Here is a 72089-nt window from a genome sequence, read left to right as displayed (position 1 = left end):
ATCATAACAGCGGGGACGCCTTGCTGCTTTGGTGATCAGAAAACTCATTTTTTTCTCTCTCCTTTTCTTCTCCCGTTTCCTCTATAGTCCAGAATAAGCAATAAAACCGCGCTATTGCTTAAAAAGTAGCTTCGTGTTTTCCTCTTTCGCTCCCAATTCGTCCTTCGGGTCATTTTGAAAGAATAAACTGCTTATTGATCATCGCTAATATCTTTAGTCGTCAGCTCTGGCCAGGCTGCCGACTCCTTTTAGATTAAACAATTTACAAGTGACCCTTTTGTTGTTTGTTAACTTTTGAAGTGTTTGAGTTAAGTTTTACTGTGATTCTAAGCCACTAAGTGTTCGGGAAAGTAGAAAACTTTACACATCCAGGTCTCCTGTTGAAAGCGAGGGGAGGGGCAGAGTCCCACACACACTCACAGCTCACTTTCCCCCACCTACTCTGGGGAAACAAAGACCCATTCATCTCTCACACACACACACACACACACACACACTCACTCACACACACCACACAAACACCTTGAACATTATTTTGAATATACATCCTTTTATTATATCACATGGTTATTATTCATTTATGCCACTGTTTATTCATTTGACAAATTGTTAATTAAACGTTATAAAATTCAGATTTTCGTCTCCAGTAGCTTTGTTGTGTCGAAGAGAAGTCTCTGCTCCAAGGATTCTACGAACTTCAAGAAAGACTGATAAGAGTTTTGGATTCAATTTTTCCCCGGTAAAAGGGGAATGGTGCCCCTTATATCTAAGAATATCTTAATTAATTAATAAATCAGTAAATATTCCCATATTTACAGAATTTATTGAAGAATCCAAAAGTAAGTTGAAGCTTACTAATTGTTCGCTCCTAATAACCCCAACACGATACTCAGCTATATTTATCCATTAACCCTGATGAACCTAATCGGTTGGGTAGGTTACAGGTTTGTCTTGAGGACATAAAAAATTGGATGACTCTAAACTTTTTGCTTTTAAATCAAGACAAGACGGAAGTTCTCATCTTTGGACCAGAAATCCAGAAAAGGAAATTGCTTAGCCAATCACCTGACCTGAATGGCGTTACATTAATCTCCGAGAACAAAGTAAGGAACCTTGGTGTTATCTTTGACCAGGACATGTCATTCAAATCCCAGGTTAAACAGGTTTGTAGGATTTCCTTTTTTCACCTTTGGAATGTTGCTAAGATTAGAAGCATCCTTTCCAGGAGTGATGCTGAAAAACTAGTTCATGCATTTATTACATGAAGACTGGATTACTGTAATTCATTACTCTCAGGAAGTCCACAGAATGTAGTTAAAAGTCTTCAGCTTGTCCAAAATGCTGCAGCTAGAGTTCTGATGAGAATTAAAAAGAGAGATCATATCTCTCCTGTCTTAGCTTCCTTACATTGGCTGCCTGTTAAATTCAGAATAGATTTTAAGATCCTTCTTCTCACATATAAAGCTCTTAATAATCAAGCTCCATCATACATCAGTGATCTGATTGTTCCATACGTTCCTAACTGAGCACTTCGCTCTCAGACTGCAGGTCTACTGGTGGTTCCAAGAATATCTAAAATTAGGAAGGGAGGCAGATCTTTTAGTTATCAGGCTCCTCTCCTGTGGAACCAGCTCCCAGCTTTAGTCCGTGAGGCAGACACTTTGTCTACTTTTAAGAATAGGCTTAAAACATTTTTATTTGATAGGGCCTATGGTTAAAATCTGATGTTAGCCTAAATCTGGACAAGTGGGGGAGTAGAGGGAGGTGGAGTGTACAGTCGGTAAAGACGGCTCTCCCTTGCCCTGCCTCCAACATGCCTCCATCTAAAGAGGCTTGGTTATCCAGAGTTATCGCTGTAGTTATGCTGCTATAGGCTTAGACTGTTGGAGGATACACTGACCACTTTTCACACTCTACTACTTTCTTCTACAATCTGCTCTTTAACTGTATTATTTTCTGCAATTTTTGCTGTTAACTTTATTTCCTCTCTAAGTGTTCTTCTCCCCAGAAGAAGCTACAACGATGTTCTGCTGAGCTGTGGTGGCCTCATGGAGGGGGCCATCGTCTAGCACACTGCTGCTAACCACTAAAACATTCTCCCTCTCCTGATAATAACTTTTTGCTTTCCCTGACGTTGGATGTGCTACTACTAGTTTATCCATTTAATTATAGATCCACTAGGATAAATAAAATAAAGTTTATCTCTAACCAAATAGAATATTTATTAAGACATTACAATATAACTATAGACACATTACTTTGTCGTGTGTGTGTGTGTGTGTGTGTGTGTGTGTGTGTGTGTGTGTGTGTGTGTGTGCCTGTGCGTGTGCCTGCTCTGTCTTCTCGATCTCCAGTGAGTCGTGGAGGATGGCTGCTTATACTGAGCCAGGATTCTCTGGAGGTTTCTTCCTGTTAAAAGGGAGTTTTCCTCTCCACTGTCGCTGCATGCTTGCTTAGTATGAGGATTGCTGTAAAGTCACTGACACTAGTCAGTGACTTGATGCAATTTGCTGGGTTTCTTATATAGGAAACATTATTTCTGATTGGCTTAATGAACTGACCTGAATTGGAATGTTTATCATGTGAAGTGCCTTGAGACGACTCTTGTCGTGATTTGGCGCTATATAAATAAACTTGAATTGAATAGATTTGAATACCAGTAAGAAATTTGTTATCAAACATACTCAAAATTATTCAGTCAGAGTTACATCATATTATCCATTTGTTTCACCGACAAAGGAGCAGGCAGAACTATGAACTTGTTTAGCCCAACCAAGTAACATGGAATAAAAATGAATATGTTAAGATGAGTTTTTAATACATCTCTCTGGAACAATAGACCATTGTCCTGAGGCTAGCACAATGGCTTGCTTAGCAGCTAGCTAGTGAGCTAACGTCTGGTTAAAACCAACTTAAAAAGTGGCTTAACTTACAGATTAACTAAGAAAAGATAAAATATATTATCAGTACTCACTTTAGATCCTTAGTAGAGCCCTGCACTGAAGCCCTAGGCCCTCAGGTCGGCCCGGCCCGATGGCCATCGGGCTGGGCTTTGGGCCAACGACTGTGTAATTACCTTGGACACGGGCCGGGCCGGGCGCCTTTATTTTTAATCAAATTCATTAAAAAAAACTGAAACACTTGAACCTGCCTGCTTCTCACGCACCGTTAGCTCAGTTAAGGTCTGTGTGGTTTAAAAATGCGCCTATATAAACAAATTCTCAAACTGCTGATTGAAACATGTGCCCCTATTCTAATATGCCATTTTATGTCCACTTTGATATGTCAGAAACCATTCGTTTATTCTCATGAAAACGGCAGCATTCTATTTTTCTGTGAATAAATTCGCTCTGCAGTAAAAAAAAATACAGCATTCATTGCTGGCTTTTTTTCTAACGGAGAGCGCATTTTCAGAGCCGATTAAATTTACAAACGCATCCAATTAATATAGTGTTCGTAAATTTCATCAGCCGCTCGAAAAATACGCTCTGTTAGAAAAAAAAGCTGCATTGATGCTGGTTTTCTTTCTTTTCTTTAAATGTTTTTTTTTTTTTTTTTACTGCAGAACGCTTCTCACAGGTAATTAGAATGCTGAGCATTCTATCATGCTAAAACGTTATGAAAGGTTAAAAGAAAAGTCGGGCTCGGGTCGGGCTAGAGAATCCTGAAAACCTTTTTTGACCGGGTCGGGCTGGGGCTCCACCCCCTCGGGCCGGGTCGGATTTTAGGCCCGTGCAGGGCTCTAATCTTTAGTAGACACCGACAGCAGAAATAACGTGTTTGGGGCTCAAACTTCATGTTGTTGACCGAGGTGGGAAAAAAAGTCTTGGAGGCTACATCACTTCCGGGTAACTGAACTGTCACTCAAGAGAAACCACTAACCTATGGGAGAGGACTTCTCAGAAGTCCCACCCACCCAAAAGGGTTGTGTCAGAATTGCAACCAAAAACTCAGGGATTACAAAGGAGAAAGCCAGAAAGTGTAAGTGCAAATCTGGTAGTGAGAGCAAAGCTGTGAGAAGCGAGAATGAAACTAAGGAAACAGATAACAAAAACACATAGAGGTAAACAGAAAAAGGAAACATACTTTGTTACTCATTTTAAAGGGACTTTACGGAGTTTTGAATTTTTATGCTCGCGATTGCCCCCTCAGGCCAAAAGCATAATGGCAGCTTCAATAGGAGAATCGTGCACAAGGCGTGCATGCTGTACGTGCACACTCCTTAACGAAAATAACAGCTGAGACAGTCCCTTGTGTGTGTGTGTGTGTGTGTGTGTGTGTGTGTGTGTGTGTGTGTGTGTGTGTGTGTGTGTGTGTGTGTGTGTGGCCCGGAGGACAGGAGAACGCGCAGCTAATTAATTAAATAATGTGGTTCTGTACCTTTCTCTTCAGCACAGCTGACAAAGGTTTAAGATGGGTCAGTCCTCCTGCATGCTCAGATCATTCCCTTCCCTTGCTTGAAAAATTGTTCCAAAATGAAAGTTGAACCCACATCTTTTTTATCTGTGAATTCAATGCCGTTCGGCGAGTCTCAAATAAAAATTTGGGCATCTTACTGTAAAAAAATATACCATTAATGTAAAAAAGAAACTCTACAACAACCATGTTCACATCCAGAATCAAACCCAGGTCTTCTGCGCGAAAGCCCAAAGTCTTACTAAGTGAGCTAAAGGGCCAATGACACCTCTTGTATCTGTAACATTTATATCACGGTTCAAAGCAGCTCTCTTTTTCTGTGACTTTACAGAAAAACAGGCAATCACAGTAAAAATGCCAGGGCTCATTCTACAGGACCAGGGCATTGCAGGAGAATGTATGAAGAAGAAATTTATTATTTCTATACATGTTTTGGCTGTCACACTTCCATAATGCCCCTTTAAGAAGTAGATTCAGATAGTAAGTTTTACTTTTGAAACATTTTTTTCCTTTAGTCAATATTTTATTTCTGTCAATTTCTTAATTTTTGTTTGACCATCAAAGTGTTTTTCTTGATCATTTTAAGAATCTGATTCAGATTGTAAGTTTTTCTTTTGAACCAATTTTTTTCTCTCAACGTCTTAATATTTGTTTGATCTTCAAAGTGTTTTTCTTGATCCTACTGGCACAAATCTAATCCGGTAAGCGTTTTTATGGTAATTTGTGTTGACTGAACATGTAGATTGAGTCAAACTGACACATATTTTCAGTTTTGATGCTGTTTCTGTATCTTATTTATAATTTAGCATGTTTTATTTATTTTAAGTTCTCACAATGGCAAAACTAAGTGACTCTGGTGGAGGCTTGGAATAAACCATCAGTTAGAAACCTAAGGACTTGTACTCGTGGTGACTGATGGGAGTAAGAACCAGCCTGACTGCAGTGGTTCTGCTCTGTAGCGCTGCAGAAAGCTAGGAATAAACAGGACGATGGGGACTTTTCTTCTGCTTGTAGAGTTTAGCTATTCTTAGTTTCAAGACCATCGTGTTTTTTCGGAACCCACTTGATCGTGAGCCTGCTGCCCGCTAGCATAAGCTAATCTGCCTGTAGTTACACTTTAGACCCCAAACTTTGGATGCTTTCTGCCTTTGTGTCTTTGCTGGTTTCTGTTTTCCTCCACAGCACCTAGATTAGCACAATGTGCATCAATAAAAGGCATCTTCCTTACACAATAGCACCTTACCTTTGTTCAATAAAGTTCTGGGGGGAAAAGTAACTTGAAAAGATGTGACACGAGTGCTACGTCTAAAAATTGTTTATCGCACACAGTTTTTTCATCACACGTGCGACATGTATGTCTTGATTCTTTATTGCAGCTCTACTTGAGATGACTCTTGTCATGATTTGGCGCTATATAAATAAACGGAGTTGAACTGAATTGAATGTTCTTATGGATATCTGGAATGTTAATTTCTACTAGGAACAATAGAATTATACAGTAGATATCTGGAATACATATCCAGTCCACCTGTGAATGTTAAAAAGACCACGCCAGGTTTTTAGGGATTCTAAAATACAGCGTTCAGCATAAATGAGTACGCTCCACAACATTTGTCAGAAAACCTTTAGTTTCCTTTCAGAATCAACGTTTTCTATGAGATACCGTTCTACAAAATACTCCCACTAATGTGGGCCACTGATTGTAAACAAGGTCTGTTAACCTCTTGAACCCTAGGCTATTTTTCTGAGATTTTCTTGAAAAAGACGTGTCCAAAATTAATTGAGTACGTCTCATAAGCTACATGGTTTATTTGAGCTGTTTTGGTATCGAAATACAAAAGGTAAGATAAGAATCTAGAGCCAGGGTATTCGGGGCCATTATCCAGCACATTTTAGTTTTAACCTGCTTCAACACGCTTGATCTCAGTCAGCAGGTGATTAACAGGCTTCTGCAGAGCCTGATGAGCTGCTGCACAGGTGATTCAACCACTCAGTCTAGTGTGTTGGACCAGAGAAACCACTAAAACATGCTGGATACTGGCCCTTGAGGCCCTAACTTGAATAACCCTGATTTAAGAGGTGTCCAGCAGACAGGAGATTATAAAGGGCATTAAAAGCCCTTCCCATTTGATGCTGTCAGCAATGGCTCCACATGGAAGAGAAATGTCACAAAACGTGAGAAAGGAAAACATTTCTTTACACAAAAAGGTGAGGGCAACAAGAAGATCAGCAAAGCTTTACATATCAGTCAATATACTGTAGCAAGTGATCCAAAAATTTATGAAAGACGGACGTGTAACCATCTTACAGAGACGTCCAGGCCGCCCACGGGAGTTAAATCTCAACAGGAGCATCTTCTGATGAGAAGGGTAGAAGAAAATCACAATGCAAGTTCACTGCAGTTAGCTAAAGCCGTAGAAAGCCAAACTTAGAGACCGTTTCCCGTGACACCATACGGCGCACACTGCAGAGGAAAGGCGTGCATAGGTATCGTCTACGAAAGAAGCATAGTTTTGCTTTATTTCTATAAATTGGAATTTGCAATTTGTTATTATATACACACATGCACCACACACATTTACACTTCTGAGATGATTACCACAGGATTAAACAATTACACATCATCACCCCCTTGCCCTCTGAAACTTATACACAATGGAAACAAGATGGAAAAAATATTGGCTGTTATTATCTGCCCAGTTTTACTTATCTGACCGATACGTTAAAAACAAAGATCTAACGTAGGCCGATACCGATATTGATGCCGATATTTTGTGCATCCCTAATAAATAATGGTCATTGAATAAAAATAGAAAATAAAGAAATTAAAGCCCAAGTCCGTCAGTGTCCCGTTTGAGTCGCCTTTGCCTGACCAAGCCTGGATAAACAAGGAGAGGTTGAAATTGTGGCACAAACATATCAAATTGGCACAATATAAATAAGTTAAATACAGAAAATATCTGGTTAGCATGACGCTCGATACCTTCATAACTTGAATCATAGTCTAAGAGTGTCATGTTTCATACATAATATCTATTACTAAGCATGTCCTATATTATCGGTCTATCATTGTTGGCTAATATCAACGTTGAAATTTATAAGGGTTCCCCCAGCGCTTAGCTTGGCGGGCTGCCAGTCCTTGCTTGGGCCCCAGCCCAGCTAAGCGTGCCCAAATGTATGCACTTGCAAAATGTTGTTTTAACAATTATTGCACACTTTCTGTAAACCCTATGAACTTTGTTTCACTTCCCAAATATCACTGTGTGTGTCTCCTATACGATATATTTAACAGAATTTTTTTATCGTAACAACCAACATTTTATACAGGAATATCATGAGGATAAAGTCAGAGGTAATGTCAGTGTTTCCCCTACATGGACTTAGGTGTGGCACTGCGCCACGGCTAAAGGAGTGTTCAATACTGAGTGTGAGGGGCCACAGACGTGGTGTGGAAGATGGAGGACTTCTAAGCCCCAGCTGACCCCTCCCATCCCTGAGGCCCTAAGTGTGCACATGCATGGATTGTCATTGGTGGAAGTGTTTGATGAGTTTAAGCTGCCACGGGACTGCGGGATGGAAACCATAGACCCACCCCCCACCCCCCCCCCCCCCCCAACTTATCTAAACCCCAAAGCCCTATAGAGCTCCGGGAGTTGATGTCACTTCTCCCAGCATGCAACAGTTCAAATCGAAACAGCACCATTTTGGCAGGCAGAAGCCCGCAGCTAGACTATTTGTTGTCATAAATCTCACACGGGAAATATGGTTGATTCCTGTTGTGCCCCAGGATGCCAGAACAGACGGGGACAAGTCAAGGGAAGATCCTTCTACAGGATTCCCCAAGATCCGGAGTGCCGCAAACGTTGGATCATTGTAATAAAACGCGCTAGTGACCGGGCTAAAATGAAACTGTGGGACCCCGAGAGTAAAGGATTTCACTTATGCAGCGACTGCTTCATATCAGGTACTTAAACCAACGTTTCCTCAACTGTGTATGGTATTTATTTTGAATGCTTTTATTACGATTCTTAGTGGGCTTCCTAAACTTATTTTGGCGTGGCTTTTTCTGTCTTATTACTAATAGCAACAAGTAAACATCACGTAAAACGTTGCCTCGTGAGTTCTGCGTGCTGCCGTTTACGTGTTTTATGATCACAGCAATTAACCGGCTAAGCTGTATTTCATTTTTGATCAAGTGTCAGATCACACATAAAAAGCACTTTGGATTGCTATTATCTGTCTCACCGAGACAGATCTCAGACAGATCCTGAGACGCTCCTGCCTGACATATTTATTTTTTTCAAGGAAAAAAAAATCAAACTAGTGAGATTTCTCTTGGCGTTCAGTTTATACATTCAAACAGCACAGCACTCTATTTAAACTACTTACGTGTAAATCTGTTATTTGTCCATCCATCCATTTTCATCCGCTTATCCAGAGTTGGGTTGCGGGGGCAGTAGCGTCGAGAGGCCCAGACTTCCCTCTCCCCAGCCGCCGGATCCTCCTCCTCCGGGGGAATCCCAAGGGGTTTCCCGGCCAGGTCCAGTAAGAAGTCAGCTCCGACAGCTTCTGGCGTTTTTAAAAAGTATCCCAGGGGCACGGTAAGGGTCGGAGATGTTTAGTCCATTTAATTTCTGACTATATAAAACGATTTCTTCGGTTTTAAAGTGTGAAGTAAACTCTGACGAAGTAAAATCTAAGCTGATCCCGTTCACGTTCATGTGTCTGTTTACCTTTTTTTACCTGCCAAAATGGCGTCTACTAACTGAGAGTCACGTGGGGTCCGGATCTCTATGTGCATGTTTGTGTGGTGATGTGAAGAAGAAAGAGGAGGAAAATATCTGAGGATGGGGAGGAATGGCTGGGAGGCCTAGCCCCTCCAGGGAGCCAGCTCCCCCAGTGGCTAGAATAGGCACCCTCGTTCCCAAAATCCAACTGGAGCATAAAAAAGAAAAGTATATTACTAACTAGCACACACATCTTAGCATCACGCTTAGGGAGAATGAGATTCAGCTGCTGACAAAATAAATATGGCACTTGTCCTGTAACTAACTTCAATAAAGGTAGTTGTAATTTTTCACAGACAATGTTTAAAATGTAAGCTTGCGTGATACTTGACATTAGATGTTAGTAACCTACATTTTTTTGTTTTTCTTTTTTTATGAGAGGACGACATAGCATATATCAGTGTTTCCCATTGACATATAAATATTGGACAATGGGTTTCCATAGGCTCCAATAATACATTTTTGTGCTAAAATGGGAGGTGGCCACCACCACCATTTTGACCATGTCACAGGTTCCATCAAGCCCAGACAATTCCACAAAAGGGAAGAGAGGTGGAGCTGAGGGTGGGGCTGTAAGGCTGGGATCAACAGACGACACCCGGTCGAACTAGCTACAAGCTAACCTGAAGCTAACCCAAAGCCAATGCGGAGGTGGGAGCTAAGCTAACGGAGGTAGCAACCTAGCTACAACCGGAGTTAACTGTGCACAACACCAGAGCTTCTGAGTCAGAGATACGCCGGGCTGACCGCTGGGTAAAACCGGATGGAACACAGAGGTCTCCGAGACCTCCACAAGCCGGCATCCGCACAGCAGACAAGCGCCGCTGCGATCTGAGATGCGCAGAGCTGCCGCTGGGGAGGACCGGGTGGAAAGGTTTCCATTCCAGAGCTCCACAAGCCGGCAGCCCGCGCAGCACACAGAAGCCGCGATCAGACAGAGATGCGCCGAGCTGCGAGGAGGGGAGAACGGGTGGAAAACATCAGTCTCCTGAGATCTCTACAAGCTGATAGTGGGAACCCAGCTCCACCAACATGTTATATTTCAACCCATTTTCTAAAGTGCAGCATTATGTTAAATGCACTGGGTTTTACCCTATTACATTTAAATTTTCAGGTTAAACAGTACATGTTAATATATAATCACAAAAAATATCCAAACAAGAATACACAAACACAGAGACTCAAAATGCCGGAACAGTTTCCAGGCCAGACTGAGGCTCTACTGAGGCCTTTCCACGGAACTAGCTCTGTGGTCACGTGGGTCTGAGGCGGCGGTCACGTGGGTCGGATGCTCATTAATTATACAGAATTTTAGGCTTTTAATACACTTAACTCATTCACTGCCAATGACGACTAAAGGCATCATTGGCATTTTTTTTTTTTTACTGTTTGAGCATCGGAACGAGCCCCCACGCTGAGAGAACAAACATCTCAGCCCTGAAGCCGATCTTCATCCGCATACATCACACATCACATGATCAGGAAGCAAAACATCCTGTTAGGAGATCGTTTTGGGCCGTTCCTGTAAAAAAAAAGTGAGGCGCAAACCGGAAAAGCGTCTGCCGATCACAATTCGACAATGGATTATGAAAGAACGTATGACGCTCGAAATACGCGGATTCTTCCTGATGTAAGGGGTGAGTCTCCTCTTTGTTTTGGCATCAACATCATCCTAGCACGCAATGTTCTGTGACTCTTAAAAAAACTGTAAAAACGGTGAGAAACGCTGGCAGCGAAGGCCGTTAGTGATCAGGAAACGGCTGGCAGTGAATGAGTTAAACAGAAGAGTGAGAAAAAAATTCACCCCCCTCACAGTTGTCATGAGTGTAAACTAGATCATTTAAACCAAAAACATGTTCTGGTACCAGGCTGTAAACATGATTATTTCTGCTGTGAAATTGGTATTTTTAACATGGGAGTTAATGAGGATTTGCTCGCTTCTGACACCAGCCCCCAGAGGGTGGAACTGCAATTTTTGGTACTTCCGGGGTTGGTTCAATTTTTGAGCCGCATTGTGGGGGCTTGGTGTTTCCCTTACATAGGCGTAGAAATCCCAGCGCCACGCCTACAAGATCCCAAGTTTTATTGATTTTTTATTTTTTAATTTTTTGCGCCGTTTCCCGTTGAAGCAGCGTGAACTACTCTGTTGTTGCTTGTGATCACAGCCGGAAGGCAGCAAGGAGGAGGAGGAGGCAGGGCAGGGTGGTTACAGCTAGGGCTGCAACAAACGATTATTTTCATAATCGATTAATCTGTCGATTATTTTTTCGATTAATCGGTTTGTTATTGTTTAGCTATTTAACCTATACAAGTGATGAATGCATTTCAGTTAAGAAAAAAAAAACATAAGAGAATTGTGCAGTTGACTTCAATCTATTTTATTGCACATGAACACAGTCTACAGTGTAAAATTAGCTAAACAGTGCAAAATATCAGTCCAGAATAATTTTTTAGCATTAGCTGGAAGCCTGCTCCTTCCACCATGGATAGTGGCCTCATGTCTTTTACCAGCATGTTTAGAATAGAGTTTGTAAGTGGTATGCATTGCTGGGGGGTGAGTGTCTTGTTCCCCATGTAGTTGTCCATCGTTGCTTGTTTTTTTTTCTGCATGAGAAACACAAATTGACTGAAATAAGTACACATATAAAATAAAGCAGCACACACACTACAACACTAAATCAATATTATATTATTTGAATTAATTAACAATATACAGTGATCATTTATTTTGAGGGTTACGTTCTACAAAATAGCACGCAACAGGAGATATTCAGAAAAAGGGTCAATTTTTTTTTACTATTAAAAAGCTCTAAGAAGCTCATGAGGTTTTTACTTTGAGTCAGGAGTGTTTAAATTAGCTAGAGAAATGTGAAAAATGTTTATTTGTGTAATACTGTTTAAGAAACATGATAAAAATGTGTTGTGAGGCGTTTTACAGCGTTAGATAGTAAAACAGCCTTTTAATAGTAAAAAAAATGACTTTCTGAATTTCTCTTGTATTTAAAAATTGAAAGCTTACAACTATGCCGCGTTATATTCACCTGGACACAGCTCGTCTGTATATTTTTCACCGCGGAGTTGTCCTTTTTTGAATGAGGAACATAGTTATGGGTTTGTGCCGTTTTTCTCTTAACGAGAACATTCTTATAAACAGACGTGCTAAATTTGGCAAGCGCATGATACACAACACGGAGGAGATTCACGATTGCATTTAGTCAATCAGAAGTAGAACACCGTAGACTGACGCGGCAAAAAAAAAAAAAAAAACATGTTTAACATCCACTATAACGAACACAGGTAAAACACTAAGTCCCAAATTTGATCTGCATGTAGTATATTTAGCTTGTGGATTTTCTGTTACTTACCGGGCTGGCTCTTCCTCTGCTGCATTTGCCCCCACATGTTTTTGTCTCAAATGTTCACTTAGGGACGTCGTGCTTCCGTGCCATGCTAGATGGTTTTTGCATATTTTGCAGGTCACCCGTCTTTTCATGGCATCTAGAGTGAAGTGCTCCCATACTCGTGAGGTTTTTGTCCGGGGTTTCTCTTCAGTTTTTTCGCTTCTATTTTTCTTCCGTATTTCTTCTTTTTCCGCCATCTCTCAAAGCAAGATGCGCGTCAGTAACGTGTTGACTATCTTTACGCTCTGTGATTGGCCAGTCACATAGAGTGCCCGCCCCTCCCTACACTCAAAATATGCAGCCGGGAGCTTGGGGAGAAATTATGATAAGTCTCTAAATAAAGTAAAAATTTCCAGTGCAGATTGGAGACAACCCATAGAAGCACTGATTTGATCTCATTTCAGAGAAAAATAGAACAGGTCAGATGTAACTAATTAGAGCTGAAACAACTAATCGATTGATTAGTAAAATACAGGGGGTCCCCAGCAAAAACAAGAAAATTTACGAGTCTGATGAAACCCGCTGGTTTTCCATCAGGCAGTCACGGGGCAGCTCCAACGACCCAGTGGCTGTGCTGGGTCAATGTTATCGAGCTCAGTCCGGCTCGGCCGTGAACGAGCCGAGGCGACGTCGTGCTCTGCTTAAGAAGAAGTGTTATTTTTCCATTTCGGAAGAAGCGTCCAACGTGTTTTTACGCTTTCTCCGAGACATGTCACATCGCTAAGTTGTTAGCGTGCAGCGCTAACACATCAATAGTGCAGAGTAGCCTGCTGGAGGTTACCTCTCAGGCTGCGCACACATCGATCTTAAGTTGTCGCTGTTGCGCTCACGCCGTAATACAGTATTAGATGCGGTTAAAGTCAGACATAAAAAATAAATAAATTTTACATGAATAAGTGATGCTTAGCCTGGTGGGGGGAGGAGAACCTGGCCTAATAAGCACTGGAGGAAACCCTGTCAAGATCGTCAACACTCGTTTATCTTAATCCTATTGAAACATGTAAACCAAAAAGCATTATATCCACTGCTACCTTTCTAATTTTAAACTCAGTAACTTATGCTGTAACTTCACCTTGCCCTGCCTGCTCCTTGCTGCCCACCGGCTGTGATCACCAGCGACAACATAGTAGTTCCCGCTGCTTCTTCGGGAAACAGCGCAAAAAAAAAAAAAAACTTCTTGTAGGATCTTGTAGGCATGGAGGTGGGATTTCAGCCGTGGCGGGCCGCCACGGCTACGCCTATGTAAGGGAAACCCTGTAAGCTGCAAAAGGTGGAGGACAACGACATCATAGAGACCGTGACAAGCCCCACACCATGGGTCTCCTCGATTGTGTCTCCACCGAAACAAAAGAACCCAGATGAGGTCAGAATGAGACAAGCTAATGTGGCCATACAGCGAGAAAGTCAACTCACTCCCACCATGGACGACGTCATACATGAGCTGAATGGAGCAACAGTATTCTCGATACTAGACCTGAGAGCTGGATATCATCAGCTAGAGCTTCACTCAGACAGCAGATACATCACAACCTTCAGCACTCACAAAGACCTGAGGAGATACAAACGTCTGAATTTTGGAATATCGTCGGCAGCTGAAGATTTCCAAAACACCATTTGCCAAGTACTGCAAGGGGTCGACGGCATCAAAAACCTCAGCGATGATATTATTGTTCATGGCAAAACGCAGGCAGACTATGACAAAAGTGTGACACTGGTATTTCAGAGACTCAAGGAGAAAGGCCTTACGCTAAACCGAGAAAAATGTGAGTTCAACAAATCCAGGCTGGAGTTCTTTGGATTCATTTTTCAAGCTGGTGGCATATCCGCTGACCCCAAAAAGGTTGCTGTCGTCAAAGAAGCGAGTGACCCAAGCAACTCCACTGAAGTTAGGAGCCTGCTTGGCATGGCAACATACTGCTCACGTTTTATCAGACTTTGCATCCATTGCAAAGCCACTCAGAGAACTAACTAAAAAGGACGTACCTTGGTACTGGGGGCCTGAGCAAGCACAAGCCCTGCAAACCATCAAAGACGGTCTGACAAGAGGCACCGTCATGGCATACTTTGATCCAGATAAAATAACAGAATTAGTGGTGGATGCTAGCCCCGTTGGCTTGGGTGCCATTGTAACCCGGTGTAAAACCCAGATTACAATAGTAACATCATTACACAATTAGAATGAATATTGAAATTTAAATGGAAATTTACAAAACAGTTAAAACAGGATAAAAGACCAAATAAGATAAATAGAAATCTAAACATTCATACATTCATAGTTTAAAAAAAAAGAAAAGAAAATACAAACTTGTTGAAAATAGTCAAATAAGAAAAGCTAAAATCGAGTAAATAGAAAGTTCCAGTAAAATTCAGGTAGCAACTGACTAACCAATCACGTGGCTAGCCAGCTATTGCATCAGCCAATAGAATTTAGCACTTTCTGCTGCTGGCTATGCAGCTTTCACTTGCCTTCAGACGCGCTGAGACGCTGATGAGGAAGCACTTGCCGTGAAGAGCAAACTAGGATGCACTAGCAGCCGTTACTTGAAAAAAAATTACTCCAAGTTCGGTAAGCGGATATAATTTTCATGTTTAGGTGCTGTTGCTGTGTAATAGTGACAAGTTATTTGTTACGCTGTAGAGATACAGAGGTCCGAATTACCCTTGGGAAACCCCGTGTAAACCAAGCTGACTTTTCTTGGTGAGTCTATTAGTGTGTATGTGTGTTAATTCATGCTAAGCTATATTAGCCCCGTTGCTAACCTTCGACAGCCGTTAGAACTAACTTGGCACTTAAATATTAGTTCCTGCAGTTTTACCTTAACCGGAAAGATGGATAGATGTGGAGGTGATGAGTGTTTTAAATGACCAATTAAAACACTGTATTGCTCAGTTAATAAAAATGTGATGTGAAAAGAAGTTGAAGCTTATTACAGAATTTCTTGTTGGAAACTCATTTCAACTGATTTATTGGTAATTTAGTGACTTCATTATCTTATGGTACCTACTTGAACTGAATTAATTGTTGTACAACGTGTGATTTAATTGTAAAGGAATTGATTTCATGGGACTAATGCAGATTGTAAACCACAGTTCAGCGTTAAAATATTGTATTCTGACCTTCTCTAGGTCAGGTTTTTTATTTTGGATTGATTCACCTCGGTGAATTGAAGATTCTTGTTCCAGTTCTGGATGGCGAGCCCCAACCCAACCAAACCATCAAGCCGGTGATTAACTGGTCTGTCACTCACCTGAACTCGACTTCAACCCAAGATCTGACTGACACGGATTTCATGAACATTTGTCAAGCTGACTGACTGACTGAACAAACACAGACTGGTGACATTTCATTTTACTATTTTATTTTATTTCCTTTTATTTTATTTCACAAAGCGCTTTGTTATATATTAAGTGGGTTATAAATGCTGGTAATAAACCATTGTTATACTTACCTTGCTTGGTCCATGTTGTCACTCCACCACTTGCTCCTCAGAGTCTAGAATCTTTTGATCTGGTCCACTCGGTGTTAAACCACAAAGATTTTCATGTGAACCACCTCTAGTAAAATAACTGAGGTTACACCATTCTATATCAACTTGGACAACAGGGTGAAAGACACACCGTTGCATATGCCAGCCGTGCGCTCAGTGACGTGGAAAGGCGCTACTCGCAGACCAAGCGAGAAGCTCTAGCCATAGTGTGGAGTTGTGAACACTTTCATCGCTAGGATTCTCAAGGATTGAACGGTGGGGCACACGACTACAGCCATACGACCTCCAAATGGTCTACAAAAAGGGAATGGAAAACCCGGCAGACTACATATCTCGACACCCAATCTCAGCTCAGCCTAGAAAGCACACGAGGGCAACAAAAGTGGTGGAAGAATATGTCAACTTCCTAGTACAACATGCCCCGCCAAAGGCCATGACTCTAGCTGAGATCAAAGAAGCAAACCAGCATGGACCAAATCCTTCAAAGAGTTAGAACTTGCATATCGAATAGCACATGGGACTAGGGTTGTCACGATACTAAAATTTCAAACTCGATTCGATACTGGGGAAACAAACTCGATACTCGATTTCGATACTATTTAAAAACACCAATTTATTGAACAAGTTTATTCTAAAAATAACATTCCTCAATTTATATTGCAAAAATTAAATGTTAAGAATTAAGTGTGTAAAGTGCTTAAACCTTTCAAGTAACAGCATTTTTTTAAAGTGGATACAAAAACTGGCGAAAGTTAACACTTTAAATCATGAATTGTCTCACTATAGACCCTTTTACTACCTACGTTATCAAAAGTTGCGCGCGCAGCCTGGCAACGAGAGTGAAGGCTTCCTCATTCACACTCGATACTAAAACAGCGTTTTAAACCGTTTGTTTTGAAGTTCTGAGCACATAAAAATGTCAGGTTGTTGCGTGTATGGATGCCAGAATCGCTTCTCTTCAAGCAGTGGACTGAAACTTTACAGAATTCTGAAGTTCTACATTTTTCCTGCTCAGGTCTTTCCATGCACATGCCTGAGATGTAACTGCAGCCTTTTCTGTTTTTCCCATCCTAACACAAAGCTCAACTTTGAATAAAATTGCTGCTGCGTGGCTGCAGCATGACCCAAGTCTGGAACATCAAAATGACAGAATTAAACAAATTTATACGCTTTATTTCATGATTCAAATTAACGTTTCATTCTAATTCATCTGTATTTTCCCACTGCATATTAGTATAAACTGTATTTCTCTAAAATGAACACGATTGTACTCTGAGCAAGCTAAAAAAAGAAACCTATGCTATACTCACCCTGCCATGCAGGTACAGTTGGCTGTGAAGACGTAGTTCTCTGGTTTGTTTACTATGACCCAAGCCTCGTACGTAGCAGTCTTGTGTCCTTGTCTTTGGCTAGGAAGGACTTCTGCCTTCAAGACGCAAAACTCAGAGTCTATGTCGTGATATTTTACTTTCTGTACGTGGCCACAGACAACATAGTTGTATGCATCTAACGATTTGTATGCCCGTAGCTTCTCACGTGTGTACTTACTGGGCCTCTCCACTAAAACGTATATATATCGGTTCACTGGATATCTGGCCACGCACCTACATCTTCCACCCATTCCGTAATGCCACAGGGATCCGGGAGTCTGTTGCCATTCGTTAAAGTGAGTTTAATAATGTAACATTTAAGATTTGCCGGTGATAACCCCGCAGCGTAGCTTGATAAAGCCTGAAACAACGCCATTCTCTGTTGCCAAGCTGCGAGCGCATTCTCGCTGACGTCATATTGTTTACAAACAGTAAAAGGGTCTATATATAAACTATTTGCAGAGTGATGTTTTGCTGCTTAAACTCTGTTTAAGTAGCATTTTTGTCATAAGATGTAATGCCATATGTTTTGTTCTGTACTTTTGAACAACTCTGTTGGTCAATAAAGGGAGAAAACGAATTTCTCCACAGTAGGACAAAGGTACATCTACCGGTAATCTTAATAAAAACAGATTGGCGCACGGCAGTGACGTCATTAAAAGCGCCGGTTAGATTAGCCGCGGCTAGTCTGTTTAAGCCTAGAAGTCCCAGACCCGCTCCAAACGAACAGGGGAATCACGTTAATGATTCCTAACAAAACCTTTCGACATGAAGATGTTTTGGTGCAGATAGTGTCTTATTTCGAGGCTGCACCACGGGTGCCCGTCCACACCCGTTATATGGATATACACTGACCTCGATTCGCCGATGGATCTAAATACCCCGGGGAATCCAAGTAGCACCAAAGTTGTCAGCGTGAGTAAACAAACGTACTGCATGCTAGAAATTAAGTCCGGGTTGCAATAAACAGGAGTTTTCCTTTAAGCATATATGTGCGAATATACAACTACGTGTCAGACTTGGTATGCTAATTAAGTTGGGCTGTGAAGCGCCTCCCAAATTTTCTGTTTATGTTTTTGTTTATTTATTTGGCAGACAAAACTTGGATCGGAGACAACTCATGTGGGAAATTGCAATGTAGCCATGCGGCGTCTTCTTCTTCTGTTTGTCTGGGAGGCGGAGGCTGCTTTACGGCATCTGGCTGTCGTGCGTGTCGGTGTACTTGAAGAAGGCTGTGTATAATAGTCCATAATATCGATATCACAGGGATGGAATATCTAATTTAGATTAGGGATGCACCGATGGATCGGCATTTGATCGTAATCGGCCGATAGCGCCCCTATCGGTTTTGATCGGAATTTTCAAAATAGATTAAAGCAAACCGATCAGGTAGGGTTGTCACGGTAACTAGTGTAGCGGTAAACCCCGGTAAAAAAAAAAGTTGACAATAATAATAACCGTCTTGTTTTTTAAAAAACTATATTATCTTGGTGGATTACCGCGGCTGCGGTGTAGGCGCGGTGACCCTTACCAGCCACCGTATCATCGGCTGAAGTTGCCGGCGGCTCATGCACGCTTTGTTTACAACAAAACTTTCTTGAAGCTAAAGCTGAAATACTGGCCAAAGGAGGAGACGGCAGCGCTCAGGACATTTATTATCCCTCAAAGAAGACAAAGTCGGAAGTACGGGCATATTTTAGATATTTGAAGAATGCCGAGGGAGTTTATAGAAGACGGATGGACGGCTATCCTGTTTGCAGCACGAGCAGAAAAAGTGTTTGTGAAAGGCAGCAACGCTTTATATCTCATGACACATCTGCGTGACCATCACCCACATCTCTGCAGTCAACGCAAGGCAAGCTAACGTTAGCGTTTTAGCTAAAATGCGTGATCCGAGGATTTGGGTTGAGGGAGAACGCAACGAGTCGCTATATAAAGCAGCCGCAGCACCGCTACCTGCATATAAACCGTGTCGCGGACACCGCCATGTTGAAATGACGCTATGCATTATGGGGCTCCCAGGGGCAGATAAGAGTTGGTCTCTCCCCGAGAATAATTATGAATTTAACAGTGATTACTGCCTGATGACATTTTCCCAAATCTGCAAAGCTCACTGGAAGGACACAAACCAAGGACAATATTTTCCTGATATACGGATTGCTCAAGTAAGGGTAAAAAAGTATCTGATTAGAAGGCTACTTGAGTACTGAGTATCATCTGATCTAATATTTTTAAATGATGACATCAAACAGACATAAAATAAGAAGTTATGGGCAAATATTGGTATTTTAAGGACTAAAGGGAAAAATGTAAAAAAGTAAACAATTACAAAATAACAAATTTTAGGCAAAATTTAGACACAAACTGAGGACAATATTTTCCTGATATACAGGGTTTATTTAATTGTGTGAAAATGTAGCACATTTAAAAAAAATACCGCGATAGTACCGAAAACCGTGGTAATTTTGGTCACAATAACCGTGAGTTTAAATTTTCACACCGTGACAACCCTAATACGGACCATTTTAGATTAGGTTACATTTCCTTTATTCCCAGATTATGTAGTTTGTAGCACTCATTATAATGTAGAAAATTTCTGGCCAATCCACGTGATCGGTATCGGTGATCGGTATCGGTGATCAGCATTCTTTTATATCGGTATCGGTGATCGGCAGCAAAAAACCTGATCGGTGCATCCCTAATTTAGATACCACTTTTAGCATCGATTTATATCTAGGTATAGATTTTTTTGACAACACAACATGGGACTCAATCGACAATGACACGCAAGATGGTCATGTGCTAAGAAAATACAAACAAATCCGCAATGAACTGACAGTATCAGTCACGGGGGACTTGCTGCTTTGTGGCACTAGACTCATCATCCCCTCAGCTTTAGAAGACAGGGTGGTACAGTTAGCCCACGAGGGGCACCAAGGCATTGTAAAAACAAAGATACTGCTGAGATCAAAGGTTTGGTTCCCCAACATGGATCATAAAGCAGAACTAGTGGTTAAAAACTGTTTGTGCTGCCAAACAAATACTCCAGTAAAGCACATAGAGCCCTTGCGCATGTCTGATTTAACTGAGTCACCCTGGCATACTGTCAGTGCCGATTTCTACGGCCTGCTACCGACTGGCGAGTACCTGTTTGTCATCATCGACGAGTACACAAGATATCCATTGGTTAAAATGGTCAGATCCACCTCAGCCAACACCATTATCCCTGTCATGGACAACATATTCTCGATGGCTGGAATCCCAGAGTCCTCAAAAGTGATAATGGATCTCCTTTTAACAGTGAGCAGTTCTCCAGCTTCCTGACACATATGGGCTGCCGTCACAGGAAGATAACACCTCTATGGCCGCAAGCAGATGCAACAGCTGAGAGTTTCATGCGCACTCTCGGGAAAGCAACTCGGGTGTCGGCAGGTCTAAGCGTCCCGTGGAAGCAAACCATCACTACATTTCTCCAGGAGTACCGCTCCACCCCACACAGCACCAGAGCAGGTCATGTTTCAGCGCAAAATGCAAACCAAGATTCCAAACTTTTCCACTGCTGTGGAGAATGCCGGTGACCCTGTGATAAGAGATCAAGACAGGCGTCATGCCAAGCCAAGCACCCTCAACCCTGGCGACAGCGTCATCTACCGACAGCCTAAACGCAGTAAACTGACTGCATCATACAACGGTGACCCGCATGTTGTTACACACATCAATGGCTTGATGGTCACTGCCAGTGAGGATGACGATGCTGCTGGTCTATCGTCAAGGTCTCCCTGCCGGCGTCGCAGGAGACGCCCAGCATATTTGGATGATTATGTCGGACCAGGTTCATCTGGTCATTGAAAAATAAATAAATAAATAAATAAAAATTTCAAGGATGGATAGCAACGTATCTGTGGGTTTGTTCTGTGTTGCATTACTTTGGCAGTTTAGTGCCTCACATTAGCTGCAGTTAAGTTCATCCATTGTATGGAGGAATGTTTTTGAATGCATGATAAAAGTTTTACGTTCTGCTCTGTGCAGATGTTGTCATTAGCCATACTGTAGTCTTCTACATTTAGCCTATGTTCGGGCATGGTAGTATACAGACATGCATATAAGCTATGGTTAAAGTTTTGCTTGTTAATGCTATGGCTAATAAGTGTTGTAAAGTTCGCCCATTTGAGTCCGTGATTTGTTAATGATTAATTTCTGCTTGTTAAAAAAAAAAGGGGGGGGGGGGGGTCATGTAGCATTGCTAGTGAAGGTTCATAGTTACGGGAAGTCAGTGATGCCACCAAGGCGGAAATAGATCAGAAAGTGAAAGTGGTGTATGGCACGAGTGTAACAGAATAAACAGAACAAAAGCTATGATAGCTCAAAGTACCGTGTCTGTTTCTCATTCTTGGAAAACATCACAGTATGGATCAATTGTTACTTTGCGTTCCATTTGCTCGCACCAAACTGGGCAAAAGGGCTTTCGTTCATTTTGCTCCTTCTGCATGGGACAGGCTGCAGGAAAACTGAAAATCAACCGAGTTGAAAACATTTAAAACCAGACTGAGTGTGATTCCCTGTGTTGTAAATGCCTTCTATAATTTGAACATAACATGTCTGAGTAGCTGAAACATTTTGTACCTGTAGCTTTTGCTGCCTCTTGGCCAGGAATATGGTTTTAAATCTCAATGGGACCTTCCTGGTTAAATAAAAAAATAAAGAATTAATTAATTAATTAATTAAAATTGATATATTTTATATTTTTAGGACACTAAACTTCAAAAACATATATCTATGCATTTAGACTCATTCAAGTCCTTCAAGTACATTTTGCTTGCAATCAGTTTTTCTGCAAGTAATGTAGTTTTATTTATTCATTCATTTTTATTTATTAACTTTTTATTTATATATTAATCATAGACTTAATTCCATTAAGCTAAAACAATCCCGATAACGCCAGGAGACACCGGTAAGTTCATTCCATAAAGTTTACTGGGAATGTTGTAAAACCGTAACAAACAATACAGGAAAAAGACGTATAAAAAAAGAAGTCACAACATTAGCAAACATGGAGCTAGCTTAGCAAATCCCAACTTAATCAATATTCTCCATTTCTAAAAAAATAGTAAACCAAAATAAGTATTAACTCAATGATACATGCTGAAAGGTACTTACAGGCGTTGCTTGAGCACAAAGGAAGAAAGAAAAGGGATGTTTAAGAAAATTATTACTGAAAAAGCTTACACATGACAATACCATCTGTTTTAGCGATTTCACTTCCGGTTTAGCGATCTAACTTCCGGTTTTAACCCCGCACGTATCGGCACGACGTTACCATGGTTGCAGAGTAAACAATTCAAACGAAATATCTAAATGACTAAAACACGTATTTTAGAGGACATAATATTTATTTATTTATTTATTTATTTATTTATTTATTTATTTATTTATTTATTTATTTATTTTTGATTAATGAGGGAACAACTGCAAAAGGAGATGACACTGATGACGTCATAAAGGTTTATGAGATCAATTAAAGCGATGCCTTGCATTCCGGGGGAGATCATTACTAGTCCAGCTATCCACTGAGAAGCATTACAGGGCTGAGTATCCTGACCTCTAAGGATCAGAAAGCTATTTCTCCTGCTATTTAGTATCTTTTCCAGATATACTTTTACACGTATATCAATGAACAGTTGTCAAAACCCACAATTGTTCTGTATGTATCCTGCAGCTGATTTCAAGAAGGAAATTTGCGTTCTTGATATGGATCCCACAGACTTCAGAACACCAACTCCTCATATTGTAAGTAATTTAAGCAAGCAACTTGCAGAAATTACTGAACTCAATCATAAACTGGTTACTGAAATTAAAATCCAGGAAGGAATGCTAAAGAATCGTCAATGGCGGATTGCTAATTTAGCTTCCCACCTCAACCTCCTCCTACACGGCAAACTTTATTGTTTAGACTTTCTTCCAGAGCCTCTAGTGACCAAGGAGCTTTTTCGATCAGAACCAGTATTCCCTGGTACACTAAAAGCTAAAGAACCAACTATATCTACAAAAGCTGCTGTTCAGAAACCTTCTCTGTGGAGGCGTCTGAAACTGTTTCTCACCCCTTTCAGTTCGCGGTTTCTTAAAAATGAGAAATCACAGAGAGTTGAATCTCCTCAAACAGTGAAACAAGTGACTCTGGAGGAATTCGATGATCTTAAACAGCAGCTTGAAGATCAGATCAGTGCCAACCATCATTTGATCTCCAGTCTGACCGGAGCTAAGGAGAAAACAGATTTAGCTGAGCAAAAGTTGGATGAATATACTGTGGAGCTGAGGCTCGCTATAACAACGAGTGCCTATTTCCACCAAGGGCTCCAATAGGACTTGTGATCAGACGTGATTAAACATAGCTTTCTGGAATATGCGTGGACATGTTGGCAGCTTGATGAGTGCAAACAAATTGTGAAACTAGCTGTACTGTTGCAGAGAAGAAGCGGATTTGGGTGAAAGAAAGTGTTAAACATTATAAAATCACTAAAAGGATGCGGAATATAAAGACAAGATGGCGCCGAGTATGGCTGCCTCGTCGCGAGCTCCACCAAGCAACAGCTGTTTTTTGTGTTTACTACTTTTTATTTTTCTTTATTTTTTCACGAGTACCACATGTCTCCTTGTGTACGACCGACATCCTTACTGGACATAAAAGACGGATTTTCTCATTACTTTCCGGAGTTCAGGTTTTTCATCACGGACCCACCGTTTGCAGATCCCCCATTCATCTCACCTGAGACGCCTTTGTTATGGGCCCGTGGAGGCCGCAAACGCCGACGCAGAGGGAGAAGATCTGGCGTTCTGGTTCGACTGAGACGGCGCACTAACAGACCACCATTACCCAGTTTACTACTGGCTAATGTGCAGTCCCTGGAGAACAAGCTGCGTGAGCTTCGGGCTCGGATCTCATTCCAGCGAGAGATGCGGGACTGCTGCGTGATCTGCCTCATAGAAACCTGGCTATCGGACAAAGTACCGGACACCGCAGTACAACTACCGGGGTTCTTCGTGCACCGCGCGGATAGGTCACAGGAGCTTACTGGGAAAAGCAGAGGTGGCGGTGTGTGTTTCATGATCAACTACAGCTGGTGTGATTATGCAAACGTGCACCCGGTCAAATCCTTCTGCTCTCCAGACCTGGAGTACCTGATGATTAAGTGCCGGCCATTCTGGCTACCGAGAGAATTCACAGCGGTGATTATTACGGCTGTTTACATTCCCCCACAAGCCGACACTGACAGAGCACTCAGAGAACTGTACAGCGCGATCAGCAATGAGGAAACCGTACACCCAGAGGCGGCGTTTATTACGACCGGGGACTTTAATAAGGGTAACCTGAAGAAAGTCTCACCAAAACTACACCAACACATCCATTTCAATACACGTGGAGATCGGCTACTCGACCACTGCTACACCTCTTTCCGGGATGCGAACAAAGTCCTCCCCCACGCCCCATTCGGCCAATCAGATCACCGCTCCATCCTGCTTATACCTGCCTACAGGCAGAAGCTGAAACGGGAAGCGCCAACCCTGAGGGCGGTGCATCGTTGGTCGGACCAATCGGAGTCTACGCTGCAGGATTGTTTTGATCGCGCGGCCTGGGAAATGTTTCACGCGGCTGCTAGAGACATTGATGAGTACACAGACTCAGTCTGCAGATTTATCAGGAAATGCGTGGAAGATGTTGTCCCATCCAGAACAGTTAAATCCTTCCCGAATCAAAAACCCTGGATTAATGGAGGTGTTCGAACGGCACTGGCGAAGCGGAGCACCGCCTTTGCCTCCGCGAACACATCAGACTACAAGCACGCACATTACCAACTCCTGAAGACGATCAATGCAGCCAAACGTGAGTACAGAGACAGGGTGGAGCAACAGTTTGACAACCCCCGGAGTATGTGGCAGGGACTAAACACAATCACAGACTTTAGAGGGGAAACCAGAACACCGCCTCTCTGTGTGAGGATCTAAACGCATTCTATGCCAGATTCGACACAGCGAACACCATGAGACCGGACAGTGAGCGCACCGAGGATGACGTCAGTATGCACACTGTGTCTGAAGAGGATGTGCGGAGGTGCTTCAGGAGGGTGAACGCACGCAAAGCTACTGGTCCGGAGGGGATTCCCGGCCGCGTCCTCTGGTCATGCGCAGCTCAGCTGGCTGGAGTGTTTACACACATCGTCAATCTTTCCCTCTCTCTGTCTGTAGTCCCAGCCTGCTTCAAAATGGCCACCATTGTCCCTGTACCCAAACCCTCCACCATCTCCTCACTGAACGACTGGCGACCTGTAGCCCTGACCCCCATCGTGACCAAATGCTTCGAGAAGTTGGTCAGGGATTTCATCTGCTCTGCACTACCCGATTCACTGGACCCTCTACAGTTTGCATACCGCCACAACAGGTCCACTGATGATGCCATAGCCCTGACACTCCATGCTGCCCTGTCACACCTGGAGAAGAGGGACATGTATGTGAGAATGCTGTTTGTAGATTACAGCTCAGCATTCAACACCATCGTTCCCTCGAAGCTGGACAGGAAACTGCAGGATCTAGGACTGAGCAGCTCCCTCTGCAGCTGGATCCTGAACTTTCTGTCTGACAGACGCCAGGTGGTCAGACTGGGCAGCACCACCTCATCGCCCGTCACACTGAACACTGGTGCTCCACAGGGGTGTGCGCTGAGCCCTCTCCTGTACTCACTCTACACCTACGACTACACGGCCACTAGAAACTCCAACATCATTGTGAAGTTTGCAGACGACACCACAGTGGTAGGTCTCATCACCAACGACGATGAGACGGCCTACAGGGAGGAGATCAGTGCCCTGACCCACTGGTGTCAGGACAACAGTCTCACCCTCAACGTCACAAAGACAAAGGAGTTGATAATGGACTTCCGGAGGTGCAGAGGAATACACACCCCCATCACCATCAACGGCGACGCTGTGGAGAGGGTGAGCAGCTTCCGTTTCCTTGGAGTTCATCTGACTGAGGATCTTACGTGGTCGGTGTACACGAACAATACAGTGAAGAAGGCACAGCAGCGCCTCTTCTTTCTCAGGAGACTGAAAAGATTTGGCATGAGCCACCGCATCCTCAGGACCTTCTATCGCTGTGCCATTGAGAGCATCCTCACTGGATGCGTCTCCACCTGGTATGGCAACAGCACCGCTTACAACCGCAAAGCTCTCCAGAGAGTAGTGCGGTGTGCAGAAAGGATTATTGGAGGTGAGCTTCCCTCCCTCCAAGACATCTACAGGAAGCGGTGCCTGAGGAAAGTGGGGAGGATCATCAAGGACTCAAGTCACCCCAGCCATAAACTGTTCAGACTACTCCCATCAGGAAGGAGGTTCTGCAGCATCCGGTCCAGAACCAGCAGACTGAGAGACAGCTTTTTCCATCAGGCCATCAGACTGCTGAACACTTCACAGACACCTCACCCTCACTACTGAAACTCCAACATTACACACTCCATACTGTACATTAATGCCACTGTTTTGCACATACCAACCTCTGTACATTTATATCTCTTATTTTATTGTTTACTTTATTCATTTGTAAAATATGTATATACGCATTATACACACACTCACGCACACACGTAGAAAAATAAAAAATAAAATACTTAGCACACACATTTAGGAATGTATATACCTTACATACTATATATATTATTACTTAGATTAGCCATTTTTATATTTTGCTTGTCTTTACGTTATTGTATTTTTGCACAACTCTGTTGCTGTGAAGGTCGCACACAAGAACTTCACTCGCATGTACTGTACCAGTGTTCCGGCAGTGTTGATTTTGTTGACAAAATATTTTTGTCTTTTTTTTCGTCACGAAAATATATTTACAGACGAAAATAAACAAAATTTCAAAATAAAAGCTTGGAAAAAGACAAAGACGATAATTAAATTGATTGAAACTTTTAGTCAACGAATGAAAGACGAGACGAAAATCCACGATGACGCTCTTCTACATGGCACTATGGTGCGGTGCGCCTATTGTGTTGTTGTGAGACGCAAACGTAGTAGAAGACAAGGGGCGTGGCGTGCCGTGAACGTGCGGGACGTGAGCGAAGACAGACAACGAATAGTATAAAGGGGCAGGTATGCGCGGCGGTATGCTAAACATAGCTCACTGAATATATCGACGGCATAAGAAGAAGGAGTAGAGGAAAATGTTAACTGCTGGGCGAAAAAGAAGAGAAGATGTGTGGAGTCATTTTTCTTATGATAACATTGCTACCAAAACTACATGCCGAGAGTGTGGACTGTCGTTCCGAGGAAAGAACACAACGAATCTGAAGAGGCATCTACAGAATGGCCACTTTGCCATTTTCTCCGAGGTAAATCCACTTAAATGTACACGTGACAACCCGAAAAGTAATATACAGGCAAATAAAACTGTATCAATACTGTCATGGTGGGATAAAAATTCGGAAGTACCATATTTTCACGACTATAACGTGTGTTATTAGGGAAATAGCGGGCGAGCAGTGTTGATGCATGATTGCGCATGTGCCATGAGCGGTTCTGGTACTTTTTGGGTCGCAGCCGCTCGCTGCACGTGCGCTCTAAACCAGGACTAGACCAGTAAAGTGAAGCAGCTGTTGGCTGTTTATAATTTTCACAATGTCTGGTTTGCACTTATATGATCCGAGTCCCGAGCCCGCACAGATGTTTTACCGGTACGTTTTATAACCCGGTGTGCCTTTTGCATCCCTCAGATGACAAGTTTTCCCCACTTGTAGCAGCTGCTTGCTTTCTCAATCCTACTGTGTGTCAGACCCTCCTCAATGTGGCTGATGATAACATTCAGGAGCTGCTCAAACAGGCAGAAGGGTATGTTGTTCGGTGCTCTCAGACACAGGAGAACCACTCTGATCTGGAGGAACTGAATGGACCTCAACCAGCACCACCCGCCGCCGCCTACTCTTCATCATCTGCCTCCTCCTCCTCCCAGGGCCAGATTAACACTTCGTTGTACCCTGGGCAACAATATTCAAGGGCCCCATCATCACGACCCGAGGATCACCATAATGTGGTCACATACAGAATATTTTACTGTAATATGCAGTAAATATACTCAATACTTGAATGCCTGACATCACGTAACCCGCCCAGAGTAACCTGTGACCCACCTCGTGTGGACTGACCAATGAGGAGAGGGTCTTAACTTGAGGCCCTCTCTTCATTGGTCAGTCTACAAGAGACTGACTCTCAACTGACATTCAAAGTCGTAGGCAGCGAAGCGTCTCTGTGCAGAACAAAAGCCCGGGTGGACAGTTTGTTTAATGTAGGGTGATCATATTTCCATTTCCAAACAAGAGGACAGGGGATCTGTGCCTATGACGTCACACTATGGCAACGCCACACAAACCATGTTGGGACCCATTTTTTTTGTAAGAACTAAATTAATATCAGATTCTGCCAATAAAAGGGCTCTAAAACAATTCATATGTAAATATTTAACATATTTAGTGCAAAATCTCATTTTTCTGCATCTCCTCTAAAGTCTCCAGAAAAGCTGCTGCCTGGATTCTTACTTTTTCACCTCATCAGTTACTTTTGAGCATATCAAAGGGATCTCCTGACCGCAAAGCGGAGTGCGCCTTTCGATGCTGCGTCAGTGAGGTGAAATCACCGCAGCACCGCGCAGCACAGGTGATGAGCTGCGCAGTAGCAGAGCGCTTCAGGCACAAATAAGACAGAAAATAGAGAACATGTGCGGACATGAACGATCGTGTGCTAATTATAGTTTTTTGGTTGCGCCACTTTGAGAATGGACCGTGCGCTGGAAGCAGCAGCCTGGAGCGCTGCGCAAGAACGCGCTGTGCCGCTCTCTGCTCAGAAGAGTCCATAAATGATGTAATATAGGTAGAAAACGTTTTTTTCGGCTGACCTGGATGTGTAGGATATCCAGCTCCCCCATAATTCGATCCCTGCTCCTGGATGAAAAGCCAGACATTTTCATCAGTACAAGAACCCGCAGTCCGGACGCCCCGGACAGAGAGTGAAAAGTGGACAAGTCCGGGGAAAACAGGACATACGGTCACCCTAGTTTAATATAATGCGGGAGATTACAGATATGCCTACAGTATTTTGCTCGTGCCCTTGCTGCCCTGGGCCCCTTAGAGTTCGTGGGCCCTGGGCAATTGCCTAGTTGCCCATATGGTTAATCCGGCCTTGCCTCCCCCAGACAACCAGTCTTTAGGTTTCTCTCCAAATTCGGAGCAAAGCCTAATCCAAAGTCTTCCAAGTGTAGTGTTAGACAGCAGATGAGCCAGTATAAGGAAGAGCTCTCACAGTCCATCACTTGTGAAACGGGAATGGAGTTTTGGCTTGGAAAATGTGACACATTTTATCACAGCCTGAAACCATTGGCATTAGATATATTGGCAATGCCAGCTTCTCAATCTTTTGAAGAAAGAGTGTGTTCAGTATCACAGGTGACCTCACTAGAGGGAAACGCAACCGAGCAAAGGTCACACTAGCACGAAGTGCTTTTCTCAAAATGAATCGCAGCAAATAAATATTCACACTGTTTGGTTGAGCCTGTGTTGTAACAAGTGAATATCTACAGACTCAGGTTTAACATGTTTAAATTTGCTGTTCTTGTAAATTATTGTTGTGCAATTGCTAAAAAGAGCACCTTTGTAATTTCCAGTGTGCATTTTGTTTTTTATTAAACACATAAGTGTTAAACATGTGAAGTGTTTTTTTATTCAAATATTCTATGTTCTTAGCTGTGTGTGCTATATCTGATCAGTGGTGGTTAAGAGTTTGGACCCTGTGTATTAAATTACACTAGTTTTTCCGTGCTCTATACCAGGGATTCCCAAAGTGTGGTGCGCCCACCCCCAGGGGTGCGTGAGCTGCCGCTAGGGGGTGCGCGAGGTGAAAAGTGTAATGGCTGCGGAGCTCAGAGAAGTTTGTCATATGTCACCATTAGCGTAGCCAGAAACTCATTTGTGGGTGGGCCTAAGAAAAAGTAAGTGGGCACAATAAATGTAATTGAAAACAAGTATATTTTTGCTCGTGTGTCCTCCACATGTGCCCTAGCTTCATAATAACAATGCGCCGAGCTTCAGCACTCTGGACTGCGCACGCCGATATGTTCCGTATTTGATCATTTTTAACGGTGTTGGAGGAATCTGAAGGTGGCGAGTCATTCTGGCAGATTGTAATGAACACCTGTCTCATGCAGGTGTTCTGACGTTGTAAACCTCACACACAGAACATTGTGGATGTAACAAAATAAATCAAGAAATGATTCCCATTCAGGCTATTAACAGCGCGCTGAAGATCTGAAGTTCAGAGTGCGTCTGTCAGAGGTCAGACGCGTTCCAGCGGAACCACGGCTCACGGGCGCATAAGTGAGCACATCTGGGCTTGGCAGAAGTCATTTTACAACATTGGTTTAAATAGCGCCAATAATGAGACGCAGTGACTGGAGCAGCTCATGGAGCTGTGCCGCACGCGCGCGCGCACACACACACAGATTCAATAAGCGCGCACGCTGCGCAAACTCCGGCGCGCCGTTAGACTGAAGGCAGAAATGAGCTCTGCCTCCACTGTGATAAAAACTTTTAAGATGTTTTATAACAACATTTTTAATTCAAGGTCAAATTAAGATATTAGCTTCTATTTTAGGATGACGTATTAAAGTCGGGTCCGCTCCACCCAGTGACTCCGAACCTGACCACAACTCATGTTACTGCAGCATTTGTTATTCCAGTCCGCGTGGCAGCGGATTGCAGATTCAGCCACACCATAAAACAGCAATAAGTCGGTCTGAGGCAAAAGTGAACCTCATGGCTATAGCTTTTCCATCTTTCCCCCCTATAGACATTTGATTACGCACAAGTAGGTGATCAGTTCAGGTTTACAGAGCAGAAGGAAGGAGAGCGCTCTGTCCGCACAGGTTAAACGTTCCTACTTTAAGAAAACCGTTAAATTGCATTCTTTATGTGCTACCTGGACACTTTAAATATTTATTTAAAATTAAATCAAAGGAAATTGTAATGGTATCGAATGTTTATTAATTGCTTTTTAAAAAATGAAAGTGATGGGGAAAAAGGTCGATCATATTTTTTAACCCTGTCTGTTTAGCTTGACGTCTGACATATATATATATATATATATATATATATATATATATATATATATATATATATATATATATATATATATATATATAGCCATGCCCTGATGTGGGGGCTGGGGGGTGCGTCATCATGGTCGGGACATAGAATGGGGTGCGCGGCTAAATAAGTTTGGGAACCGCTGCTCTATACAAAAGTAGGAAATTACTTCATTAGAAAAAACATATGCATTTTGTTGACTAAAATTGCTTATTTTCATCGACTAAAATGGGACTAAAACTAAAATAAATCTAATGACTAAAATTGGACTAAGACTAAAATTAATTTTTAGCCAAAAGACTTAGACTAAAATAAAATTAAAATTTCCTGTCAAAATTAACACTGTGTACATGCACATGTGACGTGACAATAAAAGTGATTTGATTTGATTTGACAATGGGATGTGTAGCCTGTGTGTGTGTGTTGCGTGTGCATGTCGCGGTTGATGGAAAGAAATGATGTATAAAGAGCGTACCCCATCTGTAACTTACTAGAATGAAAATACTCCAGAAGGTGACATTTGGTCGCCTTATAGCAGCGATCCAAGTCAGCCAACAAGACTTTATTATACTTTATTTGCTATGCACTTAAAGCTCTGTTCTGTGTTACGGATGAAAATAAACCCTCATGGCACCGGAATAAACGTTGTCATCCTTCCGTGTGTTACATAATTTGGCGAGCCAGCCAGGAGAACCAAACATTAACAAAAGGATCCAAAGACAAGATAAAGATGGAGGAATTAAAGGATGAAATCACCAGAGCCCTGTGGACATTTGAGAGAACTCAACTCATTGAGGTTTGTCGACATTTAAAGTGTAGAGAACCAGCCGGTGAGGGATTCAAAGGACAACCTCGACATGCTCTGATTCGTCTAGCAGAAGACACCTTAGATGAGATTGAAAAAGGGGAGGAGCCAGATGTTTTCAAGCAGCTCATAAGTGATCTTCAGCTATTTATTCAATCCTCTCCAGAACATGCTACTTCCACACCACAAACACAGCAGAGTGGTGCGTATGGGATTAGATTTGTGCCAATAGGATCAAGAAAAACACTTTGGAGAACAAACAAATTTTAAGACATTGAGAGAAAAAACATTCGTTACGTTAGGCACGTTTCCATTGTCCTAACTTCAGGAGAAATTCTGGGAGGGGGAAACTGACCGGGAGATTCGATGGCCCAATCCTCTCAGCTGTCGTGTCTCCATGCAAATTCAGCCCTTTCAGGACATATCTATGGGATTAGATTTGTGCCAATAGGATCAAGAAAAACACTGGAGAGCAAACAAATTTTAAGACATTGAGAGAAAAAACATTCGTTTCAAAAGAAAAACTTACGATCTGAATCAGATTCTTAAAATGATCAAGAAAAACACTTTGACGGTCAAACAAAAATTAAGAAATTGACAGAACAAAAATATTGACTAAAGGAAAAAAACATGTTTCAAAAGTAAAACTTACGATCTGAATCAACTTCTTAAAATGAGTAACAAAGTATGTTTCCTTTATCTGATTGCCTCTATGTGTTTTTGTTATCAATTTCCTTAGTTTTGTTCTCGCTGCTCACAGCTTTGCTCTCACTACCAGATTTGCACTTACACTTTCTGGCTTTCTCCTTTGCAATCCCTGAGTTTTTGGTTGCAATTCTGACACAACCCTTTCGGGTGGGTGGGACTTCTGAGAAGTCCTCTCCCATAGGACAGTGGTTTCTCTTGAGTGACAGTTCAGTGACCCGGAAGGGATGTAGCCTCCAAGACTTTTTTTCCCCCACCTGGTCAACAACATGAATTTTGAGCCCCAAACACGCTATTTCTGCTGTCTGTGGTGTCTACTGAGGATCTAAAGTGAGTATTGATAATATTTTTTAGCTTTTCTTAGTTAATCTATTAGTTACGCCACTTTTTAAGTTGGTTTTAACCAGACGTTAGCTCACTAGCTAGCTGCTAAGCGAGCCATTGTGCTAGCCTCAGGACAATGGTCTATTGTTCCAGAGAGATGTATTAAAAACTCATCTTAACATATTCATTACTGGTTTCATGGAATTAATTATTGCAGTTTATGTTAATAAGTTTGCTAATTTTTCAGGAACCTATGGAACATCAGAGACTTTGCAGCTACTGGAGCTGACCTGTGTACTGCTAATTTGCTACAGAGGAAGCAGCAGAAAGCTGAGCTAATGGGCTGTTTTGCAGGTAAATACTCTTTTAGTGGAACTGCAGGATTTTTATGGTATAACTCAGACAGAATCTACATGAGCTATTGTGGGAAGACATTTAAACTACATTTACATACAGATATATGTATTTTTTATTCCATGTTACTTGGACGGGCTAAACAAGCTCATAGTTCTGCCTGCTCCTTTGTCAGTGAACGAATGGATTATATGATGTAACTCTGACTGAATAATTATCTAAGTGAGTATGTTTGATAATAAATTTCTTTCCAGTATACAGATCCGACATTTGTTTGTCAGAACAGGACAAATCAGATTCAATGTGCTTTCTGTCACGTGTTCTGTATTCTCCATCAAAAGAATGTTATCCAGGACAGATAATCAATAATGCGTTAAATACATGCTATTAATTAATTTTTACATAAGATCTATATTTTTGTCTAAAAGCTATTTATTTATTCTTTTCTTTCTTTTTACATTGAAAACTACTGCATTGCATTACAATGGAAGTGCTACACGGCCACATGCATCAACTGCAGCTGGTGAGCTAAGACACACCATAGTGTACACAAAGTACACTGCAGACAAGGGATGTAAGAAAATATCAATATGACAATATATTGTGATATATTTTTCCAGTGATATTGTATCGATATTCTCAAACTGTGTCTTTAAAATATCGATATGGCAATATATGTCATGGCAGGAGCAAGTTTCTTGACCCACGACATGCAGAATCACCATACGGAGAACAAGAAAGTAAGTAAAAGGTTTTTATTACTACATAAAGAGCGATGTGAGAGACGGGAGCAGACGAGACGCAGGACTGGCAGCAGGAATCCAGGGGGGAGATTCTAAGGAGGGAGACAGAGTGAATATGAGGCGAAAACAAATGGAAACGTTGTCGGAAAGACTGGTCTTACTGTTTCTAGGTAGTGGTATTTGTACAGGAAGGTTGCTAGGTCCGGGTGAGCTGAGGAGATCCACAGGTGAGGAGATTGTTTTGTCCAGAGGTGCAGGAACAGGAATGGATGTTGGAAGGTGAACGGCTGAGAGCGGGCGGCCAGGGGATGAAGCAGTGTGTCAGGCAGGCTGAGATCCGGGTCTTGTTCTGGAGCTGGTGAGAGATTGTGAGGAACCTGGAGGAGAGCAGGAAAGGGCATCAGGGGGGTTTTCAGACGTCAGGTTAATCAGAGCAAAAATACAAAGTCAAGGTCGGGTCGGAGGCTAGAGCTACCCAAAGAGTAATCATCCGGCGTATTGAAGTGTCACACTGCTCCTTAAATCCCCTGGACCTTGATGGTGAGATCAGCTGCAGCTGGGAGCTCTCAGACACGCCCACCTGTGAAAACAATACTCTGGAGAAAACATGGTTACATGCTGACAGCTCACCACGGACCATGACAATATATCGTGATATTTTTTCCTGAGATATTACATCCATTTTCAAAAGCAGTGTATCTAATTTTGGGAAGAATTTACATGCAAACATTTGTGTATTTTCTTTGTTTTTGGTGCGCTTTAAATGTCGACCGCTAGTTGGCAGCATTGGGTTTTGCTTCCACCATTGAAATTTTAATCTCGCTATTATGGTTCAGATAACTCATGTTATACATGTTAAGTATCAGTTTGGACTGTTTATTGAATATTCCTACAATAAATTCAGTCAAAAATATACATCCCTACTGCAGACCAATCCCACCTCATGTACTTCATATGCTGTATAATAAACCCAGAGTGATGGTTATGGATAAATATTTGTACTAATGGTAATCTTTTTCCATTGTTTCCAGTTGACAAGCATATGGACCTATTGTTCGAGTCTGTGGTGGTGGATGCTCTACCATATCAGGAGTCTGACTAAGTACCTGTGCCTGAACCTCTCTGTGTCTAGTTCAAAAGACCTGAACGACCTGCTATAAGCAGGCACAGGTTAAGATTTTAAAACAACCTGTAAGGTGAGCAACACAACAGAATATAAATCTTTATTATTATTGTACGCTGTACAGCTAGAATAAACTTGCATGCTCACAAGCCACGTATGGTTACATCGCCTACAGGTTTCCTGATGCTGAACTTCAGGCAGCTGCGTGTGACTGTACTCCCGTGGAACAACCGCCTGTGGGAGGAGTCGTTGTGTTGCTGTTAGGAGTTTGGGTCGGAGTCCTGGGTTTGTGTTCCCTTTAATCTCTTCCTTAGCCTTGCTAGTCACCATTGCAGAGCACCATGGAGAGGCTTACCTAAAAACTCTTCTCATGGGGCCAAGGGCGTCAGTTTGTTTTCAGAATTGCTGGGGACAATAACCATACACTTGAGTGGGGTTTAAAAATTGCTGGGGACAATAAAGTAGGCCAGCACAGGAGTCGGCGGATCTGGAGCCGCATGCGGCAATTCCATCCATCTGATGCGGCTCTCTGTGCTTGTAAAATAATGAATGGATATTTAAATAAAAAGCTTTATATTTTACTGCATTAATTTTACATCTGTATGCCAATTCTAAATGTAAAGATTGTCTGCGTAAACCTGAACAGGTCCAACCCGGTCTGACTGTGAGACCGGGTTGACGCGTCACGCTTGTGCGTAATCATAGGCGCTTCCTGAGCTGAAGGATGTCAGATTCTGGGATTCTCCTCAGACAGGTTCCTGGATGCGTCGCCACATTGGAGACAGGAACAAGCGCTATTCAGCCAAAGTTTCATAATCAGGTGTGGCAGTGTGAGTGTCCTGTCACAGTGTCCCGATAGATAATGCGCCCTGGCTACTTGGCCAAGGGGTTGTCCCTTTGGCTGACTGGTTAGAGCGTATGACTCTCACCTGGGAGTCTGGGGATCGAATCCTGCCCGGGCCTTCATTTCTCTACCTTGCCACATATTGACGGATAAAGTCAAGGATGCTGGTTGTTTTGAAAGAATTACCCCAACGCACACTGATGCGCATGGATGAGCTGACATTTTAATCGTTGCGCAAATCGCAGAAGTAACTTGATTCCCATCAGAACATCAGAGCTTTATACTGGACACTGTGTTCAGCGCGGCTCGGAGTGCCCACGGTGGACAGTGAGCTGAAGATCTGTAGAGGGGTTCGCAGTGCAGAACCACGGCGATGCGATAAGATTTCCTCCCACTGAAGCGGTCTGGAAACCCGGTCTCTCTGAGGGATGTGTCACTTGGAAAAATGTTCTTTTTATGAAATGATGAAACTTTGGCTGAACAGCGCTTGTTCCCGTCTCTAATATGGAGACGCATGACGCAGTCGGGCCACAGCAGGTGAAATGTTCCTAGCCTACATGAAGTGTAACATTAATGTATTACTGGACACGCTGGTCTGGTTGGTTAGACCAGTGTTTGAAGTGGAAAACACACACACACACCAATTAAAATAATGCTGATAGCGTGGACTAGAAGACAGGTGATGGTTTACATATTTAAATGATGATCAGGCTGCTGTAAAATATAATCTCCATCCACATCCAGACACAATTATCCTCTATTCTTTCTCTATTTGCTCTGCTCTTGTCTGGACTGACGTAGCTGATGGTGCGCGCGGCGCGCCTAGCTAGCGGCTGATGCACATTTTACGCATTTGGAGAGGTGGGCTGGATGCTTTGCTTTTACTGGAAGATGGTCCACTTAACGCACGGGTGTAGACTACATATTAATGACAAATGAATGAAAATTAAATTGGGAGTTTTTATTTCATATTTTAGAAATTAAAATGACGGGGGAAAACATTTATGACGTCTTTTTAAACTAAATTTTCTAGCGCGACCTGCCTGCTTCACTTAAGTCACTGCTTATTAAGGTCCGTCCAGAATTACCGTGGCCCACCCAAAAATGAAAACCTGGCGCCGCGCCTGTTATAAACCTCTGCAAATTGTTGTTCTTCACTTTATCAAACTCAGACTTTGTACAGCTAATGTCAAGATGTAAAATTATGAATTCAGTCGAGCTCTTCCCTCCCTCCCTCTCCTGCTCTCCTGGAAACCCGACATCGGCTGTCAGAAGTGGAGGTGAAGAAGGAGATGAGGCAAACAAGAGTGCGACGTAAAGAAACCAGACTGGTGTGGAGGTGAGCAAAACAGAAGGAAAAGTGTGGGTGTTGAATCCCCCACGGATGCGACGCCCATGCGAGCGACCGGTACTGGCTGCTGTCACCTGTTGTGGGCAGCTCTCTGCTGTCTGAGGGTAGGCCCCGCCCACAACGCTGCGGCCGCTGTGGCTCCCAGTGTTTTCTTTACTGTGGGAAACGAGTAATAATGGCTCTTTGATGGGAACAGGTTGCCAACCCCTGGTATAAGATCTGAGCTGGTAAAACAAAAATCCTCATCAGCAGGCTTTTTTTAAAGTGGGGGGGACACAGCTGCCAATCACAAATTTTGCCGGGGACAAGTCCCCGGCATCCCCGGTTAAAATGACGCCTATGCATGGGGCAGGCACATCCTCACACACCTGTTACCCCATCCTTGAATAAAAGCTGGTAACTGGTCACTCATCAGAGTGTTTAAACCCATTTCTAGCCCATGACTCTGCCGGTTTTCAAACTTACGTTCTCATTTTCTGTGCAGATCTATGGGAATTCTTTCCTTGAAGCTCCTGATCACACAACCATACTGGCAGTCGGCTTACCCACTACCTTCTGCTCACCCGCTTGCAACTCATGCTGTCATTCTCCCAGACTTCTGGTTGTTTCTCCACCATTCTGCTGTCTCCCGTCTGCGCTACAACTTCAGACCGTAAGTACCTAAACTTTTCCTTTTGTAAGTCATTCTTTAGTCATTACTAAAACTCAATTTTACCTCCTTCTGAGGGCCTTCTGATCTTTAAACACTAAAACCCGTGGCTCCATCTCCGTGGCGTTTCTCAGTCTCTGTAAGCTACCTGCACAGTCTAAGAAAAACCTGACCTGTTGCCTCTTACTAACCTCTGCTCTTCCTCGCAGAAGCTTCTGGTTCCTGATCTCCAGCTGTTACCTCTTCAGTCATCCGTCAAACATTTTAATAAACTGTTTTTAGCTCATTTGTCTCCTGAGTTTCTCTGCATGAAGGTCAGGCTATTGCAAAAATCATGACATTAGCAATTATTTTGCACCACTCTGTTAAAACAGCTGATATTAATTTCAAGTGTATCTTTAAAAATACATTGATGTCATAGTGAATCAGGCCCGGCGTCAAATGGATATCAGAGCTTTGTTTAGCAAACAGAAAAACAATGCTAGCACAAGCAGGGATGACGCATCATCAAAAAGAAGTTGCAGCTACAAGCACTTCTGTTCCTCCTCTCTCCGTGCCTCCAGCACAGTCTCAGCAGGCAATTGCGCCACCGAGTGGCAGCAGCACCAACATAAATCGCTGTTCAGATGACCTCGGGGGGGATAAGCCTAATCAGGTGCGCCTGGAAAATTATCCAATTTGACTTTTCTCTGGGAAAAAACACAGTTTTTCTTCATCATGGTACCAAAATAGAACATGGTTCGAGTATTCAGTGAAAACAGATGCAGCATACTGTTTCCCCTGCAGACAGTTTAGTTCTCATTCCTCATCAAACTCTTTGTTACCATTTTGAATTCAGGGTGTCTGCTGTCCTTTTTATTCAAATGTTTTAAAACGCATATTAAAGTTGAAACTGTTTTTGAAACATCTTAAATACAGGGTTGTCTGTTCTCTTTTTAGAAAGAAAACACTCTAGATTTTCTAAATCTTGTTTAGAAGACCTAGTTTACACCAGCTGGTAGCAGTAACGCACCAAGTCAATGCTTACCCAGAAGAAGAAGCACGCAGCCAAGAAGTAGCATGCTAACCTGATGCTAAGTAGTATTTGTGATGTAAACATTATGAGAAATATGTGCAAAAAGAAGAATTTACTAAGGTATCATAGCCTAGTGAACTAGACCAAATTCTTGCTTTGCAAAGTTTGGTCTAGGCACGCTCCATTGGAACCTCAGCAGCTACTACCAGGACTCTGGCTAGCCAATCACAGCTCTCTAGAGGGGTTTCAAACAGATAAAGAGCTGTGATTGGTCCATAATGGTGGGCCAATCATAGTGCTCTATCTGCTTAGTGAACAAATCACAGAGCTTTATCCGCTTTGTGGGCCAATCAGGGCGCTCTATATGCCTGGTGGGTGGGATGATGCAACAGAGTGAAACAAGAGTATGTCACATTCATTGTCCAGTGGAATGCGGAGATCTTTTGAAAGACAACGGTAGAACCCGCCTCACAACCGAGAGCCGTCAATGGAGCGTTGCCAGACTAAATAATACATTTATTTAGTCTGGCTTGCCAGGCTAAAGGTATCAAGCTGCAGGGCAGGATTTGGAAGAAGACTTGTGGACTAAGTACGTTATTGGAGAACATTAACTGGACGTGAGGATTGTTTTGAGATGGTGACTCTGTGGTACGCGCAGCTAAGAACGGTGAGTTGCAAGTATTGGTTCAATAAAATTGGTTACTTTGTCTTAAGTTTTGATTGCATCTTTAATTGGCACACATAATCGGAATAAAACAATGAAGAATCTTAGCTTTTCAGTTAGTTATGTAGAACAAGTTGGTGACGCAAAAACGACGGATTTGACTCAGAAGTATATGTATGTAACGTCCACCGGACAGATTATAAACATGCAAAGGGGTTGAAAAAAACACAGTTTATTACTGGGCCCCCCCAGAAAAACCCACTGCCCCTCCAGGTGAAGTCCTCTGGCGCCGGGTCTGAAGTCAATGAAAGGCATCCATTCAGCTTTCAGTGTCTAATGCAGGATTTTATGGACAGGCACCAAAACAGGAAATTTATAAATTGAGATTTATTTACTAAATCAGGTAAACCATAATAAAATACTAATGTTTAAAGTCCAGAGGAGGGAGGAAGGCTTTATAATAGGGGTATTCAATTCTAGTCCTGGATGGCTGGTATCCAGCACATTTTAGTTGTTTCCCTATTCCAACACACTTGAATCAGTGGTTGAATTACCTGTGCAGCAGCTCTGCAGAAGCCTGTTAATTATCTGCTGACTGAAATCAGGTGTGTTGAAACAGAGTTAAAACTAAAACGTGCTGGATACCGGTGTCGGTACAGGATCTGCTCGGGTGCAAGACTGGCTCGGGGTCCTTCGACTGCCGATGACGTCAAAGTACGGCAAACCCACTCGGACAAAATACACTACGCATCTATACTGTTGGAAAGAATTTAGAAGTTTTGTTATTAAAATAATGTTTCTTAAGACGTAAGTTTGTGTTTATAATGGTATTTGTAAAATAAAATATTGTATTCTTAATGTTGAACTCCTCTTTGAGCACATCCCTTGAAGGATCATAGGTATTAGCAACACCTGTGAAATTGTATTTGCAGGAAAGAAGTGTGCCCCGTTTATTGAAGTATTTTGTGTTTAGAGTTTTTGACGTCTTGTCCATGCGTAGTTCAGTTACGCTCATAGCTGCTAGCCAAAACTCTGGAGTTAAAAGTTTTCTGGCATTACTAAAATACCTGTCTGTACTTATTTGATTGATGGTAGTTTTACTTTCTATTAGACTCCAAATGTAATCATTTGGCACGTTTCTAATTCATAATTTGTAAGAATGTAATCGGTGATATTAGCATTAGCATTCCTATGGGTTTTTCCGCGTATATTAGCATTGCGCTAACCAGTCACTGCCAAATTGCAGCCTTTGCGATTAGAAAATGTCCTTTTGTCACATCGCAATTTAATTGCCCATGCAATTAATTGTTCAGCCCTAATATACATGCAGCTCTATGCTAAAAGTGTTTTTTCAAAGAGGTAATGATGGATTTGTCTGTAAAAGTTGTCCATCTTTCCAACAGAAAGATTTGCCTGGACCAACGTAACGTGATAACAACGTAACGTGATTACGTAATTCCGTAAGGTTCATGTTCAGCCAATCAGCTACTTTGACGTCATCGGCAGTCGACGGACCCCGAGCCGATCTTGCACCCGAGCAGATCTTGTACCGACACCGGCCCTCCAGTCCCAGAAGTAAATACCCCTGCTTTATAGGCACAGAGAACTCCCGTCTCCTGGAGACGGCACAAGGAGATGACGACATGAGTGTGCCCTCCCAGATCACACCAACATCACCTGACCACATGGAGGCATGTGTCTGTAAGAAAGAAAAACTGGTGATGTATGAGTTCTAAACAAAAAGTATGAACAAAATCAATTTTACAGTTGTTTAACCTGCTGAGCATTGTCTCCCCAAAGAGCTGCACAAAGATGCAACTGGCTCAGAACCAGGGTGCTCCGTTATGCAGGCGGTCACCACCTCCTGCTGACACCCGAGGATTACCCACAACAAAGGGAAAACTGATATCAATAAGGAAATAATTAAATCAGAGCTAAAAGTTTAATTTCAGTGTGTCGTTTGAGATTGTGTGAAATAAATGTGGACATTATGATTTTCTATTGTGGGGTCAGTACCTTGGGCTGATGTGATTGGTAGCTAAGACTCGTGCTCTCATTGGTTCCACCCAAGTTCCTCCCACTGACGCTAGAATTGAGACAAAAAAATCTGTAACACTGTAGGATTTTGGTTTGTACCTGTAGAATGAAATGTGTGTTTTGAGAGTTTTGATTTCAAACTTGTACCTTGATTTTTTTCAATTAGGAAGTCTGCTAGTTACAAAACAAAAGTTTCATGTTTCTGAATGAATGTTTGATTTTACAAAATAAAAAATACATGTACAAAATACAATGTTCCTGTTACAAAACAAGAATACAAGTACGAATTGAGAATTACAAGTTACGAATCCAAAGTTACAAGTTACGAATCCAAAGTTACATGTGATGAAACATGTTCGAAGTTACAAAACTTGGTACAAGTTACGCTGAATATTGTCCCAATCCTAGTTCCATAACTGAACTGTCACTCAAGAGAAACCACTGTCCTATGGGAGAGGACTTCTCAGAAGTCCCACCCACCCGAAAGGGTTTTGTCAGAATTGCAACCAAAAACTCAGGGATTGCAAAGGAGAAAGCCAGAAAGTGTAAGTGCAAATCTGGTAGTGAGAGCAAAGCTGTGAGCAGCGAGAATAAAACTAAGGAAACAGATAACAAAAACACATAGAGGTAAACAGAAAAAGGAAACATACTTTGTTACTCATTTTAAGAAGTTGATTCAGATCGTAAGTTTTACTTTTGAAACATGTTTTTTTCCTTTAGTCAATATTTTTGTTCTGTCAATTTCTTAATTTTTGTTTGACCGTCAAAGTGTTTTTCTTGATCATTTTAAGAATCTGATTCAGATCGTAAGTTTTTCTTTTGAAACGAATGTTTTTTCTCTCAATGTCTTAAAATTTGTTTGCTCTCCAGTGTTTTTCTTGATCCTATTGGCACAAATCTAATCCCATAGATATGTCCTGAAAGGGCTGAATTTGCATGGAGACACGACAGCTGAGAGGATTGGGCCATCGAATCTCCCGGTCAGTTTCCCCCTCCCAGAATTTCTCCTGAAGTTAGGACAATGGAAAAGTGCCTAACATAACAGAAGGGTCACATCTTCACCTGAAAGGGTGTGCGTGTGTATCTGCTTGCTCATCCCCTTTCTTCTCTCACCTTTGTGGCAGGTGAAAGTGATGCCTGTGCTGGTAGCCCAGCAGCTGATGAGAAAAACTCTGTGTACAAAAACAAGAAAAGAGCTAATAGGAATGTATCTAAATTCACCCCAGTGGTTTATGTTGTTTATTAGATACGCAGGCTGCATTTGATCTGAATGGTTTGCTTAAAGCTTCAGATCTTAAATTAGGGAAGAGGAAGGGCGGCTACAGCTATGGCATCTGATATTTACCTCCAGGAGCCCTTCACCACACGCACCTCTCTGCAAACAGACTCTTCTCTGTTGTCCGACACCGGAAAGGTTAACATTCCTCTGTCAGGGCCTCAAAAGAGTCCCAGCCACATTCAGAAATAATCCAAGTTCCTGCTGGGAGTGCTAAGCTATCCACACATAGGTAGCTGCCTCCCATGAGGTGGACAATCGGAGTCTTTGTGAAGCAAGCAGGCTGACTGTGGAGCGAGTTCCATCCACAAGTCTTTCAGTCCAGGAGCCTGAAACCGGCTGCACAGTGGATCTTTTAGAGATGGATGCCGCATCATCATAGCCTTCTCTGAATGATTATTGTGTTTGTGGAATATGGATGATAAAATATTCTTGTACCGGTGGATTTACTGGGCTGACAAGAATCACCAGCTTTTTGGGACTGACTTAACAACATGGATCTCAACCAACAGGTAGGTCATCTCATTCCCCACTCTCAGCTTGACCAAACATGCTCTACTCTGACATGAAACCAAGAGGAAAGTACTAAACTTTATATCACAGCGACCCAAATGGGGGCATTGCAGTTTAAATACGTTAAAACCTGATTTAGATCTTTCTTGTGGATGTTGGTGGACAGAACACTCCACAAAAGCATGAGTAACCTTCCTGCTGTGGCACCTCTGCCCTCGCTGTCCAAGACAAAACAAGGACACTTTACTTTCTTTCCTATATCAGCTCAGGAGGTTAGTTTTGTATGAAAGCGTGTATGGCAGTGAGTCGGTCATGGAATTAGGCAGAACTCAAAGTTAGACCACTTAACATGCTTTATTTCAGCACTCAAAATAATTAAAAACATCTCAATTTATTAAACATTTACAAAATAGGTACAGATTCTGGTGGTGTTTTCGCCCAAACTGGACAAACTCATTGCAGACAGCTCCCTTTGAAGCCTTGGGAAAAATAAGATTTGGTTTTTTGTTGTTGGAAAATTTTACCTGCTTCACAAGTGAAGAAGAAACAAGCTACAACACAATTCAAAGCTGGAATGGTGACAACAGTTTGTGGATTCACTCATCGCTTGAACTCAGAAACAGAGTTTTACTGCCAACACAATCAGGAGAAGTCGGTCTTATTCTGGGCAGCAAGAATTAAAGCCGTGGTTTTGTTTTAGCACCAAGAGGACTCAGCAACACTAACACTACACAACAGTATGGCTGCAGGGGGCAACCAGAAGACCACAAAGAAAGAATAGCACCCTAGGTTTTAGTTGATATTGCTTCTGTTTAAGGCATCATTAAAACACTGTCTACCTCAAAACTGAAACAGACTTCACTTAAAAACACTGGACCTTTTTCTCAAAGCTGGAAATCCCAACTTTTTGAGGTAGCCGTAGTTTTAATGTTTTGTTTGGTAAGAGGAAAAAAAAAATAGAAACAGAGGAATGAACAAGAGAGGTCCTCAACATCAAGCAACGGACCACAGCTACAACTCCTACAGATGAGGTGGTGGTGTGTGAACTCTGTCAAGGTTAGGTGGAGGGCAGAACAACAACAACAAACATGGCTGTCAGTTTCACCGTTTATTCATCAACACCTGAAACGTGGTACAAAGCAATTGGATTCTGTCTGTTGGGATTGTCCTTTCATTCCTCAGTTTCTATGAACTCCAGAGAGGCCTGGCTTGGGTTGGTTGAATGGAAGCGGGAGTTTGGAATTTTTTTTACACTTTACAGAGGCATATATTATTTTCTTGTTGCCAGTGAAACAAAATGTCTTCTTTACAGGATCCGTGGTGCTGGTGATGGCAAAAACCAAAGAAAAAAGTCAAAAACAAAAGAAGTAGTGGTCCTCAACGTGGCGATGCAGACACGGCCACATCACCGCCATCTTGTTCTTTCTGAAGTGCATGTTCTAGGCAAAGGGGACCATCAGGACAATGGCCAAAGTCAGAAGGGAGGGGTTGGACTTTTCAGACAAATAACGTTAGAAAAATATTTTGGTGGGGTTTCTTGTTGGGGCGAGATGACTGCTAAAAAAAAATAAAACACACACGCGCACACTCACAACAACACTTTCAAGTCCAGATTTCTTTTTTTTTTTACAAGAAACAGACAGGTCCAACTTCAAGGCCAAACTCTTGGTCTGGAGCACCAACATCCATAGGAGCGATATCAATGATGGGCAGGCGAGATGTTTTTGATGTTTTGTAATCAATGACTGTCTTGCCCCATGTTCCGGTGTGTGACTGGGAAAGAAAAAGATAAAAGGGAAATTAGTGCAACTAGACATTTATTGAAGTGCACCCGAGCCTACGATCAACAAGATAAGCTAAACACTTATCGGGCCTCAAATACTTTCCTACATTATTGCAATTTGGTGAAAAACAAACACTGTGCAGAGGAATGCTGAACTGTGAGGTATGACACGTGTGTTTCCTAGCTCTTGTCTCTTTGGGTGTTGCAGAACTAGCTTCTGATGCAAACTCAGCTGCTTGTGGGGCAGAGGTGGAATAATCTGTTGACTCTTACCGTGCATCCGTCTTCCAGGACGCTGTAGGTGAAACGGCTGTTGCCCTCGGCTCTGATCTCAATCTCGTTAGAGCCCTGGAGGAGAAGAGCCTTTTTGAGGTTGCCAGCAGCAGCATCCATGTAGGCGATGCTGTTCTTGCAGTGGTAGGTGACGTTCTGGGAGGCCTCAGTGGACATGAGACGCAGGAATGTCAGCTGAATGTTGACGTCCTCTGGAAGAGAGCCCTCGCTGCCATACCCAAACTGCAGATGAGAAAAAGAGATAAGAATTAGCAGCTGGTATGCAAAGAAGGCAAAAGAAATACGTTCTGAGGACATTTGAACAAGCTTTACCTGGAAGCCATCATTCATCGCCTCTCCGAACCAGACGTGTTTCTTCTCCTTGATGTTCTTGCTGACGTACCAGTTCTTCTGGGCAACCTCACGTTGAGTTGGTGGTACACAGGTCTCTCCGGTCTCCATGTTACAGTAGACCTTGATGGCATCCTGAGTGCAGCCCTGGTCAGGGTCAATCCAGTATTCACCTGAAGAGCAGTAAGAAACATATCAGAACCTCAGACATCTATTTGTCTTCGTGTCCCTTTCCCCAAACAGCCTTCAGACGCACAGACGTGTTTTGTTGCTAGTGAGACTCACCACTCTTCCAGTCAGGGTGGCACATTTTGAGGTCTCTGCAGGTTCTAGCAGGGTTCTTTCTGGTACCATCAGGGCTTCGGATCTGCTCGATTTGCTGGCTCAGGCTCTTCAGGGTGCTGTCCACCTCAAGGTCACGGTCACGGAGAACATTAGCATCATCAGCACGGAACATGCGGAAGGGATCAGGGGCCTTCTCCTGAGGCTGAGCAATGAAGCCAAGGTCAAATCCACCACCAGGGGCTCCAGGGGGTCCGGGAGGTCCAGGAGGTCCGGGAGGACCCTAGGGATTTAAAAAAAGGGGTTGGATGATTTGTTATTGACAGATTGTGTCATGGCAAAATGCAACCTTTTCTTTAATTAATTAATAATAAATTAGAGAGTTTGACTTACAGAAGGTCCCATCTCTCCAGAACGCCCACGAGGTCCAGGAGGTCCAGTGGGTCCAGGAAGGCCAGACATACCATCTTTACCAGGAGCACCAGCAGATCCAGAAGGACCCTACAAACAACAGAGAGAAATCGTTAAAATGCATTCATAAGTTCATAAATTATATTAGCTACATTTTCACAATGCATGAGTTTAGATAGGCAGGGTGGTAACTCACTCTAGGTCCAGCAGATCCAGCAGAACCAGCAGGTCCAGACTCTCCAGTGGGTCCCTGTGAGTTCACACAACAAACTGAGTTCAGACGTTGAACAGAGTACTGTTCAGCAGCAGTATTTACATGTCGAACAGGAACATACGGGAGGTCCAGGAGGTCCCTGGGCACCAGTGAAGCCCCTGTGTCCCTTCATGCCTCTCTCTCCAGCCTCTCCTGTCTCACCCTTGTCTCCGCGAGCTCCAGCAGGTCCCTGTTAAAAGTAGGGACATAATTTAGTTTTCTTTTGTCCTCCATCTATTTCAGCTGTGTGTCCTGATGGTCCTACTTACTCCAGGGCCACGAGGTCCAGCAGGGCCAGCAGGACCAGCAGGGCCAGCAGGTCCCTGAAACACAAAAAAATTGGTTTTACTCTGAGCTTGTAGTGGTCTGTACTCCCCGTAGGAAGCTATCCGGTGTGTGTGTGTGTGTGTGTGTGTGTGTGTGTGTGTGTGTGTGTGTGTGTGTGTGTGTGTGTGTCTGTGTGTGTGTGTGTGTGTGTGTATGTGTGTGTGTGTGTGTGTGTGTGTGTGTGTGTGTGTATGTGTGTGTGTGTGTGTGTGTGTGTGTGTGTGTGTGTGTGTGTGTGTGTGTGTGTGTGTGTGTGTGTGTGTGTGTGTGTGTGTGTGTGTGTGTGTGTGTGTGGTGGGAGGTGACACAGATTAAAAGAACAGTGGAAGAAGTCTTTTGCTACTTCTGAGTTTAGTTGAGCTGAGTTTACGATCACCGGGCCACCCAAGTGTTCTCGTGTCCTTCATGAGCCTCAGGTTGAGAAGCTTTGCTCAGCTCTTGATTTGACCTTTTCTTTCCTGAGCTTGCTCTGATCTTGTATCTATTCACCTCCATGGATCCGCCTGCCTGTCGGCACATCTGACCACTGGTTGTTCACAAGCTGCTGCTGTCAGCCCTTGTGGAACGTACGGTGTTGGATAACTTGTCTTTGTTTCCGCTCCTCTTGCCTAGGCTGGCGGTAGCTGGAGGTGCTGTACGACGGCGCACCTCACAGCACTGAAGCACATCCTTTTGTGTATTTGGAGAAAACTTGTCCTCTTGCACCAAATGAGGCCCTTTATGGAGCGGGTGCTACATATCGGGGCGTCAGCGCTGGGGGGAACTGTGGATGGCTGGTGTTTACTTGAAGGCATTTTGACTAAAAAATGAGTGGAAGAAAGTGCCTGTGTGCACCGTACCCTGGGGTAAAAAGGTTTCTCACTGGTTTTTCTTAGACACATTTTGTGGACACTGCTATTTTCATAAGAATGTCTGAAAAAGCTGGTTTAAAAAAAAAAGTAACTTTCACACTCACAGTCTCTCCACGGTCCCCAGATTTTCCAGCAGGTCCAACGGGTCCAGGAGCACCAGAGGGTCCCGGGGCGCCAGGTGCTCCCGCGGGGCCAGACTCTCCGCGATCTCCCTAGAAACCAAACAGCAAATCATTGACTCCCATCTAGGGCTGGGCGATGAATACAGCAAGATGTTTTAGCGGAATTCCCATAAATTATTCATATCATCTATCTATCTATCTATCTATCTATCTATCTATCTATCTATCTATCTATCTATCTATCTATCTATCTATCTATCTATCTATCTATCTATCTATCTATCTATCTATCTATCTATCTATCTATCTATCTATCTATCTATCTATCTATCTATCTATCTATCTATCTATCTATCTATCTATCTATCTATCTATCTACCCAGGATCAGTTGAGAGCTACATGTCTCAAATGTCACACGGGCACTTTAATTTATAATTCATGTAAAATAATTAAAATTTTGTGGCCCATATCATGACACTCACAATATTAACAGTAACTATTTGTTGCCCAGGAGAAAATGCAATAATTTTAAGCGAATGTCATGATGTAATTACATCCACTGCTAGAGGATCACGTGGGTCATGCAGAGCAGAGCTAATAAAGTTTTGAAGGTGAACATGACTGGAACCACACAGTATGTGCTCATCCAAATGAACAGGCAAAGATTAATGGTAGGTTTTGAGGTATTTTGGCCACTGCTGGCCCTTGTACCTTTTATCTGTTAAAAACAAACCGCGGTGCATTTCACTGTCTTCACACGCTCTCAATAAATATACGCAGCTCGGCCCAAAAAAAGTCGCCGCCTGGATATGGCTAAGCAAATATGTAGGAGCCTCCTTTTGGATAACTACTGCATGGGCGATTATCTTTCAGCTGCAACAAGTTATTTAACCCAACCGGTGCATCTGGTGGTTGCGGAACAGATGTTTGTGTGAGAAGGGTCAGGTCATTGGCATCAAGCAGAGAAGACATCTAAGGAGATGCCGAAACGACTAAAACTGGGTAAAGAACTGTCCAACGCATTATTAAAACTGGTCTGATGAGTCCAGATGGGCCCTGTTCCAGAGTGATGGTGCATCAGGGTAAGAAGAGAGGCAGATGAAGTGATGCACCCATCAAGCCTAGTGCCTACAGTACACGCCTGTGGGGGCAGTGCTATGATCTGGGCTTGCTGCAGGTGGTCAGGTCTAGGTTCAGCAACAGGTACCTGAATATGCTGAATGACCAGATAATTCCATCTTCCCTGATGGCACGGCCATATTCCAGGATGACAATGCCAGGATTCATCGGGGTCAGATAGTGAGAGAGTGGTTCAGGGAGCATGAGACATCATTTTCACACTTGGATCGGCCACCACAGAGTCCAGACCTTAACCCCGTGGAGAATCTTCAGGATGTACTGGAGAAGGCTTTGTGCAGCAGTAAGACTCTACCATCATCAATGAAAGATCTTGGTGGAACATTAATGCAACACTGGATGGAGATAAATCTGGTGATGCCGCAGAAGTTAACGAAACAGCGCCACAGCGAATGTGAGTCCTAATCAAAGCTATCCAATGACCAATATCAGATTAGGGCGTGTGACCATTTATTTTAGTTTTTTGTGGCGACTTTTGTAGCCGAGTATTGTATAGCAACAAATCGCCCAGTCCTAGCTCTTTCTGACAAGCTTCAAATTTGTGAAATTTGTGCTCAGCTGAAACTGTTGCCTTATTCGATTCTGCTGACTAAAGATCTGATTCCACCTGATGGTGGTTCGGTGAAACACACTGCCTGATGCTCAGCTACAGCGTTAGCACAAAGCACTTTGGAAAAGGTTTTAAATGAGACGGGTGCCTGCTCATTCAGACGATTCAAACCTGTTGTCTGATGGTCATGTACTCATGAGCTCACCTTAGGTCCTGGAGCTCCATCACGACCAGCTGCTCCCTCAGTACCAGGGGTTCCCTACAACAGCACAAAGTAGGTTAACTAACAGAAAACACTTAACAAAGTGGGATCAGAATAAAAATGAGAGAAGGTAGTTTCATGTTTTGGTGTGTTGTTCCTGGTACCTCACGTCCAGGCTCTCCAGGGGCTCCAGCAAGACCAGGGGGTCCCATGGGTCCAGGAGGTCCACGCTCTCCACTGGGGCCAGAAGGTCCAACCTTTCCAGTCTCGCCCTGTGGGGTTCAACCACCATAACATTAATCAAAGTTTTAACTGGTTAAAGGTGAATAGTGGAACAAGAGCAGAGGGCATCAGTGCCACATTTGAACAACGGCATCCACTGAGGAAGCAGCTTCAACAGCTCTTTCCAGGAGCTCCTACCCTGCCTGTGAGATCGTTTTTCTAAAGCTACATAAAGACATGCTGTTCTCGTTTTGGAAATAAAGATTTTAGTGTAGCAAGAGGAACATACGGCGGGTCCGGGTAGACCAGGGAAGCCTCTCTCTCCTCTCTGCCCAGGCAGGCCAACAATACCACGAGATCCAGCAATACCTTGAGGGCCAGGAATACCAGCAGGTCCCTGAGGAGGGCATCAAAGGCAGACATAGAAATGGAAGTTAGAGCGCAGGGATCCAAAAATGGATATCGTGCTGGCGGTGAACACGTGAAAACTTTCACCTTTTCAAAATGAGGGCCAAAATCGTCCCTGCAGGCCACAAAACTGTTTTCACTTACGCTGCTTAAACTAGACCTGTGATAGGTGTATTTGGTAAAATCTTAGCAGTTCTCTGTCTACATCAGAAATCTACTGAAAAGAGATCATTTCTCCATTTTGGAAATGTAATTAGGTGCAGCGAGCAGTCTCCGGGCTGCACGTTGGGCGTGCCTGATCTGGAGCACTCAGTTAACAGAAGAATCCTATCGGCATCCCAGTAAAGTGTCCTGTGTTGTGTATTTTGTAACATCTCTATATTTTGCATAGTTGGTGAAGATTTCACTGAAAAAAGAATTACTTACAGGAGCACCATCGGCACCAGGGCCACCCTTCTCACCGGAAGGTCCTGGAGGTCCAGCAGCACCAACCTCCCCAGGACGACCAGCAGGTCCAGTCTCACCACGGTTTCCTTTGGGTCCTTCCTTTCCAGATGGTCCAGGGGGTCCAGGAGGTCCAGAATTGCCCTACAGGGTGGAAAGATTGGTATTCTGGACTCCGCCTTTCTGTACAGTGGAAGACTGTTAAGAACTGAGAAACACTTACAGCAGGGCCAGGAGGTCCAACTCTGCCAACAGCACCAGGGAAGCCAGTTGCACCCTAGAGAGAAGGAGCCCAACTAGTTACACGAGCCTAAAGAAGTAAAAGCCTGGCAAGGGACATTGTGCAACAAAAGTGATGACTTACAGGGGGTCCAGCAGGGCCACGAGCTCCCTTAGGACCAGTGTTTCCAACAGGACCCTATAAGAACACAAAACAGCCTCAGTCAGCATCTGCAAACCAGCATCTGAAAACATCCTGTGTAGATAAACTGCTCCGTTCTTCACGTTAAGTAAACATTCAGCTGTTCCGTAAATTGGGTGTCAGTACAGTAGCTTTCACACCTGAGGTCCAGCACCACCAGTAGCTCCAGCAGGTCCTGGGGCACCAGCATCTCCCTTAGCACCATTATCTCCAGGCTCTCCCTTAGCACCAGGTTGACCATCAGCACCCTTTAGTGAAAAGATGGGGAATAAAGCAAGAGATGACAAAATGTCTGGGCACATTCTAACGGTGTCATCCAAAAAATTAAACAATTCTGAAGCAGTTGTTGTACTCAAGGAGAAGATACTTACAGGAGGTCCAGCGAACCCAGCTGGTCCAGGGGGTCCAGACTCACCACGCTCACCCTGGTAAGGAAGACACATTATCTCAGGTTTCTTGGAAAATAGTTGGAAAATGTTCATTTTGTCAAACAGAAAACTTTACTCACAGGGGCACCACGGGCTCCAGAAGCTCCGACAGGTCCAGCTGCACCAGGCTCTCCCTTATCTCCAGGTGCTCCAGCGGGTCCAGGAGGTCCAATTGGTCCAGTCAAGCCACGGGGTCCATCCTTGCCAGGAGCTCCATCACCACCCTTAGCTCCTTGGTCACCCTGGATTATTAGATGGAGAAGGTATGTTAGTTCCACTACTAATCACCACACCAGATCATGGAAGAGACCTGTTTATGACATGTTTATGACCTGTTTATGACATGTTTATGACATGTTGGTACTGCATTGTTGGAGATACTAAATGTAATCAGTCATTGCATCACACGCAATCAGGCGTTTCTCATGTCTAAGTGGTTCTGGTGTTGTCACAAGTAACCCGTGATAATGGATCATGCACATTTGGACTTTTTTACGTGCTAAAGAATACAGTTGTAACTACTCACTCTGTCTCCTCTCAGTCCTGGAAGTCCAGCAGCACCACGCTCACCAGGCATTCCCTGCAGTCCAGGAGGACCCTGAGCTCCAGGAGCACCTGGGGCTCCAGCGTCTCCCTGAAGAACAGAAAGAAGGAGGTAAAGAATGTTTGGGATTTATGGGAATCCATAGAATCATTAAATGAGCCATGCTGACCTTAGCACCATCATTTCCAGCAGCTCCAGGTGATCCTCGGGCTCCAACAGGTCCTACTGGGCCAGGTGCACCACGCTCTCCAGGGAATCCTCTGTCACCCTGATGGGAGGAAGCAGCAGAGTGTTTGGTATGAATGGGGTTCATAAAGGGGCAAGAGTGGCAGAGGAGTTAAGTGCCCACTCCATAACCAGAGGGTTGCAGGTTCAAGCCCCTGCTTGGGCAAGGCACTTCACCCTCCTTGCCTGTTAGTGGGGGTCAGCTTGTTTATGGCAAGGGTAGCTGTGGCTACCATGTAGCTCATCACCACCAGTGTGTGAATGTGTGTGTGTATGGATGAATGACTGATTGTGTTGTAATGTGACTTGGGGGGTTGTAGAGCTCAAACACGCAGGCCATTAAGTGGCTGTGGAACTACTTACTCTTGATCCGGCTGGTCCTGCGGCTCCCGCCTCTCCGGGCAGACCCTAGACATGAAGACAAATGTGAGTAAGAGGCACCTTCACTCAGGAGAAGCATCGTGGTGACATCACATCTCAGTCCACACCTGCTCTCCAGGCTTTCCTGTCTCACCAACAGCACCCTGTGGTCCTGGAAGTCCCTGGAATCCTGGAGCTCCAGCAGGTCCTGCCTCTCCTCTCTCCCCAGCAGGGCCCTAAGGGTGCACAAAAAGGAGTCAAAGGGGGGACTTATCTGTGTGGAGGATGCTGATGTAATGTGATCTAGGAACATGTAGAGTTTATACTTACAGCTGGTCCAGGAGGACCTTGGGCACCAACATCACCATCCTTTCCAGGGGCTCCCTGGAGATGGAAGATGGCAGATTTAGAAGGAAAGTAGACAACTTGACAAAAAAGTCTAATAAAAACCAAAAGACTAGAAAACTTACAGCAGAGCCAGTGGGTCCCATGACTCCTCTCTCGCCTGGCTTTCCAGCCTCACCCTAAACACAAACAGCACCAAGTTACTGGCCTCCATCTCTGGAGCTCAATATTACAAAACACGTTTGGTGAGAGTGTGTAGCTTTGGGAACGACTCTTACAGCAGCTCCCTTAGGTCCAGGGAATCCCATGACTCCAGGCTGACCTCTAGCTCCAACAGGCCCAGGTGGTCCAGGGCGGCCATCTTGTCCAGGGGATCCCTAGTAGAGAGGTTTATTAATGAAATGATGACTAACTAGTCAGACTGCCACGGTTACATGCATGCAGATCGTTGAGATAAACTGTGACGGAGACAAACTTACAGCTGGTCCCATCTTGCCATCAGGTCCAGGGCTGCCAGGGCTCCCAGTCATACCCTACAGAGCAAAGGTCAGAGGTCACTGGTAAATAAATTCTGTTGGTGAATGCTGGAAAAAGGACAGCAGATGATCTTGCCTTAGCTCCTGGGAGACCAGGCTCACCAGTGCGGCCGGGCTCACCACTGGCACCTTTAGGTCCAACAAGACCGGGGGCACCACGCTCACCAGGGGCACCCTAAAAAAACAAGGAGGAGGAGAAACAGTAGCTGGTGAGAAAACCGATGCCACCTGAAACCATCCACATTGTGTTGAGGAGAGTGGACATGTTCAGAAGGGCGGTTTACCTTAGCTCCAGCAGGGCCATCAGAACCAGGGAACCCACGGCCGCCAGGAGCACCCTGCAGATGAAAACACAAACAAACAAACAAAGCGTCAAACTTTGTTACGTATTTAGACGATTATAAATGTCTGCTGAGAATGTTTTGAGGACATGAAATGCCAAGCTGACATGCAAAAGACTGAAGAGGCAGTTTAGGGTTTTGATGCATAAAAAGTCAAAATTATAAATTTTAAATTTTCTGTATATTTGTGACAATGTCTCTAGGACGTTGCATGATTGACAAGCAGCCATAAAAGGGATGTTAATTCAAACATGGAGCTGTAACTGATGTTTTCTGTTGATGGTGATTAGGAGGCTCCTTGCCATGACTCCAAGTACTACATTCTAGTATGATGTATGCAAATTGGCCTAATATAGTCAAAAGTATTAGATAAGCATACACGCTCTCCAGGGGCTCCACGAGCTCCTGCAGCACCAGGCTCTCCTCTGGATCCTCTCTTGCCTTCCTCACCAGGGGGTCCTGGGGGTCCCTGCACGCCTGTGATACCCTGTAGGAAGAGAGCGTTAGACGCTGGGGCTGAGGAGCGTTTAAAAGCGTTGCTGTGTGTTGTTTTGTGGGGAACATACAGCCTCTCCCTTGGCACCAGGCTCTCCCTTGTTTCCTGGGGCACCAACCTCACCCTGAAGGGTGCATAGAAACAGAAAAAAAAATCAGCACATTTAATAAGCTTTTAATTGACGTCAGCTTATTTTGGGAAAACTTTACTTACAGTGTTACCCTTGGGTCCTGGGGCACCAGCAGCACCCTGAGGTCCTGGAGGTCCACGTGGTCCGGGAAAGCCAGGAGCTCCTGCAACTCCAGGAGCACCCTGCAGGGGGCAGCACATACCGTCAACAACTAAACCTATGGTAAAAGATCAAACTCAAACAGCCTAATAACCACTGAAGCTGCTATGTTTGTGCCTTCCTACATAGTTTAGCTGAACGAGACCCTTTATTGCATAAAGTTTCTGAAAAGTAGACTTACAGGTAATCCCTTAGGGCCAGCGGCTCCATCAGCACCAGGGTTTCCCTGAGAGGGGGAAGAATTTTTTTAGTTTCTTCACAGATTGTTATTTTAGACAATCTGACGATCTTATGAAAGGATTTATAATTACTGAAGGTCCAGCAGGGCCAGCAGGTCCAGCGTTTCCAGGCTCACCGCGAGCTCCAGCAGGTCCCTCGGGTCCACGGGCGCCCTGTGCTCCAACATCACCCTAGGGGATGCAAAAAATTAATAAATAAATAAATAATAATAATAATAATTAATATAATAAACAGGACTTAGTGGTTAGTTGTAGAAAACAATTCATAATAAAAAAATAAATACTTGTTTTAGAAAAACAAACAAAGAGCTTTTCTTTGACAGAAAAGGTTTTTTACATGTGAAACTTGTGAGGCGAAGCTCTCGCTAAACCCCTTCCCCAAATCATCTCTAGTCCAAATAGGTTACACTGTCACATGTGTAGGGCTGACCCGGGCAACCACACTGAAAATGACCAATCTGTACTGGAGTGTTTCCTGTAGGCATTGTCGTACCTTGGATCCAGGGCCTCCAGGGAATCCGGGAGGTCCAGCAGGGCCAGTGGGACCCTGAAGTAAACACAGAGAGTTTTAGACAGAAGTCCTCTGCCCTTTTGGTTTGATGTAACGTAGCAGAGTGAAAGTTATTCTGGTCTTTCAGAGTTATTCAACAGAACCAAACCCAACTCTTGATGTCCGGTGTGTGTGTGTGTGTGTGTGTGTGTGTGTGTGTGTGTGTGTGTGTGTGTGTGTGTGTGTGTGTTGGATGTAGTGACACCTGGTGGCAGAATTTGGATATCACAAAGATCTGAAAACCCTGTCAGCAGTGCTAAAGGCTGGCGCTGTCTTTAGTGGCAGCCCAGCGAACGGTGAGCTGTCTTTGACTCTAAAGTCCGTCCTTCAAGGACACTTTTCTCTGCATTTGGATATATGAATTTTACCATAACCGTCTCAGCGTATTTCCTTGTCTGCTGTCAAATCAACCCTAAATATTTCATTTCTGAACATTAAAGACAACAGGTTTGGATGTTTGCTCAGCGGTATGAGAATCTGATACGTACAGGAGGTCCAGCGGCACCGGCAGCACCATCGTTACCGCGAGCTCCCTGTGGAACACAGACAAACCTGAGCGTCGGCGACGACTGATTTAACAAACAGATCCTAACGGAGTGTGTGGACTCACAGCAGCACCAGAAGGACCGGCACGACCTCTCTCACCAGGCAAACCACGGGGTCCCTGACCAAGCAAAGATAACCAATCAGTGTCATGGATGCTGTCATCCACCAGAGCTCCTAAACAAACGTTTGAAGGCGTCTTACTCACCATAGCACCAGGAGTACCATTCTCACCAGGGGCTCCAGCCTCTCCCTAAACATGCAGGCAGACAGAAGCAGGTCAGGATGGGACTTTAATTAAACTAGCGGCAGTCTGTGGCTTCTGGCAGTCTTCATAAAGGCTCTCCTACTTACCATCACTCAACTCTGAAAACAGCTAACATAGATGTAATGCGTGCTTGAATTACCAGTAAAGCTACGTTAAACCAGCTGAACTGGCTATCTTGAGGGTTTATGACCAAATCTTGAAATAGTTTAAAACCTACGACGCTACAAAGCATGAGCTATGATATGAAATGCGGAATGTAACAAATTATTTCCGCCCTGCAGCGTTGCTTTTGGCCATCGCCTCTGAAATGCAGCTGCTTTAGTAAAATGCAAAACTACTCGTGGGGGATTTGTTTTCATGACTTTGAAAACGCGTCTGCTACCGTCGTTGCCACGGATCACGTTACCGCCAACACTAAACACATTTCAAGAATGATCACAACACAAAAGGTGACGAGGATGTAAATGAGAGTAAAGATGGGGAATGACCTTTGGTCCTGCAGGGCCAGTGTCTCCCTTAGCACCGTCCAGACCGCTGAATCCCTAATGAGCACAAAACACAGTCATGAAGTGTCACATTGCTGATTTTTGCTTAAAGACCAAGTTCACTCTTTTTTTCAATACATTTGCTGACAATTCCAATATAAACACATGCCTTGTGAGTCATTGTTACAGGAAAAAAAGCTCTTGCGCTCCTGTTTCAGGAACTGGAAGTTAGCTGGTGGAGAGGGGAGCAGATAACAGCAGAACTTGGGGTCCTACTCCGTATCATTTCCTGATATTCAGACATCTGTCCTCTGATTGGCTAACAGCAACACAATGCTACCACCGACTCTGGTTGCTTGGCAACATTGATGTTTTATCTCCACAAATAACACAAGCCTGGAGGAGTTCTGCTGTATGGTGGAGCTGCTAATGCTAACGATTAGCTTCTCCTTCTTCTTTGTTCTCTGCTCTCTCCTGGATGCCAAAAAACTCAACAGCCTTTCCTCGCTGCGAGCCAAGATGGGCGAGTCAGTGAATGCTAATTTTCAGTGTGACGTGGATCTGACCGGAGTTTCCTGACCCGAGCGTTTTCCCATTCTATCAGCAGCTAATGTGGAAAATGAGGGTGGAAGACTGTTTTCACATTTAGCCTGCTTGTTAAACTCAGAGTGACTGATCATATCGCAAAAATGACAAGTAAATAATGGTTCCTCAGTGAACTTGCTCTTTAAACATTGATTGTGACCGTGTAGGTCTGACTTGTGCAAGTTTTGGCTCACTCTGTGTCCCTTGATGCCGGGCAGTCCAGGGGTTCCTGGGAAACCACGAGCTCCCTGAAAGAAAAAAGCAAATAGACAAAAGTTGGTTTGATTTTTGTTATCGTTGACATGATACACCTGAAAGGAGTTCTGTCCAGTAACCTACCTGAGGACCAGAAGGTCCACGCTCACCAGCACGACCAGGTTTGCCAGCTTCACCCTGATGGGTAGAGAGAAGAGTGACCGTCAGACAGATCCACTACGACTGAAATAAAAATGTCTTTCGAGGTAACAGAAATATGGGCAGGATCTTACATCTTCTCCGTTCTTTCCAGGGGGACCGGCAGGTCCACGTGGACCCATGGGACCCTGAAGAAAGGACACAAGAACTCAGACGGATACCGGACACAACAGGTGTGTATTTGTTTCAGTATCTTTAATACTCACAGAAGCTCCAGGCTCTCCGGACTCACCAGGGGGGCCAGGAGGTCCCTGAGGGCCCTTTAAGTAGAGACAGAAACATCATGTTCAGACTTTTCACTAATAAAGTTCGTTTTGCTGATTTACTGATTAGAAAATATAGACGGTCTTCGAGTTCATCTCATCTCGTCTGAGCTGTTCTGGTGGTTTTCGTGGTGAAAAACATTCAAACGTCTTCAGCAGTTTGATTGGACGTTTTCTTGGGTTGAACCAATGGAAATGCTCAGAGTGACTGGCAGAGCTGCCCTGTTGGGCTGCAGGGATCCTGCAGCAAGGCCGACTCTTTAGCTCAGCTTCTGAACGAACTTTAAACCCTCCATGCTGCTGTTTTCTAGAAACTCTTGATGCGTATATTTACAAAAATGATGAAAAAAGGTCTTTCAATCACGTAGCTTTAAAAAAGAATCCATTTGCATTTATGTTGTTTTCCACCACACAAACAAAAATGTGATTTATGTTTACAGACAGGTACAACCAGTCCTGTTTATGTTAACAACAAACAGGAAAACAAACCTTTTCTCAGTTTGTGTACCTTTATTACCCTTGAGGCCATACTAACAACACCACTGCCCACACAGCTCCCTCTGAGACCATAGTTTATTTTCCTGACTTGAAGATGAAGATGACACACTTACGCTGGAACCAGGAGGTCCAGGAGATCCACGGGGTCCCATTGGGCCCTGTCAGTCAAACAGAGTGGTGTCAGATACATGGTGAGTCACATGGTGATGAACGGGAGAGTCTGTGCGAGTATCCTACCATAGGTCCAGGCACAGACATGGAAGGAGATTTCTCATCGTAACCACCAGACATCTGAGGGGAGAAGTTCTGGAAAAGCAAAACAACGAACCAGTTTAAAAACGGAAAACAGAAAAACTCTCACCTCACATGTGTGAGACTTAAAGAAACTCAGCAGTTAAATGTTTTCATTGTGTAGAGAAACGTTTCAAATAAAAAACCTTTACCAGTTATGACAAGAAAAGGGCCTTTTTCGTGTTTAGGCGACTTTTAGCTCATTTAAAGTAGCAGTAAGTAAGAGAACGATGTCCTGTGGCCTGGTTAGGGTACCGAGAACGATGTTCTAAACAAAAGTTTCTATAGTTATGAATCAGCGCCAGAGCATTCTAGGAGACAAGCGAAGACGAGTCATTCACAATAAATAGATAAACACATTCTCATATCTGTTTGTTTTATTTCTTTGACTTTTTATTTGTTTTAACTTGTTTCTTTGGTTTTAGTGTTCAGCACTATGTGTCTGACTGGAAGTGTGAAGGTGCTCTACAAATAAATACATGATGATGATGATGATGATGATGATGATGATATCTGGCATTAACTGGTTTATTTCCATTCTGTTTTCCATTAGAAAGTACGTCACTCATTACGGTAGTATGCCTCCGGCAGTAGAGGATGTGTTGTTGTTTATCGTCTACAATGATAAATAGTACCATTATAATATATACATATATATATATATATATATATATATATATATATGTATGTATATATATATATATGTGTGTGTGTGTGTGTGTGTGTGTGTGTGTGTGTGTGTGTGTGTGTGTGTGTGTGTGTGTGCATAGTCCCATACTATAATACCAGTAAAATGCCACAATAGACTCATGATTCACTTCACACACACATTTCACTGTAACATCGAATTGTTGGTAATTGAAAAAGGAGCTGAGATATTGTTAGAGTGACTGTTTGCTTCTAGCTCACCGTTAGCATTGTTAGCTCAATGTTAGCCTCTAGCCTTCTTTACCCAAAAACTTAAAAGATGCTGTGGCTTCTTAGGGGCAGACTCTGTGACCTCTACAGATCAGAAACGGTGACTATGTCCCTTTTGACCATTTTGAAAGGGGGAAACCTGACAACCCCCCATCCGGCTCAGAGGGAAATCTGAAACCCTCCTTCCCTGATTGAGGCCTTAGACTGTCTAGAGATTTGAAAGTCTTACTTATTGTTCCTTTAAATGTAAAAAGAGAACACTAGAAAAGCATCAGTATTTGAATGAATGAATTTTTCTGCTCAGCTGCCATGAATTTAGAACAATTCCCTGCATGCTAATTCCATTTAAGGTAACTTCACATAAGAAACTCCCGACTCTTTGATCTCAGAATCAATTGGAAAGTCAGCAGCTTTTACAAACCAATAAATAAACATAAGAAATGTATAGCTAATGTTTGGAGAGTTTATTTTATTATTTAATTCACACAGGCACCACAAGAGCATCCATGTTTTCTGTTAAACAGCTAATGGAAGCTCACATCCATCTACGAAAGTAGCCTCCAGCCCACACTAGCCTTTTGTGCTTCAGTTTTTACGTAAACCGGCCTAACACCCCAAATTTCAAAAACTGACAACTTACTCCACCGAGGCCGGGGGGTCCGGGGGGGCCGGGAGGTCCTGGCAGACCAGGCTGGCCATCTAAACCATCTCTACCAGCGGGACCAGGAGGACCCTGGAGGTCAAAGAGGAGAAACAGATTTAGAATCAGGGCTAACATACAGTAACATACAGTGTGTGTATAATTAAAAGTATATATTAATTATAAATGTATATATAAATAATAATTGATTAAATTAGCATTCTTTGTGTCAGTAGCCATGGGACCAACCAGGAATGGTCAAACTGAGGTCATGTGACCTCAAAAGGACCACATAAGAACCACCCATCCACCTCAAGGTCTGGACATCAAGGTTGAGGGACTTTTTCTTCCCTGAGACTAATGATCATAAACAACAACCTGTGAGTTTTGCTGCTCCAGTGTTATTTCAGGCATTTCTCATGTTTAATAGTGTAGGATGGTTAGGGCGACTTGTTTTTTCTAACAAACAACAACGACTTCATATGAATCTTGTGTTCTGCATCTTAATGTCCAGGTGACTCAGAAGGTTGAACCAAATCCTCATCTCACATCTAAAAAACTATTTAACGAGACCAGTTAGAGCTGAAGCTTCGATGCTGTCAGATGTTTACAATAAGCAGATTTTAGCTACAAAATTAGTTCAAAGTTAAAAATATTCCAAAGAGGTTCGAATGACGTCAACGGGACTTCGCTTCGCTTCACATCCGAGGAGCTTTGTTAATTCAGACTGGAATATGGGAGGGTCGAGCTTATAAAATGTAGCTGCCTTACTTAACAAGCTGAAACTACTTATGAATACCCCTCCTCTCAATTTCTTTAGTAGATCTAAGACAGTCTGATGTTCTAGTATTGACATCTCCAGTCTGTCTCCTCTGATCCGCTGCTGCTCTGAGGAAGTCCTCGCTTCATTTTTTCTAAATGTTAAAATTCACATTCAAAATGCTGAAAATGCATTAATGGAACCAACCAGAATCCGTTTAAACCATAATAAAGGTCAACTGGTAGTTTAGGAGGAAAAGGAGCTAAATCACAGCAAAAGAGCAAATTAATCCTCAGAAATGTCTTTAGGGCAGAAAAGGTCACCAAAAAGAGACCAGAACAGATGTTTGTTCTCACAAAAGCTTTGAATGGGCTTTCTTAATCGTTTCAACTGAATTAAAACCCATTTGGTGACACTGTCAGTGTGACTGTCTCATTTCTAACACACAAATCCAGTCAGAGAGTCAAACTTTAAACAGGATTCAAAATTAACCCAGAGATGAAAAAAAAAAAAAAAAACCAGAAAGAAAGACTGAACGTACCCTCTCTCCTTTGGGTCCCCGGTCTCCTTTGGGTCCCTGTGGACAAAACCGATCGAGCTTTTAGAGACGCCTGATGACACAAGCCGTGATCGTATCGTGCTGCTAATGTAATGACTGTACCCAACTCTGCAAACCGTGGGAACTACTCCCTTTGATTGTGTTCATTTACACCAGTGATTCCCAGCTCTTTTCCCCGAGGGCCGGTATCCAGCATGTTTTAGTTATTTCCCTCATCCAACACTCTTGACTCGCCTGTGCAGCAGCTCATCAGGCTCCGCAGAGGCTGTTAATCACCTGCTGATTAAACTCAGGTGTGTTGAAGCAGGGAAACAGTAAAACACGGTGGACACCGGCCCTCTGGGACGGGAGGTGGAGAACACTAGTTTACACACAATAAGAATAAAAATGTCAGGACACATCCCAGACCACGTGAACCCATTTCAGTTAAATAAAATGCAATCTTGTTTAAAAAATACTTCATATAAATGTTTGTTTACCTCAACCTGAGCAGCTTGGTAGCCTGAAAAGGAGAAACACAAATATACAGTTTAGATGTTAGAAACATCAACTGAATGTAAGCAAAAACATCACAAAGATCGTTAAAACTTGTATAGAACTTAAAAGGGGATCTTGGGGGTGCTAGACCCTAAAGTTAAAGATGAAACAGAGATGAACTAATACCCTCATCAGGGCAGATGGCGCAGCACTCTCCCTCAGGGATGAAGGGGTTGGGGCAATCCGTTGCGTCCTCACAGTGGACATCGTCACACATCACCGTGCCTTTGTCGCACACACAGATCTGACATGGCTCGGGTTTCCACACATCCTTGTCCTCAAACACCTGGCCATCCAGGGTGCACCTGGTGTCCTTGACTGGGGGGGACACAGGAAGTACAGCTGAGATACCAGAGTACACACAGCTCACACACTACCAACTGGAAAGGTAAAAAACTTGGTATATGGTGCTTTTATAGTCAGCTAATGCTTGTTATAACAATTTAGTTGGATTAGATTAGATTAGATTGATCAGATTAGATTAGATTAGATTAGATTAGATCAGATTAGATTAGACAAACTAAGAAAATCAGAGTGTGAACTATTTCAGGCCTTTTGTTTTAGTTGTTTGAAAGTTTTGATGAACTAAAGATAAATATCATGTATTTGGTATGACATCATATAAATCAGAGCATGACAGAAGTTAGCCTCAGAGAGCTGTGATCTGGATTGGGTCAAAGGTCACTCAGAGGGCATCAGTGTGCTGGTTTGATCATCATCAACTCTAAAAACACGAATGAAGCTTTGTAAATGACTTATTCTGGGTCCAGGAAGCAACCCCTGAGACCCGTTTCCCCTCCTACCCACGTCAGCGCCTCTCCTGCGCACGCTCTCAGCTACACTTTCAGTCCCAAACAGATTTACTTCTAGAGCAGTTATAAATCTTCCAACGTGCCAAAGTGCTGAGCTCAGAGAGGAAAAGCAGCAGAGTTGCAGACCGTGGACTTGGCAGCAGCTGGTGGAAACACTGCATGTGTTTGCAATTAAAGGGAAAAAAATCTGAGGGAGGGGTGGGGTGGGGGTTTGAAAAAAACCCAGGACGAGGGTGAAGCATGTCATGGCAGCCAGATGTGGCTGCAGGTACCGACGAGCCTCTGGGTGGCGCTGTGAGACAGCCAGTCCATGCGTTTGTTTCAGACGGGCAGCTGAGTCCTCTCCAGAAGGAGAAACATCTGGAAAACGAGTTCTTGTTCCCAGCGCTGGACTGGTTTTCTGTGTCCTCTCGCTGCATAAAGCTGTTCAGCATTCATTTTTCTACTCGTTCTGTCCTCCATGATGCTTTTTCAGTTTTTCTGAACTTTTAAAAAATACTTGTGCCACTAGTACTAGCACTAGCAGTAGTCTGCTCCTCACCTCCCATCTTCCCTCTCTGGGACTATTTTCTCATTAAATGACTCCACTGGTGTTGGCCTCAGGCTCTATCAGTGAGGCCTGAGATGAACTGCACCTGAACATAAAATAAAACTTTCATCTAAATCTGAGAAAATCTCTCTCTGAGTAACTAATGCGTGCCGAGTGGCTGAAGTCTGTTCACTGGTTTGTCTCCTGCAGAAAACCCTTGCCTGGAGGAGGAGAGCATGAAAAAGCGTGCCACAACTTGCATACGAGGGAAGCAGCCAAACGAACGCTCGGAGAAGAAAGATGGAGGTCTTGTTGGGATGCCTAATGCCTTACGAACGCCCTGTGGTGTCTGTCTACAGACAATGGAACATCAAAGGTCAAATCTTTAAGCTTTCTCCTCTTCTCTTTCTCAAATCTTAGCAGCTGTCCAGCCATAAAGACAAAAACTTTAAAAACAACAAGAAGAAGAAGAGTTGAGAAGCTCCGACAAAGTGATGAAACTTACTGTCGTCCTCGCCCTGAGACCTGACCAGGAGTGCCGCTGCGCTGAGCAGCAGGGCTAGCCGCAAATCCACAAAGCTGAACATGTCTAGTTGTCACCAGACATGTAGACTCTTTGAGGCAAGAAAGGAAGAAAAAAGTTGGGGATATTTTCTCTTTCTGCTACACTCCACTCATACGCGGGTGTTTGGGGCAGGATCTGTGCGTCTGTCCAAAGTCCTCCTGACCCCAGTAGAAAACTCCCTACTGCCTGCACTCATTTTCCAGTGGGGCTTTTATATGTGAGCCTGCAGAACTGGGAGGTACTGGGGACTGGATGGACTGGGGGACGCACCCTCATTACTCTGCTGTTTCTGCTCACGTTTAGGGAAGACAAGAAAGGGTGCCTCCTTCAAAGAAAAGAGAAGGAGAAAAAAACCCAGGAAAAAACAGCTGGTCCCTCCTTTCATAATTGCACAGTAGGTCTGGATCAGAGGAGAATGGGGTGGGGGGCTGTCTGAGCAGGAGGAAACTTGATCCATAAGAGCATTGGTAGGTTGGAAGAGGATCTCCTCCTGCAGCAGTCTTCTCTTTAATCCAGACTGTGTGCTTTGGTTGTAGTTCCCTTCCTGATGCAACGATTCACCAAGTTTTTGTTAACAGATGGAAGTTCTGGTAAGGTTGAGTCAGTTTGTGTTCAGAGGCAGCTTTGATTTGGAGGTGTTCGATTGTGTTTGTTCACGTCCAAACATGGCTGCAGGCCCCGAAGCTCTAGATCAGCAGGATGGTCTGTTCTACATGCAGAAGGTATCGTTTGTAACAAAACAACAGAGCGATCCATGTTTCCTTTGGGAGGTTGGACAGGTTTCACTGTGTCCATGCGCAGGTCGGTCAAAGCTCTATTAGTCAGCTCTTTTTTGTGTTCGTCTGATTCCTGCATCAGAACTCGGGTCAAGGGCTACAAACTTTGAGCTGGATCCTGGGAGTTGTAGGATTCGGAGGAGCTGCTGCAGACCTCTTCATTTAAAATGTTCCACTGAAACACAGAATGTCACCTTAATGCTGAACGAGTGTGGTGTCAGAGGCACTTTCCTTTGAGTGTTGTTGATGTCAACATATTTCACATTGAGAGTGATAGTGGTTGTGCTCTCCAGTCTTTGGCTGCTCGCATCAAACAGATCCAAAAGTATGGACGAACATTCTTTCTGATGGTGAAACCAAACTTTTACACGCAGCTGGAAATGTCAGCAGTTCACAGTCCACTCAAGTTAAAGCGTTCAAATGTGTAAGTCCAATTTTTGCATAAACCCCTGTGAACTGAAACATTCTGGTGAGAAATATGAAAAGCAGATTGTGACTTCGCCTTCTGACTCTGTCTCAAGCATGCTGACTAGAATGAAGCAATAATTATGATGAACTGATCCAGAAACGTAGAGCTGGACTAAAGCTAAACACACGGGCAGACGAAGGGGACACTTTCCTGACTAAATAATAAAAATGCACCTTAAATCATTTTTCCAGGTTTGGACTCCATTCACATTGTTGCCTTGCTGCTTTATGTTCAGACATGCATTACTTCTGTCTTTAGCAAGTGCCTCGTGGTTTTTATCTTGAGAGGCGCTATAGAAATGATATTTTCTTCTTCTTCTTCTGGTTACTGTGAGCAGGTGACTTGGCAGGACTTTTGACCCGACATCCTGAGTGGGACGACTCTGGCTCAAAAGCAACACGGCTCCACCACTGATCAGGGTTCAATGGCTTCATTTTCAACACGAACGTCGTGATGGATCCCCTATGCTTGTGCCCATGAGAAAATGCATATGTGATTTTTGTATTCTGTAATTTTGTATCTGAAGCAGAGATAAAAAAAAATAAAATAGGCTACGGCTTTGGAAAAAGCTGTTTTACATTCCCCCAAACTGTTGTTGGATGGTTGAAGGTGTTCCTCTGGGAGGATGTTTAGGTACCATTTTTTGCTCATGTTCTGGTCTCAGGATGCTCTACCACTGGAAGAAAACACACCTTTTTCTCCTCCAGACAACGTTTTATTCAGATGCTCTGAACAAACAGAAAGAGGATCCTGAAGAGAAAATGACTTTCCTCCAGTCCGAAGCAGTCCATTCCCGGGACAGGGCAGGATAAGTGGCATGTTACCTGCTCTTCTTGACACCATTCCTTCCTGTTGCTCTTCCTCAACAGCCTCAGACACTGGGTCTGTTTTAGGAGATGGTCCTAGCGCTGCTGGACGTTAATCCCTCTTTACAAATACAGTGGAAACTGGCTTTTGAAATCAAATTCATTTTAATGGCAAAGTGTGACTTTAAAATTAACCATAATTCGTCTGATCACTGTTCAAAAACAGACTTTTTCTTTTTTAAAGCATTCGGTCAGGACTGCAGCATTCCTACAAATGCCCAGTGATAGAGACGAATGAATCAACTTCAGATTAAAAAGCATGTGGAGCTAAATCCATCTATACTTACTGGATGATTGATTAGGCAGGATTAGGGGTTCATACCCATTGCATTATGTGTACTGTTATGTATCACTAATGTTAGAATAATCTGGACTTTTTACATTGTTTGGACATAAAGCCATGTCCGTTTGCAAGTTAATTATGTGGCCTACACCTTTTGATAAGTTAACCTTTCAACTTGTGCAAAGGCTGGCATAAAAAAGTCATTACATTTTTGAGAATCGTCACTTACATAAGTCACTCATTCAAAGGGGCACTGAAAGGCGCAGGTGGGTTGGTGCATAGATAGGGGAAGCAGCTGATTATTAAAAAACTTGCAGTAAAACCAGATGTTAACATTTTTAAATCGGTGTCTGCCTCTGCCTGTGCATTAAGATGCTTCCACAATTGTAGGTTTGCAGACATTATGATTGTTATTGGCTCTAAATAATAGAAGCCCTTTTTGCCACTGCAAACACCCCCCAGTCCAAATAAAGGTTTATACGAGCAATTCTTCAGTCCCCCCACCCAGAGCTGTGCGCTCAGCGCCTGGTCGGCTACAGGTGAGCTGTAATTAAACAGAAAGCAGACATTATGGAGCAGATGAGCTGCAGGAGAAACAGAGCAGCAGGTTTCTGCCATCTGATCTTTCAGGAGCAGACACGTAGCAGTCTAGGCTGGCCAAGAAAGCCTCTAATTCACTCCTCCTACTGCTTTTTTCTCTTTCCCTCTCTCTCTCTCACACACACACACACACACACACACACACACACACACACACACACACACACACACACACACACACACACACACACACACACACACACACACACACACACACACACACACACAATATCCATGTGGCTGCTTTTCTCTTTTTTTAAACCGAAGCAGATGGAATGCAGTTCATCTGTCAGGAGCAAGAGAAGCAAAAAGGCGGAAGAAGGGAACGCCACCTCATCATTCCCTGATCCAACCTCCAGCAGCTGATTCAACTACACACACATACACAAACGCGCACGCACAAAAACACAGTCTCGGAAAATAAAGGTCTCTGTTCTCTGCTGCCAACAGAACATTCATCTGAACTTTTTGCTGTTTTATTCCATTATGTTTGATTCGTTTGGGTCAATCAGTGATTAACAAACGTAGTTCAAGGCCTGTTCTTTTCTAAATGAACACAGGCATAAAGATATTGGGGTGATGTTGGGTTAAGCAACCCAAAATTATGATCTTTGGGTGATGTTGGGGTGAACACACACTTCCCACGACTAAAGCCGGTTGTATTGATGCAACATTTGTGGGGGTGCACGTTGCAGCTAAAACGGCAACATGCACCCCCACAAATGTTGGCCCTATAAAGAGTTTATGAGCATTACTTAACCTGTTTAACCCTAACGCCCCCCCAGTTGGGGGCCTCTACAGTTTCATGTCCCAAACATCTACAAGTGTCCACATTCTCCAAACACGACTAAAACCACAACCAAACAGCCCAGATGGGAAACAAGGCCATTATAAATTGTAATAAATTAAGATACAATGATGATTGAACTTTATTTTAGAAGAGCATCTGACCTTCTCTGGTGTGTGCTGGAAAAAACCCTTGAACAAATGTAGTTGAGGCCCCCTGAAATAAATAAAACAATAGACTAAATTTCCTACATGGAATTGAATTCACAACCTCCATCCTGTCAGCACTTTCACACAGGGCAGCTCTTCTAAAATTAAGTTCGAGTATTTGTCATGGTCTGCGTCCTGCGTCTCCCTCATGTGCTTCCTTGTGTTCCCCAGCCCCACTTCAGGTTCTCCCCTTAGGTTTCTGTGCCCCTTTAGGTCTCCAGCTCCCACCAGGTTTTCTCAGGTTCACTTATTCTTTAGTTTTCTTTGTATTTATATTATCTAGCTAAGTTTTCCCTGTAGTTTCATAGGTTCAGGTTTTCTTCTAGGCCCGTCCCCACCGGTTTATTAGTTCTCCTTTCCTCCTTAGATCATTAGTTGTTTGTCTTGTTCTTCTAGTCTTTAGGTTTGGTTATTATTCATAGGTCATGTTTTACTTCCCCTCCTCAGCTTAGTTTCCTCTCCCTGATTGGTAGATTGATTTCACCAGGTTTCTCTCTCCCCACGCACCTGCAGCTCATCTCCCAATCACCCAGCCCTTGTGTATAAAACCCTGTCTGCGTCTCAATATGTTGTTGGTCCATTGTCAGAGTTCTCTCCAGGTCTCCAGGTCAGCTCTTTAAGTGAGCTCTTTGTCTCCAGGTCTCTTGGTTTTTCATACTAGGATTTTTGGATTTTCGGTTTTGGCTTCCTGCCTTTTGTATTTACTTTTGGACAATCACTCCTAATAAAGGATTTTGCGTTTATTCCAACTCCTGCCTCGTGTCTCCCTGGTTCTGCATCTTGGGTCCTACCCAACCCCCCCCCCCCCCCCCCCCCCAACCCCCCCTCACAGCGTGACAGTATTATTTTATGGTAAAGTTTAAGTTAAAGTCCCATTAGTTGTCACACACACTGATGTGTGTGCAAAATTTGTTCTCCGCATTTGACCCACCCCCTGGGGGAGCGGTGAGCTGCAGACACAGCCGTGCTCGGGAACCATTTGGTGGTTTAACCCCCCAATCCAACCCCGTAATGCTGAGTGCCAAGCAGGGAGGCATTGGGCCCCACTTTTTTCTGTCTTTGGTATGTCCCGACCAGGAATTGAACCCTGATCTCCCAGTCTCAGGGCGGACACTCTACCACTAGGCCACTGAGCTGTATCAAAAACCAAAAATTGCTTTGTTTACAATCTAACCTGGTTTGATTGTAGCTGTAGCTGTGCTCGGGGAACACAATCACTGACACTTGGGACATGAAACTCCAAAGGCCCCCGATTGGGAGGCGCCAGGGCCCAAAGGAAAAAGGCCTAGGGCCTAAAGGGCTAACTTTTCACAACACTTTCTCTTAACGGAGGGAGACGCTAGCTGTGTGCTCTCCTCATTAGACCGTGATGTGATTGGACGAGTGACTCTCACTAAATCAGCTCAGTCAATTACAACTTTTTGGACTTAAGTGGAGATGTTGACGGGTGGCGTTTCTAAAGTCCTACTATGAGAGCACACAAATGTTTTTCTTCTGTTAATGAGGTTTTTACTCAAATTAATTTTTTCTACAGAATCTAGAAATTGACATATGGTTACGGAGTGTGACTATGGCTCAGATCACCCCAGTATGAATTAATTATCCCAAGTCCAAGGTCACCCATAGCAGTTTAATTCCTTACTGTTCTCAAAAGAAAGTTTTGTCAAGTTCCTGACTATCCATCCATCCATTGTCTTCCGCTCATTCGGAGTTGGGTCTCAGGGAGAGCAGCCTAAGCAGAGAAGCTCAGGCTTCCATCTCCACAGCCACTTGGGCTAGCTTCTCCGAAGAAATCCCAAGGTGTTCTCTGGCCAGCCAAGAGACATAGTCCCTCCGTCGTGTCCTGGGTCTTCCTTTAGGTCTCCTCCTGGTTGGATGTGCCTGGAAAACCTCACCAGGGAGGCATCCAGGAGGCATCCTGACCAGATGCCCGAGCCACCTCAACTGGCTCCTCTCCATGTGGAGGAGCAGCGGGTCTACTCCGAGCCCCTCCTGAATGACTGAGCTTCTTACCCTATCTCTAAGGGAGAGTCCAGCCACTCTTCAGAGAAAACTAATTTTGGTCGCTTGTATCCGCAATCTCGTTCTTTCGGTCACTACCCAAAGCTCGTGACCATAGGTGAGGGTAGGAACGTAGATCGACCTGTAAATTGTAAGCTTTGCCTTCCGGCTCAGCTCTCTCTTCACCACGACAGATCGGCACAACGCCTGCATCACTGCAGACGCTGCACCAATCCACCTACCGATCTCACGCTGCAGCGTTCCCTCACTCGTGAACAAGACCCCGAGATACTTAAACTCCTCAATTTTTTATTGAGCTCAACCAAACCCTGTGAATGATCTTTTCTTTATCTGGGAGTCCTTGAAAGCGTATTTGACAGGCCACATAATAATAATAATAATAATAATAATAATAATAATAATAATAATAATAATAATAATAATAATAATAATAATACATCGAACTTATATGGCACTTTTTAGGACACTCAAAGGTGCTTCCATGCACTCTCACATTCACACACTGCTAGTGATGGTAAGCTGCTACGTAGCCACAGCCGCCCTGGGGCGGTCTGACAGAGGCGACGCTGTCTGCCCCTCTGACCACCACCAACACAGGCAAGTTGGGTGAAGTGCCTTGCCCAAGGATGCAACAGCAGAATACCCCTGGCAGGTGCTGGAATCTAACCCATGACTCTCCGATCGTGAGGCAGCCCGCTCTACCTCCTGAGCTACTGCTGCCCCACAAATGTTCTCTTACTGTGCAAATAAAAAATGGAAGATGGCGGAGCTATTTTAGGTTTTGTATGAAAATAAGTCCAGGACTACATATGTGCTTCACGAAAGTGACGTAATCAAACCAGACATGGAGAAAACTGAGGGGAAATGGCTGTAAGTTCAGCGAACTTCCCACAGGAGGAAAGAACCATCATAAATCTGGTCATGTGGTAAGTAGCAGCTATGCTAGGGGGGGAGGAGCATATGTAGTGACAC

At 43.5% G+C, this 72089-nt stretch overlaps 1 protein-coding gene and 1 long non-coding RNA gene across 2 annotated transcripts; one reads left to right on the top strand and one right to left on the bottom strand.

Annotated features, from left to right (window-relative positions):
* The first annotated feature begins 35687 nt into the window (after positions 1-35687).
* On the top strand, positions 35688-37886 carry LOC129163725 (uncharacterized). Its single transcript, XR_011517214.1, has 3 exons — positions 35688-35771; positions 35874-35983; positions 37815-37886. It is a non-coding gene; the product is annotated as an uncharacterized lncRNA (long non-coding RNA).
* A 7256-nt stretch (positions 37887-45142) lies between these two features.
* col1a1a (collagen, type I, alpha 1a) lies at positions 45143-65348 on the bottom strand. Its single transcript, XM_015968981.3, has 49 exons — positions 65046-65348; positions 63326-63517; positions 63142-63164; positions 62645-62680; positions 61344-61436; positions 59732-59800; positions 59608-59652; positions 58940-58993; positions 58808-58861; positions 58659-58712; positions 58514-58567; positions 57738-57791; positions 57190-57234; positions 57049-57102; positions 56927-56971; positions 56382-56435; positions 55961-56059; positions 55831-55875; positions 55574-55672; positions 55431-55484; positions 55244-55351; positions 54808-54861; positions 54600-54698; positions 54467-54520; positions 54266-54364; positions 54113-54166; positions 53973-54026; positions 53771-53878; positions 53646-53690; positions 53227-53325; positions 53040-53147; positions 52594-52755; positions 52457-52510; positions 52226-52333; positions 52029-52082; positions 51888-51941; positions 51647-51808; positions 51102-51209; positions 50755-50862; positions 50594-50647; positions 48683-48790; positions 47670-47723; positions 47483-47590; positions 47344-47397; positions 47130-47237; positions 46740-47019; positions 46437-46627; positions 46104-46346; positions 45143-45820 (listed from the first exon to the last, which is right to left on the bottom strand). The coding sequence occupies exons 1-49, from the start codon at positions 65125-65127 to the stop codon at positions 45674-45676; spliced, it is 4344 nt and encodes a 1447-aa protein (XP_015824467.1). The 5' UTR covers positions 65128-65348; the 3' UTR covers positions 45143-45673.
* Positions 65349-72089: the final 6741 nt, after the last annotated feature.

Source organism: Nothobranchius furzeri, chromosome 18 (genome assembly GCF_043380555.1).
Source record: "Nothobranchius furzeri strain GRZ-AD chromosome 18, NfurGRZ-RIMD1, whole genome shotgun sequence".
NCBI lineage: Eukaryota > Metazoa > Chordata > Actinopteri > Cyprinodontiformes > Nothobranchiidae > Nothobranchius > Nothobranchius furzeri.
The sequence above is the reverse complement of the archived record's forward strand: the minus strand, read 5'-3'. Positions and strand labels throughout refer to the sequence as shown.

Bases quoted from the DNA above. Each gene is read 5' to 3' on its own strand.
- col1a1a (XM_015968981.3), bottom strand. From the start codon at position 65,127: ATGTTCAGCTTTGTGGATTTGCGGCTAGCCCTGCTGCTCAGCGCAGCG. The intron at 53,691-53,770 runs GTGTGGACTGAG...CTTCATGTCTAG, and splicing joins CAGGAAAGCCTGGAGAGCAG to GGTCTGCCCGGAGAGGCGGG. The intron at 52,334-52,456 runs GTAAGTATCTTC...TTTTCACTAAAG, and splicing joins CTGGGTTCGCTGGACCTCCT to GGTGCTGATGGTCAACCTGG.